Source organism: Salvia splendens, chromosome 2 (genome assembly GCF_004379255.2).
Source record: "Salvia splendens isolate huo1 chromosome 2, SspV2, whole genome shotgun sequence".
Lineage (NCBI taxonomy): Eukaryota > Viridiplantae > Streptophyta > Magnoliopsida > Lamiales > Lamiaceae > Salvia > Salvia splendens.
Genome location: NC_056033.1, coordinates 16,449,332 through 16,521,420, shown reverse-complemented (window position 1 = coordinate 16,521,420; position 72,089 = coordinate 16,449,332). Strand labels below are relative to the sequence as shown.

At 38.8% G+C, this 72,089-nt stretch overlaps 5 protein-coding genes across 5 annotated transcripts; 4 read left to right on the top strand and 1 right to left on the bottom strand.

Annotated features, from left to right (window-relative positions):
• The first annotated feature begins 8,426 nt into the window (after positions 1-8,426).
• On the top strand, positions 8,427-9,829 carry LOC121768809 (kirola-like). The gene is made up of 2 exons (XM_042165367.1): positions 8,427-8,653; positions 9,409-9,829. The coding sequence occupies exons 1-2, from the start codon at positions 8,470-8,472 to the stop codon at positions 9,681-9,683; spliced, it is 459 nt and encodes a 152-aa protein (XP_042021301.1). The 5' UTR covers positions 8,427-8,469; the 3' UTR covers positions 9,684-9,829.
• Positions 9,830-54,555: 44,726 nt separating this feature from the next.
• On the top strand, positions 54,556-55,419 carry LOC121774855 (basic salivary proline-rich protein 4-like). The gene has a single exon (XM_042171730.1). The coding sequence runs from the start codon at positions 54,556-54,558 to the stop codon at positions 55,417-55,419; it is 864 nt and encodes a 287-aa protein (XP_042027664.1).
• Positions 55,420-58,174: 2,755 nt separating this feature from the next.
• On the top strand, positions 58,175-59,153 carry LOC121774847 (protein NYNRIN-like). The gene is made up of 2 exons (XM_042171719.1): positions 58,175-58,288; positions 58,386-59,153. The coding sequence occupies exons 1-2, from the start codon at positions 58,175-58,177 to the stop codon at positions 59,151-59,153; spliced, it is 882 nt and encodes a 293-aa protein (XP_042027653.1).
• A 282-nt stretch (positions 59,154-59,435) lies between these two features.
• Positions 59,436-59,834, top strand: LOC121774840. The gene has a single exon (XM_042171708.1). It carries the CDS (start codon positions 59,436-59,438, stop codon positions 59,832-59,834), a length of 399 nt encoding a protein of 132 aa, XP_042027642.1.
• A 5,578-nt stretch (positions 59,835-65,412) lies between these two features.
• LOC121774831 lies at positions 65,413-66,401 on the bottom strand. The gene is made up of 4 exons (XM_042171696.1): positions 66,312-66,401; positions 65,920-66,145; positions 65,690-65,816; positions 65,413-65,617 (listed from the first exon to the last, which is right to left on the bottom strand). Exons 1-4 carry the CDS (start codon positions 66,399-66,401, stop codon positions 65,413-65,415), a joined length of 648 nt encoding a protein of 215 aa, XP_042027630.1.
• Between the last annotated feature and the right edge of the window lie 5,688 nt (positions 66,402-72,089).

Sequence of the window (72,089 nt, the reverse complement as noted above, 5' to 3'; positions counted from 1 at the left end):
GTGCTTTCATCTTCGTACTCATGGCTCATCATACCAACGAAAAATCGATATATCTTACCTATGTGAGCAGATAATGGCTGCCTGCAACAGAAAAAACAAGAAGTTGGACGTGATGGACGAACAACAACGCTTGTTCACCTACATGGTTTCATATGCGCCGCTGAAATATTCGGCGCCAGCCTATGTCACGCCGGGGCAAACAACGACTGAGCACTACTTCCACAATCAGCCGACGCCGTCAAAAGACTACCTGCCAGCTGCCGCCGTCGACGTCTCCAACCACCTACCAGCAAGCGCCTCTAACATAAGCCACTACCGCCACCAGCCTACTCCACCAAAACCACCAGCCGCAGCCTTCAAACACCCACCAGCCACCACCGCCTCCAAACACCCACCAGCCACCACGTCAAACTACGGCAGCACCCACGGCACAGTGTCACAACTACCTCCAACCGCCATTACCCTACCTCCAGCAACGTCCCCAATCCTACTGGCAGACAACGGTAACAGCAGCCGCCGCTGCAAGCCTACCCACCAAAACTACCAGCCCGATGGACACCAGCCCTACACCGGCAAGCCCCCACTCGGCTGGCCACCGCCACCCCCGCAACACTCTCTGTCTGGCTGGTCTCCGCTGAGTCATGGTCATTTAGCAGCACCGCTGCCCGCTGCAGATGTCGCGATCTCAAAGGGGAAGATAGATTCTTCTCTTTCGGGGTTGGTTTTATTTGGGAGGATTGATAGGGAACAAGGGAATTTTAATTCTGTGTATGGACCTCGAATGAAGGTGCACGAAGGAGAGGGGTCTGATTCATCGATTTTAGATGCACAGATGGAATACTCATGTGATTATGCCAAAAATTTTGATTGCTCGAGTTCTTCTTTAGATTCATATGGTGGTGTTGAGGCATCTGTCAGTTCCTTTTTTGATTTGCAAATGAAGCTTTCTAGAATTTTAGCTACTAGCGTAGGCAAGACCTCAGAATATATGTTGCAAGAAGAAATTAAGGATGCATATGCTTATACTTGTACAGTAGTCTCAAAGATTCAGCCAACACCTCCGCCGCTGCCTATTTTCTTGCCGATTATCGAAAGTGATTTCAAGGTTTGGCTTAAAAGATATGTGCATGATAGGTTGGATATTTTGTAGTTAAGGAAGAAGATGAACTCTTCTTTGATAAAAGAGGACACCGATGGTTTCTATGTGGATTTGCGTATCTGTAATGTTGTAGGTATGAATTATCGTTTAGCATTGCTCGATGCTGATGCACGGTTGATCCCTCCTTGGATGGACTCGCGTTGTTTGAGCATTCATGGTCGCGTTGACAAGATCCCCATTTTAGCGTTGAATTATCACGAGCCTGCCTTGGTGATATTTGATGGAGATAATGAAGGAAGACGCTCAGTTGTTTATCGTGCATTTGATCCCGGAGGAGATAGATCTCGTCAAGCTTATGTTATCAACGACTCTCTTCTTTGCTTCTTCGTGTTCCCACCTTGAGGACAAGGTGGATTTTAATCGTGGGGGAGTTGATACGAGCATATCTTCAATAATATCCCCATATCTTTGTTAATTAGTTAGTTATTGATTTACCATATCTTTTCATATTTATTCGGATTATTTTCTTGTTCCTTAAGTTAGGGTCTCCACTATTATAAATAGTGGACATTGTTATTCATTTCGATCATTCAAGAAATATCAAATTATCTTATTTTCCTTTATCGTGTTTTACTTTCTTTTGCAATCCTAAATCTTGGTTTGATCAACACGCAAAGCTCCCGCGACTACCGTTTATCGTATTAAGGGCACTTCACCCTTAACAATTGGTGCTTTCATCTTTGTACTCATGGCTCGTCATACACACCAAAAAATCTATATATCTTACCTTTATTAGCAGATAATGGCTGCCTGCAACAGAATAAATAAGAAGTTGGACGCGATGGACGAAAAACAACGCTTGTTCACCTACACGGTTTCATATGCGCCGCTGAAATATTCGGCGCCAGCCTATGTCACGCCGGGGCAAACAACGACTGAGCACTACTTCCACAATCAGCCGACGCCGTCAAAAGACTACCACCAGCAGCTTCCTCCGACGAAAACCTGCCAGCTGCCGCCGTCGACGTCTCCAACCACCTACCAGCAAGCGCCTCTAACATAAGCCGCTACCGCCACCAGCCTACTCCACCAAAACCACCAGCCGCAGCCTTCAAACACCCACCAGCCACCACCGCCTCCAAACACCCACCAGCCACCGCGTCAAACTACGGCAGCACCCACGGCACAGTGTCACAACTACCTCCAACCGCCATGACCCTACCTCCAGCAACGTCCCCAATCCTACTGGCAGACAACGGTAACAGCAGCCGCCGCTGCAAGCCTACCCACCAAAACTACCAGCCCGATGGACACCAGCCCTACACCGGCAAGCCCCCACTCGGCTGGCCACCGCCACCCCCGCAACACTCTCTGTCTGGCTGGTCTCCGCTGAGCCATGGTCATTTAGCAGCACCGCTGCCCGCTGCAGATGTCGCGATCTTAAAGGGGAAGATAGATTCTTCTCTTTCGGGGTTGGTTTTATTTGGGAGGATTGATAGGGAACAAGGGAATTTTAATTTTGTGTATGGACCTCGAATGAAGGTGCACGAAGGAGAGGGGTCTGATTCATCGATTTTAGATGCACAGATGGAATACTCATGTGATTATGCCAAAAATTTTGACTGCTCGAGTTCTTCTTTAGATTCATATGGTGGTGTTGAGGCATCTGTCAGTTCCTTTTTTGATTTGCAAATGAAGCTTTCTAGAATTTTAGCTACTAGCGTAGGCAAGACCTCAGAATATATGTTGCAAGAAGAAATTAAGGATGCATATGCTTATACTTGTACAGTAGTCTCAAAGATTCAGCCAACACCTCCGCCGCTGCCTATTTTCTTGCCGATTATCGAAAGTGATTTCAAGGTTTGGCTTAAAAGATATGTGCATGATAGGTTGGATATTTTGTAGTTAAGGAAGAAGATGAACTCTTCTTTGATAAAAGAGGACACCGATGGTTTCTATGTGGATTTGCGTATCTGTAATGTTGCAGGTATGAATTATCGTTTAACATTGCTCGATGCTGATGCACGGTTGATCCCTCCCTGGATGGACTCGCGTTGTTTGAGCATTCATGGTCGCGTTGACAAGATCCCCATTTTAGCGTTGAATTATCACGTGCCCGCCTTGGAGATTTTTGATGGAGATAATGAAGGAAGACGCTCAGTTGTTTATCGTGCATTTGATCCCGGAGGAGATAGATCTCGTCAAGCTTATGTTATCAACGACTCTCTTCTTTGTTCTTCGTGTTCCCACCTTGAGGACAAGGTGGATTTTAATCGTGGGGGAGTTGATACGAGCATATCTTCAATAATATCCTCATATCTTTGTTAATTAGTTAGTTATTGATTTACCATATCTTTTCATATTTATTCGGATTATTTTCTTGTTCCTTAAGTTAGGGTCTCCACTATTATAAATAGTGGACATTGTTATTCATTTCGATCATTCAAGAAATATCAAATTATCTTATTTTCCTTTATCTTGTTTTACTTTCTTTTGCAATCCTAAATCTTGGTTTGATCAACACGCAAAGCTCCCGCGACTACCGTTTATCGTATTAAGGGAACTTCACCCTTAACAATTGGTGCTTTCATCTTTGTACTCAAGGCTCGTCATACACACCAAAAAATCTATATATCTTACCTTTATTAGCAGATAATGGCTGCCTGCAACAGAATAAATAAGAAGTTGGACGCGATGGACAAAAAACAACGCTTGTTCACCTACACGGTTTCATATGCGCCGCTGAAATATTCGGCGCTAGCCTATGTCACGCCGGGGCAAACAACGGCTGAGCACTACTTCCACAATCAGCCGACGCCGTCAAAAGACTACCACCAGCAGCTTCGTCCGACGAAAACCTGCCAGCTGCCGCCGTCGACGTCTCCAACCACCTACCAGCAAGCGCCTCTAACATAAGCCACTACCGCCACCAGCCTACTCCACCAAAACCACCAGCCGCAGCCTTCAAACACCCACCAGCCACCACCGCCTCCAAACACCCACCAGCCACCACGTCAAACTACGGCAGCACCCACGGCACAGTGTCACAACTACCTCCAACCGCCATTACCCTACCTCCAGCAACGTCCCCAATCCTACTGGCAGACAACGGTAACAGCAGCCGCCGCTGCAAGCCTACCCACCAAAACTACCAGCCCGATGGACACCAGCCCTACACCGGCAAGCCCCCACTCGGCTGGCCACCGCCACCCCCGCAACACTCTCTGTCTGGCTGGTCTCCGCTGAGTCATGGTCATTTAGCAGCACCGCTGCCCGCTGCAGATGTCGCGATCTCAAAGGGGAAGATAGATTCTTCTCTTTCGGGGTTGGTTTTATTTGGGAGGATTGATAAGGAACAAGGGAATTTTAATTCCGTGTATGGACCTCGAATGAAGGTGCACGGAGGAGAGGGGTCTGATTCATCGATTTTAGATGCACAGCTGGAATACTCATGTGATTATGCCAAAAATTTTGACTGCTCGAGTTCTTCTTTAGATTCATACGGTGGTGTTGAGGCATCTGTCAGTTCCTTTTGTGATTTGCAAATGAGGCTTTGTAGAATTTTAGCTACTAGCGTAGGCAAGACCTCGGAATATATGTTGCAAGAAGAAATTAAGGATGCATATGCTTCTACTTGTACAGTAGTCTCAAAGATTCAGCCAACACCTCCGCCGCTGCCTATTTTCTTGCCGATTATCGAAAGTGATTTCAAGGTTTGGTTTAAAGGATATGTGCATGATAGGTTGGATATTTTGTAGTTAAGGAAGAAGATGAACTCTTCTTTGATAAAAGAGGACACCGATGGTTTCTATGTGGATTTGCGTATCTGTAATGTTGCAGGTATGAATTATCGTTTAGCATTGCTCGATGCTGATGCACGGTTGATCCCTCCTTGGATGGACTCACGTTGTTTGAGCATTCATGGTCGCGTTGACAAGATCCCCATTTTAGCGTTGAATTATCACGAGCCCGCCTTGGTGATTTTTGATGGAGATAATGAAGGAAGACGCTCAGTTGTTTATCGTGCATTTGATCCCGGAGGAGATAGATCTCGTCAAGCTTATGTTATCAACGACTCTCTTCTTTGCTTCTTCGTGTTCCCACCTTGAGGACAAGGTGGATTTTAACCGTGGGGGAGTTGATACGAGCATATCTTCAATAATATCCCCATATCTTTATTAATTAGTTAGTTATTGATTTACCATATCTTTTCATATTTATTAGGATTATTTTCTTGTTCCTTAAGTTATGGTATCCACTATTATAAATAGTGGACATTGTTATTCATTTCGATCTTTCAAGAAATATCAAATTATCTTATTTTCCTTTTATCGTGTTTTACATTCTTTTGTCATCCTAAATCTTGGTTTGGTCGTCGGGCAAAGCTCCCGCGACTACCGTTTATCGTGTTAAGGGAACTTCACCCTTAACATTAAACATCAGTAGACACATCTTGGAAATATTTAATCGGTCCAACAATGGAGATCCATATCTACTAATTTGATAAGAAATCCAACATAACTGCTTACTAGTAGATACTGTGTCCGTCCTACGAAAAATGATTCACTTTCTTTTTTGGTTTGTTACAACCATTCATTAATATAAATAGAATCACATTTATCTCTACTTTATTTTATGTCTTATACTTTATTTTCTCCATTCAATACAAAAAATTAATTTGCATAGAATCTCATGTTAACTATGAAAGGGTCATCCTCCTAGGGAAGGAGGGAGAGTACATCATTATTTTATTCGATACTTGTTGATAGACAAAATGTACACTAAATATATAAAGTCAATTAAGTTATAATATTTTAAAATTCTAAAAAATGTCCTTAAGTAGACGCAATGAAAGAAGGATAGATGAAAAAAAAAACAATACATCATCATAAATCTATAGGTCCTATATTGCCAAATTAATGATACTGTCCACATTGGTTTCCTTAAATAGGTGTAATTACAAAATAATTTAATGAAAGATATAATAAATAAATAGTAATAAAATGTAAATTCTAAATATTTTATAAACTCTAAACTATTATCTGAACCGTTAGAAAATATGAACATATGATAAAATAATAGTAACAAAAAATGACATCACAATGTCAATGGTTGATGCTCTTTTGACATTGTATTGGCAATATGTTGACATCAAATCTTGAATTTTTACATTGTGTTGACGTTGTGTTGACATTATGTTGAAGAGTTTGAAGTTTGTACAATATATAGAGTTTGCATTTTATCACTACCCTATATACACAAAATATAAATGTAATTAAAATTAAATATAATGTATAATTACTATTTAAACTCTATTATGGTAATGCAATACTATTTAAACTCATAAAATATTTAAACGCTGCCATTTTTATAATTAATCTTGAATAATTTGTTGATCCAAATAAATGTTGTTTATATTTATTTTATCATAATCTTTGAGTGAATTTTAATATTTTCACTAATTTAAAAAGTGGTTTTAAAAATCATAGTAAAATTTAAATTTGGTGCTAATTTATAGTGACGGTCATCGTTGAATCCCGACAAAGTTACAAGACATATTTTTATCCTAGTAGAAAAATACTGTTGAATTTTAAAAATCATAGTAAATTTTAAGATTGGTTTAATTTCTAATGAAGATTATCGTTGAATCCCGACTAATTTACCATACATATTTTATCTTATTAAAAAATATTATTCAACAGAAAATTCAAGAATTAGGTTGACAAATGTCGATTCATGTATAATTGAGACTAAACAATAAATCTTATTGTTAGCCACCTACGATTAAAATCTGTCAAAATCTCTATTTGAACGATAGGAAAAATTATACTTTTTCTAAAGTTTGTAATTTTCATTAAAATTATCATAATTTGCCCAAATTATTTTTATGATTATTAAGAGGAACCCAAAGATTTGACATTTCTGCAACATATCTCTACCGGCATTTACACAGCATGTGTCTATCACTTTGCCTCGAGATCAGCAACAGATATTAAATGACCACATGCAATTGCTGTAAGTAAGTGTTGATCATTCATGAATCATGTGGTAGGATAATTTATGAGTAGTATTTTTTTATTTTTGGAAGGAGAGATTTCTTAGGTTTAATTTATTTATAGTACATAATTCCCCAAGTAGATTTTATTTTCTGTTTTGGGAAGGAATGAAGCAATTATAGCAGAAAATTTAGTTTATTCTTGCCCGTTTACCGGTTTTGGAAGCTAGGTCATGTTGCTAGGTATATGAAATGTAGAAGATGGATAGATTACGTTATAGTAGTATTATATTAATTTATTTCAACAATATATCAATTAATAACAACATTTTTTTCAGCAGAAATATAGTAGTATGATAACACAACTTACCTAATAAAAAATGGAGTATAAAACTAATAGCAACATCTTTTTCAGTATATATATGGTGATAACACAACTTTATCTAATCCATCGGTCCGTCATTACATGCCATTAATTTTTTTTGTTAGTTTCTTTTTGGTTTATTCGTCCATACTCGTCAAAAGTATTTTTACTATTACTATTTTTTGGTAATCGATCTCACATTCCACTAACTCATTATTACTCATAAATTTATTAAAAAACTAGTTAGTACTAAATTAAAGTGTGACAATTACTAATTACTAGCGGACCGAGGAAGTAGTACAGAACACCTAATCATGCGTAGACCTATAAAAGTTATTCAATTTGTATATATTGATAACAATACTTTTAACTAGTCAATCTTCCTATATATACTGATGACAATATATTTACCAAGTTAATGAGAAATAGTAGTAGGATTTAACCAATTGGATGTAAAAAAAATAGGGATTCAAGCCTTCAACACACCCTCTAAGTGTAGGCAAGTAGAAGTTAACGATACTTAGTTATATTTTGATAAAATTTATCATGATGTTCAATCGCGTGGACATATAAATTAACTTTAATCGTGAAATCAATCAAGATATATTCAGCCATCCATTAAATAAATGATCAGATTTGTTTAACTAATCCAACATATTTTAGATTATCCTTAACTCAAATAATTAGAAATAATCGTATCTCTCCTCCATTTGTATGCAATTTATTTGATTCAACGCAAAACTCTCTTAGCGTGCTAAAATAGCAGTAAGATTTTGTAGGGCCAAATCCCTTTCCAAAATCAGCAAAAATCAATTTAATGGAACCCACTACTAGGACACTGCGCAAAATAATTTATAAATCCAAAATTTATTATTTGAAAGTGAAGTTCAGAATTAAAATTTACATGTGAGGTGTATAATTTATCATCATGCTCGCCTATATAAAGTGAAGATTTCTGGCTATTCTTTACATATACATTGGAAAAGACAAATTAATTAGATAGACTTGGAGATGGGTTTACATGGGAAATTGGTTGCAGCAATAGAATTCAAAGCTGGTGGTGATGTGTTCCATGATTTCTTCAGACACACACCACATGATGTTCCAACAGCCACCCAATATGTGCATGGGTGTGATCTGATTGAGGGTGAATTTGGCCATGCTGGTTCAATCATTTGCTGGACTTACACCCATGGTACGTTTCACCGTCGACTTCCTCACATTCATTACTTCACACTTTTAGTATTGTTTACATTGTTATTGGATTTACACAAATAGTTGTAGCATTCTGTCTGTTAGGATCGTCGACTGCGCATTAATAGTTTGATATCGTCCGTTTTTCGTCGACTGCGCATTAATAGTTTGATATTGTCCGCTTTGGGTCAAACTCGCACAGATTTATTTCTGGGTCACTTCCAAAAGGCCTCAAACTAATCAGAGTTAGACAACACTTATATACTGTTTCCAACTTCCTTTCGTTATCCGATGTGGTATGGGTTTGCAACCCAACACAATCGTGATAAATAAACACCCATATATATTTGGAGTATTTGCTTGTCAAATACTAAACTTTAATCAAATTCTAGTTTTGCATAATAACTTTAAAATCCACCTATAAGTTACCCAACTATTGATTTATTTTGTTATTGTAACCAATCAAAATTTTGGCATTAATATGACCTAATATAAATCATATATCAACAAATGAAAATAATTAATCTAGTATAATACGATGTTTCGCCGTCTAAAACGCAACATCTTTTGGTTGATGTTTGATAAAACCATAAGAAATCATTACTTTGGTTGCACAAAATCAGAACTAATCAATAGTTTGATAATTTATTAACGGATCTATTTTAAGGCTTGTTCCAGAATGTTGCGGAAGTTCATGATTTTACAGGCAAATAACCGCCGATTAATGTTATTACAATAAAAATATGTGAAACGTAGATGGTAAACAAAGGAAAGCAAAAGAACTAGTAGAGACCGTTGATGAAGAGAAGAAACTGATTGTGTTGAAGGTGCTTGAAGGAGACTTGTTGGAGCTTTACAAGAACTTCGTCATTACATCCCATGTAGAGAAAAAGGGTAATGATATTGATTTGGTGACATGGACTTTGGAATATGAGATGCTTAATGAAGATGTGGAGCATCCCATTACATTGCTCTCCTACTTCATTGACATCACCAAAGACATGGAGTCTCACCTCGTTGCCAAATCTTGAATCTTGAAGGAGGTGTCACTCTTGTGTACTGGTTGCTTCTCTTATGTGTAATATTTCAAGACTTTATTGCTATGGTTGTATGTTGGTGTCTGTGTTCGATAATGTGGAGTGACCTTATTATTCAAATAAATGTGGCTTGGGCATAATGTGTTATTATTAAGACAATAAATGAGGTGATTGTAATTTTTGAATTGATAAGATCCCTTAATAATGGAAACTAAATATGAAATTCTCAATTAAAGAATGGTGGGAGTTATTGTAATATTTAAATTGATAAGAAGGTCATAAATGAGAGAGCTTGAGAAGAAAAGGAGAATTGTTGAACAAATAAGAGTAAAGGCCAAAAGTGGTCCTGAACATATAACGATTTTATGATTTTGATCCAAAATATTATCTTTTGAATTATTTGATCCTTCACAATTGAAAATGGGCCCGATTTAGTCCTTTTTGGACAGTGCCGTTTAAAATTGACAGTCAACGACTAAATTAGAAAATTTGACTGGATTATAGCTTTTTTTTTTCATTTTCTTCCTGACTGGATTATAGCTTAAATTAGAATATTTAGTTATTTTCTTATTTTTTAAAGATAAATTAAATTTCATACTCTCTAAACACTCTTTCTTTGCACCTTAAATCTACCATCCGCCGCCGCTCATTGATCTCTAATGGAAGCAAAGGCGGTGCACCTTAAATCCACCTCCTGCCACTCTCGACTACCAACGAGTCCCTCCTCTGCCACACCCACCAAATCGCCCCCAGTTCTTCCTTCCTCCCCATGCCCTCCTAGTCCACCTCGCCCCTCCTCCCTTACACGGCACCAAACCTGTCACTCACAACCCCAACAACAACGCCCAAAACTTGCCCAGAGTCCCTGCAATTTCGCCCTCTTCAACTCCCACACCAGCCCCTCGCCTCCATGGACGCTCGCTCTTACCCTCTACCGCACCACATGCGTCTACGCCCTCGCCTCGTCTTATCCATCGAGAGAGGACGGCGAGATTCTCGTCATGGTCAACTCCAGTGAGGGAGTGCGACGAGAAGACGGTGAGTGTGAACTCAATTTTCTGACGACACAACACACTTCATTCAAGAAGAGGAAGGCGCTAGAATCCCCCTTTACGTCACCGCGTCTCACTCTGATCTCAGTTAGCGCCGTCGCCAGCTCCGATTTTCGGTTGGTCAAAGTGTGGCCTCGCCGGGGCTGTCGCCGCCTTCCATCTCTCTCCCATTCGTTGCTTATTTCCAAATTATAAGAGAATTGGTCTCCCCAATTTAAATCTCCCCCACACTCCCCCAAACAGAGAACCCGATTTCTCCTTCTATCTTCAATTTCTCTGTCTCGATGTCATTTCTAAGATAATCTATTTTGTTTTTTTATTTGTAGTTCTTGTCTTTCTGATTTAGATGTTCAAGTATTTAAGAAAAAAGTTTGGAAGAAACATTAATGATTAACTATTAAGACTTTGAACTAAAAAAGAAGAAGGCGCCGCCATGATTAAGAGAGAGAGAATTAGACATTTAGAAAAAAAAATTCTAATCTAAATTCTAATCCAGTCAAAATAATTTAAATAGCAGTTGACCGTTAATTTTTAACAATGCTGTCCAAAAAGGACTAAATCCAGCTCATTTTCAATTGTGAAGGACCAAATAATTCAAAAGATAATATTCTGAACCAAAATCATAAAATCATCATATGTTCAGGACCACTTTTAACATTTACTCAATAAATAATTAGAAAGAAAAAGTAGAAAATTGATAAGGATAAGTGATTGTAGAGGAGCTCAAGTTGGCATTTTGAGAGCTCAGCTGATCAATTCACTGACATACTAGGAGTATATCACATAAAATATAAGTCACGATTCATATAGTTAGATCATCAAAGAATTGATGAGAAAAAAACATTTTCGTCTTTTCAACTTTCAGTCGCTAGCTTTTCAAACTCACGCTACAAAAACGTATTTTTTGGGGACACAAAATCGAAGCACAATTACTTGTGTTTGAAATTTTTTTAAAAACAAGTTAGGACTCAAAAGAAAACGTTCCTAAGTGAATGACAAATTAACTTAATCTTTCGATGTATTAAGATGCTTCCATTTGTATTATCTAATTTTAATTGGGACATCAACAATAAAGACATTTTTTAAAGAGTTGGTGGTATATTTAGAAACACAAATTAACGTTCAAGAAATGTTCTTAATTGCATCAAAGAAACGTCCTTAATTGTTTTTTTAGTGTCAAGTCTATCAATATACAAATCTTGTGCTGCCTTGCCAACATCCCCTAAACCCTAATCAAGGTTTACAGAAATCGTAATTGACTATTAATAAATAATGCCTTAATAAATACTCTAGTGTGTTATTCTTTTTAGCGTCATAGATGGAAAAGAAAAGAAAGCGAAAGAGGTGATTCAAATCATTGATAATTATTGATAAAGAAAAGAGGAAGAGGTTGATTGAGTTAAAGATTACTGAAGGCAGGGGGCTTGGCCGGTGCCGTCATCTTAGAATCGCCTATAGTGATTTTGTGCTTTATTTTTTACAGAAACAGAAAGCTTGAGAAAGAAGATGTGTAGGAGAAATAGAGGAGAGAGAGTGAGGGAAGAGAAATGAGGGTGTTCAATAGGAAATAACTACAATTATGACCTCGGTAACAAAGCTAACATTTAAATCCCATTTCTTATCTTGTGTGATAATGTTTAGGAATATATTACTAATATTTGTTATTTTTGAAAATTGTTTCAAAATCAATTAACGTCCTATTCAACATTTTACTAGTATTATTTTATTAATTTTAGGAGTAATATATTATATCAATCAATTTATTTATTACTAATATTTTATAATTTCATTATTTTTACTTGTATAATAACATTATTGATTAATATTTTGTACTATTATTCATCTCATATTTTATTTTTGGACTATCCAAATACATATTTATTTACTAACTTTTATTAGTTTTGATAAAATAGATTTCACATTCTGCTCGTATTGTATAAAATTACTAGTATATAAAATGACGGACATTACACTAATTTTTTCTTTTTTACCTTTTTAATACTATTAGAAACGAGCCAAAGTAATCGAAAATGGATAATACTATTACGAAAGCATCACACAATTTGGCATATTTATCGTTAAATTTCAGCACCGGCTCATTTCGATTTCTAGTTTCGTCCCTGACTGAAGGAGACATGATGGAGCTGTACAAAGTTTGATTCCATGTTGAGACAAATTAAGTGCCGATACAACCAAAAAATTGGCTAAGAACATTCCTTAATACTATTAAGGACACTAATTTGTATGTATAATTATATCACGACACTTCGTTAAGTGTCCTTAATGTTGGTGTCCCAACTAAGTTAAAGGATACAAATTGAAGCATCTCATAAAAAGCAAAAAATTAAGACAATTTGCCCTAAATTTAGAGATGCTTTCTTTTGCATTCTAAATTATAATTATTTTTAAAATTTTCAAACGCTAATAATTGCATCTCAATTTTTATGTCGTTTTAGGTTTTCTGTAGTGGGTGGAATCGATTTGGTAACGTAGACATTAGAGTAAGAGATAGTTAGTGTTGACATCGACGTGGAGCATCCCATTTCATTCACGTCGTTATAAGCCCTAACTTTTTGCTAGCGTGAATGTTTAATTTATTTGGAAATTGGAAGTGTGTGTGTGTGTTTTCTTTTTCTTTGGATTGGAGTATGTTTCTTGAAACATTGTATTGAAAGAGAAAGCACTTATATTATTGTCTTTGTATTTTACTTATTTTTATTAGTTGAAAAATAATTGAAAATTACCAAATATATTGAAGAAAATAATTTAATAACTCAAGAAAATAAAAATGAAACCAAGCAATTTAATCGTAAACCCCGAAATATTAAAAACCAACCTCAATAAATCAGTAAATTAGAAATATATGAAAAACAATTAATTAAATAAACCTAATTTATTCAATAAATGACGAACTTATATCCATTTTGCGAAGTCGACTTCACTTTTCAGTAATTGTAAAGAAAACTATCAATTTACGGTCCATTTTTATGTCGGCAATGATTTTTCATGCTTTGGCAGGTGAAGAGGGAGCAGATAAAGAAGCAGAAGAAACGTATAGTAGTTATTTTACAAATATAAAAATCAATTGAATGTTCTCAGTTTTTTTTTTTTTTTGGTTGTTGTTGTTGCCACAATGTTCTCAGTTTAGGTGGGGTAAAATTCATACATTTTCATTTACTATAAAAAAATTAGCGAAAATCCACAATGAGACAAGTGATGTCCATACCAATATTATTATAGGATATAGAAGGTTTGAATGTTTTTCCCGAATATTGCTAAGGTCGAGCTTACTTTTGAAACTCGACCCAAAGCAATAATTTTCCTTTCAAAAATTTGTTAACACACCACCACTATATAATACTATCTCCGTCGGACAAATATTGTCACACTTTGACCTGACACGAGTTTAAAGAAATATAATAAAAAAATAGATAAGAAAGTTAGTGGAATATTATTCCTACTTTTATATATTTATTTTGTAATAAAAAATAGATAGAAAAAGTTAGTGAAATTTAGTTCTTGCAAGGATTCATAAGGTTCACTTGTTTACCGAGACCTCTTTTGTCAACTATCACAGTGAGGTGTTCAGACTCACAGTCAACAGACAGATTACTTACTAATACCACTTGAAGAAATACAACTGATAATTGATATTTACAAATCTAGATAGATCTACACCACAACATGCAAGATCTACAACACTAATTTTTCACGATGCACACTTTTATTGATGATCTCAATGAGAGACTAGTGATAAAGTTACCCAGACCAACACAAGATCCCAAAACCCTAGATCTGGCCAAGAGCCAGAAGTCACTGCATCAGCCTCAGCCAAACTACGAACGAACATTAAACAAATCAATGAGAAACTCTTATACTCCCCCTGTCCCCAAAAAATAATTCACTTTTGCCATTTTGGCTCGTCCTTTAAAGTTAGTACACTTCTATATATGATACACTTTCTCTCTTTAATGAGGTAAGCTTTATTCTCTACTAATTATACTCCAATCACTTTTTCTTTTTACCTCTATTCTATTTTACCAATTTTTCATTAAAACATACATCATTATCAAATTTTCTATTTTTATGGGATGGAATTGGGCTGAGTGTTTGGCCTCACACATAAAAGAGATGGGCCACATCAATTATATCACAACACTAACAAAGGTTGTCGTCTACAGAAATCTCACCACTATATATTTGTCAAACTAAATTAGTTGTGCAAAAAGCTAACATGTTTAGCGTATCCAAGGAGCACTTCGCTTGCATGCATGTGATTGTGAACATTCTTCCAACCCCCTGATTTGGATCAAGGCTTAAACCAATTCAAGTACAATAGGGTAAAAGTAGACTTCGGTTTAAAATTTAAAGCAATACATGGAAGCCGATAACATGGCCATGCTCATAAAAATTGGTAGTCACTATCTTGCTTGACAAATCTATTACACGACGAATATATTTTGTTTTAATCTTCTGATATCTCTGCAGATCCTCCCTAGCTACTCAAAAAGTAAAGATGCTTCTATCAATTATCATCACACTCAATCACTTTGCCTCGTGATTTGTGCCGCACACAAAGGCCCCAATAACATTAAGGCATGTTCACCTTTCTATTTGAGATATATACAGAAATGATATCTGGGTTAGTTTTCATCACATGGGCCACGCCGTGGCTAGGACCGGCTTCATTATCGTCGTTGGCCCAACTAGTCAGTTGTACACCTTCATCTTCGACAATCATGTTGTGCATGATAATACAGTCGTACATTATATCAGCAATGCAGTCGACGTGCCACAAACGCGTTGGACCCCTAATTGCCGCCCATCGAGACTGGAGCACACCAAATGCGTGCTCCACGTCCTTGCGCGCCGACTCCTGCCGTTCCGCAAAGTATGTCTTCCTCTCATCTGATGCGCATCTGATCGTCTTCACAAAGATGGGCGTCCTAGGGTATATCCCATCCGCCAAGTAGTAGCCCATATCATCCTGGTTCCCGTTGGCGATAAAACTGATGGCCGGACCAACGTCGTGGCACTGCTCGTTGAAAAGAGGCGATGAGTTGAGGACATTGAGGTCGTTGTTCGACTAGGCTACCCCAAAATATGCATGCCAAATCCACAGCCGGTAATCAGCTACGGCCTCGAGGATCATCGTGGGATTCTTTCCCTTGTAGCCTATCGTGTAGAACCCTTTCCAGGAAGCGGGGTAGTTCTTCCACTCCCAATGCATACAATCTATGCTGCCTAACATACCCGGGAACCCATGCTTCTCCCCGTGCATCTGCATCAGCTCCTGGCAGTCTTCGGGAGTAGGGCTTCGAAGGTACTGTTCACGGAATATTTCAACCACGCCCTGACAGAAATACTTCATACATTTAAGGGCAGTCGTCTCACCGATGTGGAGGTACTAGTCCCACATGTCTGCCGCGCCTCCGTAGGCCAATTGCCTGATTGCCGCAGTGCACTTTTGAATAGGTGTGTGGCCGGGTCTGCCAGCCGCATCGTGCCTGAAGCGGAAACACATATATCGACGCTCTAAAGTGTCAACAATACGCATAAATAGGGCCCTGCTCATCCTAAAACGCCGCCTGAAAAGGTTGGCGTTAAACCGCGGCTCCGGTGCGAAGTAGTCTTCATATAGCAGCTGATGTGCAGCTACGTGATCCCACTCAATCACTGCTCGGCGGTGGACAACGGGTCGAGGTCGAGGTCGAGGTACCGCCGGCTGCAAGGCCATTTGTATCAGGTGGTTTATCTCATGGGACGTATAGGCCACCAACTCTTCGTTCATTCGCCGTTTGTAATCCTCAGCATCCCCACCACTACCACCACTACTACCACCCGCGTTACTCATTTCGCGTTGTTGATCTTGTACAGAAATTAAGATAGAGAGAAAACTCGTTAAAACAAGTGGTGCGAATGAAAATGACGTGCAAATCGCGTATATATAATGTTTTGAAAATTAAATAAAAAAAATAAAAAATCGGCTGGTCGATCGCTCGCCGATCGGAAGCCTGCAATGGCGGCCAGCCGATCGGCGAGCGCATCGGCCAGTGCCCGGGAATCGGCGTGCGCTCGCCGTTTTTCTCGCCGATTTGGCGTTCGCCTGCTGCAATGGTTCGGCGAGCGAACCGGCCAGCGCCGTGAATCGGCTAGCCGGACCGCACGCCGCCATTGTGGATGCTCTCAGCGAAAAAAAAAGCGGGAAGTATAGTGGGGAACATAGAGCGATTCTACCTTGTTTTCGAGGACTGGTGGTGCAAATCTCGAATTTGGCTTGTAGAAGTTGAGTTCTACAGGTTAGTCTTGCTCAATATTCTATGCGTTTGTATTTGCTTGCAACTTGTTTACAAAAAAACTTTCAATCAGCCGAAATATTTCACGCATCCGTTGTAGACACCTAAACAAGTGTTTGATTTCGTTGTGCCCTAGATTAGTATCACATTGTTTAACCTTGTTTGATGGGTTACTGTTGTGGGTAATAACAAATTTTAGACAAGAAATTGGTGTCAGGTTTTGCTGTGTTAACCATGTCTCAGTCGATTCGCATCGGGGGTGGTGGTTCCAACAGTGGGTTTACAGCTCAAGGTTAGCACGTTACGAATGCTATTTTGATGGGTTTTTGTAGATTCTGTTGCCATTTCAGATGTCTTAACTCAGTGCCTTTCATTGCTTCACATGGGATGTGCGCACAGGGGGAACCCATTCGGTGAGAACGAAGTATCGCAAGGGGGACTGTAGTCGGCGTATGTGGACAGCACGTGAAGAACAAATATTAGCCTCTGCTTTGACTGAGCTGGTCGCTAAAGGGTGGAAATTCAGCAACGGTTTCCAGACTGGTTACCTTGGTCGTTGAGAGCAATGTCTACGCGCTGAATTCCCCAAACACTGATCTTACAGGTACCCCCACATTAACTCCAAGATAGGTGTGTGGAAAAAGATTTATAGGAGTCTTTCCCAGATACTGTCGAGGAGTGGTGTGGGCTTCGGCTGACCACAAGATTGACTGCAATGACGAGCAGTGGCAATAGATCATTAATGCAATATTCTGTGACTAACCTTAATTATCATTTTAATTAATGCTTGAATGGTCTGGTTAACTAATATCAACAACTTACATATCAGATTGATAGCAATGCGAAAACGATACGCGATAAGGCTTGGCCTTTATGGGAACAGTGGACGGTTGTATTTGGGAAAGACCGTGCAATTGGAACTACTGCTGAAGATATTGCTGATGGTGCCCGAGCATCCCAACAACAAGCAAATGTGGTTGACAGTGAAGACTATTCCAATGACTACTTTGTGCAAATGGATGATATATTGCCTGAAGACAACACGCCGCCACAACAAAACACACCACCTGAGAACTTTGAGGAAAGCACTGGTCATAGTGCAAGCATTCTGCAAAACAACAACAAAGGTGGAAAGAAGCGCAAAACACACTCTTCTGACGAGCTTCTAATGGACTTCCTGGGTAATTTACACGCTGAAACTAACTCTCGTCTTGAGATGATAGCGTCTAGGATCGGCTATGAGTTCGATCTAGGCAAGAAGCATTTGAAAAACTTGGTAATGTTGTGGGCTTGACACTGGCGCAGAGGTATGATCTTTGCGATATACTTTGTGAAAAGACGCAACGTCTTGATATCTTCATGGGAATGCCGGAGGAGTCCAGACTAGGCTATGTCCTCAGGTTTGTCAATCAGAATTAGATGATGATGTCTCCCAGCTAGGCAAATACGGTGATGGATTGCAGGGCACTATGGTGACTACTACTTTTCTGTTTGCTTATATTATATTAGCTTCAAGACTCTTTCAACTACTTTGTAATTTAAGACTCTCGCCTGATGTAGCTTTTGAATGTGCCCGTTTTTAGAACTTATTCAGGCAAACCGGCCTACCATGTCGGACCTTTTTGTTATTGGTGGTAATTAAGCTATGCATGGGTTTAGGGCTGGCAATTTTTGACACGACACGATAACACGACACGAACCGGCACGAAATTAATGGGTTTGGGTCAGAGTTTATTGGGTTCGTGTACTTATCGGGTCAATCCATTAAGGACACGAAAATTTCATGTCGTGTTCGTGTTCGTGTTTGTGTCGGGTTCGTGTTATCCGTTAACAAATAATATTTTAATATTATTAATTCTTATTATTTTCAATTTTCAATACTCATTAAATTTAATTGACTCTCACAGTCACAATCATTCGACCTCATATCAATTTTAATAAGGCATATCTGATATCTCATTTAAATCATTTAATCACTTTTCAATTAGGGTTACACAATACGCACCCACTGCCGCTGCGCCTCTCATCTCTAAACCATTCTGGACTCTGGTATAGGAACTAATTCGTCGTCTGCTCTCTGTCACTGTTTCTAATCGTCGGTCGCTGGAGTTCGTTCACCACTTCTCATATTTCAGTGGCCCATTTGGTTTCTCTCCAAGGTCAAGAACTTTCTCTCATTTTTCATTTAATTTTATCCTTAAATGATGCTGAATTTTGTCTACCTATGGTTTTACCTTTCATATGTGAGATTTTTTATGTTTTTTCTGTTAAAAAATCAGAAAGCATCGTCATATTAGTTTACTGTTTAGTGATGTATTTAATATTGATTGATGATTCAGTTTTACGAAAGAAAGTAAGAGTTGTTTCTACCTGATGATTCAGTCACTGAAAGGAATAGCTGGAGTTAAGCTTATACGGAATATAGCATCTAGCTTTGCCGAAAGAAATCAATGAAAGTGAGAAAAACATTATCTTTCAAAGTCATGAGGTTCTACTACAGAGCATAAAAAATAGTTGGATGTGAAACACAAGCTGCAGAAGTTGTATAATTGACTGACATATTTCACTGAACCGAAGTATGACCAACCAAATACTTAAAAATCAAATTATGCTGCAAGTGCCATGTAAGATGTTTTGGACTTAGAAATTTCAGCTTTATTTCTACAGATTAGTCAAAAAGCAGAAACAACTGTATTAAGCTTTATTAATTAATACTCTGTTTCTTGATTCATTGCAGGTATAAATTGATAATTATGTCAACAAAATTTGGATCTGGGAGCTCTCCAACAACGGCAAGTCATGCTCCACAAGACTCAGACGATGATGAGGTGGAGATTATAGAAAGCTCTGATTTGAATGTCCCTAAGCCACCAAAGTCAACAAAAAAAAAAAGAAAACAAAGGTCAGATGTATGGAATCATTTTAAAGTTGAATTGGATGAATTTGGTACAACGACATGTCAGTGTTTATATTGTGACCATAAATATTAGAGAGTTACAAGTAAATTTGGAACTGGAAACTTGCGTCGTCATTTGAATAATTGTCCTAGAAAGAGAACAAAGGTTGTTGGCATGATTTTGTCCGAGAGAATATCAAAATTTGAACCTATGCATTTCTGTCAGTTGTTGTGTAATGCCATTATTGTTCACGATTTGCCATTTCGATTTGTGGAGTATGAACACATCGTGGCTTGTTTTCAGTACCTTAAATGGGATATTAACTTGTTTACTAGAAACACGTTGAAGGCTGATGTCTTACAGGCGTATGAAAGAGAAAAGGATGTGATTAAGTCTAGATTAAGTGCAATACCCGGTAGGCTCTGTTTGACTTCTGATTGTTGGAGTTCTATTACTAGTGATGGTTATATTTCTCTACCATGTCACTTCATTAATGATGATTGGGTCTTACAAAAGTTGGTGTTGAATTTCAGTTTGATGTCATCACCACATACTGGCATAACATTGTGTAACAAGTTATTTTCTATGCTATGTGATTGGGGGATTGAGAACAAAGTATTTTCTTTGACATTGGACAATGTTGCGGCGAATGATTGCTCAATTGACTACTTGATCACTCAAATGAATTTGAATAATTCACTTCTTAGTAAGGGTGAATTCTTTCATATTCGTTGTTGTGCACATATAATCAATTTGGTTGTCCAAGTTGGTTTAAAAGGCATTTCGCAGTCTGTGATTAAGATTCGTGAAAGTGTCAAGTATGTGCGAAGTTCACAAACGAGAAAACAAAAGTTTTTGGAATGTGTGAGCAAAGTTGGTTTGGAGAGTAAGAGAGGTTTGAGGCAAGACGTGATTACTAGGTGGAATTCTATATTTTTTATGCTTGATAACGCATTATATTATAGGAAAGCTTTCATGAATCTGGTTCTTTGTGATCCTAGCTACAAGTTTTGTCCTTCTTCAAAAGAATGGAGTCAAATTGAGAAGATTCGTGGCTTCTTGAGCTTGTTTTATGATGTCTCCAACTTGTTTTCTGGAAGCAAGTATCCTACAGCAAATTAATATTTTTGCCCGGTTGTCATGTGTTATAATTCGTTGAGGCAGAGTATAAATAGTCCAGATGAGTAAATCAGGAAAATGGCAGAAAAGATGCTACCAAAATTTGAGAAATATTGGTCGGATTTCAGCATGATCTTGACTATTGCTGTAGTGTTTGATCCACGTTACAAGCTTCAGTTTGTGGATTTCTTTTATAAGAAGTTATATGGACATCAGTTTGAACTAGTGAAAGGGAAGTTGTTTGCCTTATTTGATGAATATTCCAATCCTTACGTGGATAACGGTAATCAAGCTAGAAGTGGAAGTGCTACCGGTAACAATGTGAATTGTGACATTACAAATGCAGACTCACTGGCAATGGTGGAGGTAAGTTATTAACTTCAGATAAAGTTTTATCAATTTTATTAGATTTTATGATATATTCATTTTTATTTTATTTGCATCTTAATTGCAGGAGTTTAACTCTTTGAATGTTGAGTTTGGATTGAGCCAACAACCATCACAGTTGGAGCTGTACATGGAGGAAAAAAGATTAGATGTCAAATCCAATCTTGATATTCTTAATTATTGGAAAGGAACTCAATTCAAGTATCCACAAGTTGCTTGCATGGCTCTGGTAACTACAGTTGCATCTGAATCTGTATTTAGTGTTAGTGGAAGAGTTCTTGATCAATACCGTAGTTCACTCAAGCCGGACACAGTACAAGCGATTATATGCACCCGAGATTGGTTGTTTGGAAAAAAAGGTATTGGTTATTTGTTTAGTTCATTCTAAACTTTTTATTAAAATCAGTTAATTAATTCTATGTTTTTTCTTTCGAAGTCATCAACAATGAAATACCAACAAATGACTTAGCCGAAGACTTTTTAAATGTCGATGATGAAGCTCAAACTGGAAGTTCAACAGCCTCCACATCCACCACTTTTGCTACTTCTTGAAAGCTTCATAGGTTAGACTTCATACTTGCTTAATTTGTACAATATACAATACATCAATTTAATTGTTAATTCCTTAAATTATGTGTTTGCATATAGGAAGATCCCGATGGAGTTGGTTGCTTGCTGCATTGACCAAGAATTTGGAAGAAAGAATGAAGTATTTTTTGTTGAATTTTGTGGGATTTTTGTTGGATTTTGTTACTAAGAAATTATTGATGTTTTTATGTTTGGGTCAGATTTTATAATCAGCAATTGGATGTTTTTGGATGTTTTTAATAGGTTTAACCGTTATCAGGTCGTGTTGTTATCGAGTCGTTATCGTGTCATCTCATGTACGTGTTGTTATCGTGCCGTGTTGACCGGAAGTGGTTTGTGTCGTTAATGGGTTCGTGTCGTGTTCGTGTCTAAGGGTAGCGGGTCGTGTTCGTGTTCGTGTTTGAGGTTTTCTTAATGGGTCGTTTTCGTGTTTGTTGTTATCGTGTTTGTTGTTATCGTGTTCGTGTCGTTATCGTGTCAACACGATAACGACCCGACACGCACGAGTTGCCACCCCTACATGGGTTTTATTATGTCCAAACTTGTGTTGTAATGTAACGCCCCACTTTCTGAACCCTAAGTCGAGTGCTTTTATTTCTTTGATGGTCGCGAATTAAATGACAAATAGTTATGTGACTTCCTTGGTGACCTAATTTTGTTTTGACCGAGTCAAATTCGTTGATTTATGACGTGGATTTTAAATAATTGATGCGGGATGAAATATATTGTGGTGAATTATTTCTTCCTAAGGGTGAGTGAGATTTAAATAGGATCATCAATAATTACCTTGCCCTTTTGTTGAGAAATTTTCGACCACTATTAATTGTTGGAGAGGAATTCTATTTTCTTGGATATAATTATTTTCTTGGGATAATTATCCAATTAAATCCAAAGCCTAATTACTTTATATCTTCATGAGAAAATCGACTCCTATTGTTGTACTAAGGGAGATTTCGAAATCTTCCAAATTTTGTGAGAGGGACGAATTATTTATTATTTATTTGGATCCCTTCTTTATTTCTCTCCATGAATGAATTGGAATATCTTAGCAAATCTTACCTTACTTTATTTTATTAAAGATTTGGAAATTTTTCCTTGTGGGAGGGCCAAATCACACGCCTACTTCCTTATAATGTGGGAGGATTTTTATTAATTTTCTGCTCCGTATTATTTTATTCTACTCCGTGAAATACAAATTTAATCATAGGCTAATTAAATAGCCTATGATTTTCGAAATTTCCTCCTTGTTCCTCCCGGAATTCACGCCACTCTCCCCCTTCAAATCTCCCCAAATCCTCATCTAATTATTTCGCCCAAATCTTTCATTAATTGTGGGGTAATCTATTCTTAACTCTATAAATAAGAGACTAAACCCCTAACCCTAGCCACCACAATCTCACACGCCTACTCCCTCTTTCCACACCCCCATCCCCTCCCCTCCACTCCTCTCACACTTGTTCTTCTACTCCACTCAAGATCCTTTGCACCCTTGCCAAGAGTTTGTTGAAGAATCAAGATTTCTATTTGTTCTACCGATTGTTTCGATCAAGGAAGGTACAATCAAACCTCTATTCTTCATCCTCTCCATTCAAACATTCTTTTGACTCCCTCATGCATATAGTGAGTGTAGGGATCTCAAATCTAAGGATCTAATCGGTGGGGAATTTGTGTTTGTATGTGTGTATGCGTTTGAATACAATTGCGTGAAGTCTAAATAGATCATTAGTGAATGATGTGTGATTATATGAAAATATGAGTGTGAGGACTCTTTTAAGCATGTTTGTGTGTTAGAAGCATGAAAAGGGTGTGTTTGAATGAATGGGGATAAAACCCTAATTCAAATTTTGAAACATGAAAAAACGTTGAGTTCAGACAGTAGGGTCAGACGCGTATTTGACCGACCAAATGAACTCCTTTTTGTTCGATTCTTTTTTCTGAGTAAACTTCATGGTGTCTTCTATGTTGTGTGTGAGTTTTAACCCTTTTGGACAAAGGATGAATTATTGGTAAATTTTTGAAGTTAACTGTGCAGTTCTGCCCGAAAATATTCTCTCGACCAGTAGGTTACGTTTTCGATTTGACCGACCTAAAAAGGTTATTTTGATGTGAACTTTTAACTGGAAGTTATTTGATGAGTCTACTGCATTTTTGTAAAATTTTAGCCCCAACGGAAGTCGGGTGAATTTTTGATGATTTTTACAAAATGATTTCGTAGTGCTGCCAGATTTCTATCTTTACAAAAAAGCAACTATGTTGTCATGTGAAGTGATATACATGATTTATATATGTGTTAAAGAACCACTCTATGATGAAGTGATGTGTTATTCAAGGATGTATGCTATGGTGTGTTTCCTTTAGTCGATGGGGAAAAAGGAAAAACGTGGGGACATGCATAATTATGAGTCAATGTTTGTGACTGATTGGTATTACATATTATCTAAAGGTGATAACTCGTGCGCGAAGCGTGATAACAAAGGGAAAGCAGTACTTGAAATCTAAACGGTCGAGGTGGGCTTTCTTTTAAATGAGGACAATGTCCTAAATGCTTTATTGACGGAAAATTTCTATGTTTATCATGCCGTTTTTTGTTTTAACGTGCCTATCTGATGTGGCATTTGCCACTATTGTTTAAATCGAATTCGGGTCCTCGTAGGGCTGCAAACCCTACTTGGATTAGTGTACACCTATGGTAGACCGTGTGCTAGCGTACGGGCTGGCCGGTCTAGTGACCTGGTTTGCGGCCGCATTCCTTGTCATGTATGAGCAGATATGGTTGACGTCTATGGGAAAATGACTGCACAGTCGCGATTTTTGAACAATGGAATATTTTGGTGCCTCGGGCCTTTCTAAAGCTAAAATCCCGATGGTTACTTACATATGGAATGATAAAATATACTCTTATCTAAAATATTTTCGGCATGAGCCACTGAGTATTTTATAATACTCAGCCCTGCATGTGTTTTCCCTATGTGCAGGTTGAGCGACGACGAGTGGTTGGTGGTGTTGAGCAGAAATAAATGAATTACTATGGTTGTCTTGAAACTCCGAGTGTCGTGGTGTCTTCACACATGACTTCACTCTTCTCTAGGATGCTTCCGCTGTGACATTTTCTTTACTTATCTTTTAGTATTAAACTTTGAAACTGTTTAATTGGATGTGGAAAACCCGTCGTCTTTTGGATAATGTCAAACCTTTAAGCATTTTCCTTTATTAAACATAAATACCCTTGGTCGTTTATTTATTTAACTTAAATTCTTGGTCAAACCGTTATTGAAACCCTAGTTTACTATGTCTGTTCATCAAGTCCCTTAATCACGATCGCCGCTTTTACTAACCCTAAAGGGCGGTCGTGACATGTAATGTCATATATTGTTGTGGGTATTTTGTGCTGATGTGCCTTTGTTTTTTGGGTTCTTCGATAATGTTGTGTAAATCAAACATTTTTATAGGATACTGACCCCAATATATGGTGAAGTATGACACACCATATTTCCATGACTCATTTCCATATATCAATTATAACTTGAACATAGAATATTGACAATGTACGAGAAATATAAACGGCAAGATTCCATAACGTACATTGTTACTTCATTCCATAGTTTAGTTAATTCCCTAAAACACCATACGATAGTTCAGAACTACCACAAAACGACTTCTAAGCATAAGTTCGGAGACATATTCTAAACAAGACAAAATAAAGTGGAGTCCAATTCTACTGATATATGGCCAAAAAATTTTATTTCATATTTGTAGTTGGACTCGCACGGGCCTCCGCCTTCGCCAGCGACGTTAACACGTCGGGATTGCGCCACCATGCCGCCGGAGAGGAAGATGCACACGAACTTGCGATAGGACTTGCTTTCTGAGGAGTTCCCATCCGCTTTGAGTTCTGCTTTGTTTTTTGCATATTTGTGGTCGTTAACCACGCAGTTAACAACAACTCCATCTGACTCGGCTTTGATGGGGCGAATGGGGGATGGTTGGTCGACTCACGGTCAGAGGCACCGCATTCGTCGACGAAGAGCTTGCGTTTGACTTTGTTGGAAGGGAAAATAGCTGGTGAATTAACCTCCTCATCCCCTTCTCCAGACACAAGATTCACGGTTGTGTCCGAGATTACGATCACTGTCGGAGACTGCACTATCTTGAAGTCGTCCATGCCGAACAACATTGCAAGCTCATTGAAAATTGGCTCATGCTCGTAGTGTTATGCTTTAGCATATGAATTTTTCTGACCAAAAAAGGTATTACTTGTTCAATAATATATCAACAAAGCCAGCCAACAAATGACATTTACAAATATAAGATTTTTATATCATACCTCAAATATCTTCATCCAAACATCATCGTCGGCAGTCACACTCTTCTCCGGCCTATTCCAGTGCGTCCCATGTTCAGCAGTCACCTCCTTAAAGGTCCGGTAACGCAGCAGCAAGATCTTCACACGAGTCTTCCGGTCCCATTCGGTATAGCTTAACCCGACCTTTCCTTCTATTTCTTTCATTGCGGTGACCAAGAAATAGTTCGGGAACTCATCGAGAGTCCACATAGTCTCGTTCTTCAGACGTATCAGCTTGTCTACCAACACAGCGTCGCCTTCTGGAGTTCAAATGCCTTTGTAGAAGAACTGGTGTTGTCGAGGGATGTTCATCATGGGAACCGGCCAACTCACTCTTTGATTTGTTAACTATAAACTGCTACTTGGCTTTCATTTTATAGGGTTATCACAGCCAATAAAATATTGGAATGACATTTACCTACCAAAGTAATAAGTAGTATGTGTTGTCTAAATTGCAAAATTTATTCGACTAAAATCTCAAAATCTAGAAATGAAGTACTGGCTCAGCCACGTCTCCATTAATGTTGAGGAGCCGCCTAAATTGTCAAATCTAATTCCTCTTCTGCTCAACATTAATTTTGTGCGTTCATTACATCTACATGGGTTGTTGGACGTCCCATTTACTGAGAAGGTAAGTCAACTTTCGAACTAAACCCTAAATTGACATCTACTTTGCTTCCTCTTTGTTGAAGTATTACCGAGAGACACGATCAAAAATCAATGAACACACGATGAACACACTTTTGGGAAAAATGGAAAATTTCTTGAGAAATCAACAATGGATGTTATCAGTTACATCTGCAAAACATCTCTCTCTCGTTCTTATATGTGAGATCCGAAAGGAAGAACTCAAAACCAACTAACTGAAAAGCTAAAACAAAACACAAAAACTGTTACAAATCCAACGGCTAGTTGGATCGACGGCTGACATTCAATCTTGTTGATGGCGCGCTTGATCGGACGGCTCCTGAAGCTCTGGAGCTGTGATCTTTACTTCAGCTTGTAACTTCATTACTTTCCTCACACTCTGCAACTAATACTCATTATTCACAATCTCCACCTTGAATATTAATTGCTGAGCGATCAACTTCTTTTACACATCCCCACCAACTTCAAACACAACTCAAACTTCTCCTCGGTAAAGTTTTGGTGAGCATGTCGGCCGGATTTTCCAAAGTGTCTACTTTGAACACTTTCACCCTTCCTTTCTCTATCTTTTCTCGGATGAAATGCAAAAGCACATCTATGTGCTTGCTTCTCTCATGGAACACATGATTCTTAGCTAAACTGATGGCACTTTGGTTGTCACAACCAATGGCTACTGCCTTCTGAATCACACCAAAATCTGCAGCTATTCCTTTCAACCAAAACGACTCCTTCACAGCTGCTACTAAGGCCATGTATTCGGCCTCTGTAGTGGACAATGCAACCACGCTTTGCAAGCTAGATTTCCAGCTCACTGCACCTCCATATAGGGTGAATATGTAGCCTGACTGGGACTTCCTACTGTCCACATTCCCTGCATAGTCACTGTCACAATAACCCACCAATGCATCCCCTTTTACCTCCTCATTTCCTTTGAACAAGATTCCAATGTTTCCTGCTCCATTCAAGTACTTTAATATCCACTTCAAGGCTGACCAATGTTCCTTGCCATGATCACTCATGAACCTGCTAGTCACACTGATAGCTTAAGCTACATCTGGCCTCGAGCTGATCATTGCATACATGATACTCCCCACAATATTGGCATAGGGGATTTTCTGCATTTCAGCTCTCTCTTGCTCATTCTGTGGCTTCTGCTCAACAGACAATTTGAAGTGTTGAGCCAGAGGAGTTGCTGTAGGTTTTGTATCTTGCATCTTGAATTTTCTAACCAATCTTGAAATGTAATCAGACTGATTCATCCAAATCTCCTTCTTGGATCTGTTTCTGACTATGTTCATGCCCAAGATCCTTCTAGCATTTCCAAGATCTTTCATATCAAATGCTGACCTCAGATCCTCTTTTATCTCCTGAATCTCCTTCTTGCTTGAGCCAGCAACTAGCATATCATCCACGTACAAGAGCAAATAAGCCACCACCAGACCCCTTTTCTTCTTGATATAAACGCATTCATCATATTTTGATCTAGTGAAGCCATTTGCCATGATATGATCATCAAACTTGATATGCCATTGTCTACTAGCTTGCTTGAGGCCATAGATACTCTTTTCAATAGACAAACTTTGTTTTCCTCTCCAGCTTTGGCAAAACCCTCCAGCTGTTGCATGTAGATAGTTTCCACCAAATCTCCATGCAAAAGGCTGTTTTTACATCGAGTTGCTCCAGCTCCCAGTCCAGCCTTGCAACCACTGCCAAGAGAGTTCTTATGGATGTGTGCTTCACCACAGGAGAGAAAACCTCACTATAATCAACTCCATACTCTTGTGTAAAGCCCCTTGCTACAAGCCTAGCTTTGTACCTGATTTTCTCATTATCAGCTGACTCCAATTTCTTTTTGAATATCCACTTGCAGCTCACAATCCTTCTTCCTTCAACCTTGTCTACCAATATCCATGTGCCATTTTTCAGCAAGGAGTCTATCTCCTCAACCATGGCTTTCATCCAATCACTTCTCTCTCTGCATTCCATGGCAGCTTTTTATGTGGCTCGTTCCCCAAACTCCACCTCCTCAGCTACACACAATGCAAAGTAAAGCATCTCTGAATCAGCATATCTGGCTGGCATTTTGACATTCTTTCTCCTGACTCTATCTCGAGCTAACTGATATTGGCTGAGATCCTCAGTCTCTGCATCTGACCCTTCTTGTGGGTGGTCATTGTTTCCATCATTAGCTCCACCTGGAGCTACCTCTTCAGACTCCACCTCAGGCTCCATCTCAGAACTCACAGCTTCATCAGACACTGCAACAACCTTTCTATAATTTTGGAACTTATTTAGAGGCATCATAGACTCATTAAAGATCACATCTCTGCTCACAATGATTTTGTGATTTCCAGGTTCAATGCACCAAAGTCTATACCCCTTTACACCAGGTTGATACCCCAGAAGCACACACTTCACTGCCCTTGAATCCAACTTACTTTTTTTGAGGTGTGCATAGGCTTGACAGCCAAATATCTTGAGATCTGAGTAGTTTCCATATGTCCCATACCACTTGAAATCAGGAGTGTCGCCTTTAATGGCTGAAGAGGGACACTTATTCATCAATTTCACAGCAGTTGCAGCAGCCTCAGCCCAAAATTTCTTTTCCATTCCAGAATACATCTCACTCTTTCTAATATGGTACGGTTTGCCCTTTCTGCCACCCCATTTTGTTGAGGGTTTAGGGGAACAATTTTGTGTCGTTTGATCCCTCTCTCCTGGCAGAACCTATCAAACTCCTTGGACAAGAATTCGAGTCCATTGTCTGTTCTCAGACACCCCAGAGACCTACCCTTCTCTCTTTCAACCATTATGCACCAATTTCTAAGCAAAAGCCTTAGATTTTTCCTTCAAGACATATAATCACATTTTTCTGGAATAATCATCTATTATGGTCATATAATACCTCCCTCCTCCAACTGAATTCACAGGGAAAGGTCCCCACAAGTCACTATGCGCATAATCAAGAGGTGCTTGTAATAGATGTTTACCTTTTGGATAAGGGAGCTTCTTTGACTTGCCAAGAATGCACTCTTCACATGGCTCACCAATCTTGCTGTCCAGCCCATAGATCACTCCTTTCCTTATCAATTCCTTGATGCTTCCAGCTGCTGGATGCCCAAGTCTCATGTGCTAAATTTTCACAGAATCTGACACAACATTATTCAATTGACTGCTTCTGATCCTGACCGCAGCTCCACACAAATAATAGAGGCTTCCCTTCCTCTCTCCATGCACAATCACAGTGGCCCCCTTTTTGATTTTCATCACTCCATCTGAGGACTCAAAAGTGCACCCCCTCTTCTCAAGAATCCCTAGTGATATAAGGTTTCTCTTCACAGTTGGAATCAGCCTAACATCACTCAAGATCTTCTCAGAGCCATCATCCAGCTTGAGTTTCACATTTCCTATAGCTTCAACATGGCACACTTGATTGTTTCCAAGTATCACGGTGCCAGTTGACTCTCTCAAATCAGAGAAAAATTCCACACATGGACATATGTGGAAACTGCACTCGGAGTCAAGAATCCAAGAACTCCCATCCTCATATGCCGTTATATTCAACACCTCAGGGGACTCCTCAGTCTCTTCCACAAAATCAGTGGTGTTCTTCCCCTTTCCAGATTCAGCAACTTATTTCTTTTCCAAGCGAAACAATCCTTCTTTAGGTGACCCGGCTTCTTGCACCAATAACAAGCTCGCGTCTCCTTTTGATCATTTGAGGGTGCCTTACTACTCTCACCAATTTTCTTGAAAAACTTCTTGGCTTTGAACCTCTTGACATTGAGGCTCTCTGGAACGACTTCAGCTACCTTGCAGCCTTTCTTGTGCAATTCTTTGGCCCTTAGAGCGTTTTGGTCTTCTTGCAAGGTAACCGTGCCTTCCCTTCCAAAAAGTATGGCGTCTCTCAACTGATCATAAGACTTTGGCAAGACATTCGATAACAATATGGCCTTGTCTTCATCACCAATGGAAACATCAATGTTTTCCAAATCATCCACTGCCATATCAAAGTCCTCCAACTGCTCTATTATACTCTTTTCTTCCGAGAACCGGTATGAGCACAGCCTCTGCTTCATAAAGAGCCGATTTGCGGGAGACTTTGTCATGTATAAGTCTTCAAGCTTCTCAAGAATCCCAGCCGCGGTTGTCTCTTTGGCAACTTCCCGCAACACCTTGTCGCCCAAGCACAGCACCATCGTGCTGTGCGCCTTTGCAAAAACCTCTGCACGCTTGGCCTTAGCCTTTTCATCGAGCACTTGGCCTTCACTTTCCTTACTCGCCGGCGCCAGAGCCTCAGACAAACCTTGCTGGATCAACATCGCCTTCATCTTCATCCTCCAAAGGCTGAAGTCGTTTTTCCAGTAAACTTCTCTGCCTCGAATCTTGAAGCCATCATCAACTTCGATTCAATCTGATTTCGATCGATACTCTCGCCGGATAGTTCCCACAGACGACGCCACTTGTTGGAGTATTACTGAGAGACACGATCAAGAATCAATGAACACACGATGAACACACTTTTGGGAAAAATGGAAAATTTCTTGAGAAATCAACAATGGATGTTATCAGTTACATCTGCAAAACATCTCTCTCTCTCTCATTCTTATATGTGAGATCCGAAAGGAAGAAATCAAAACCAACTAACTGAAAAGCTAAAACAAAACACAAAAACTGTTACAAATCCAACGGCTAGTTGGATCGACGGCTGACATTCAATCTTGTTGATGGCGCGCTTGATCGGACAGCTCCTGAAGCTCTGGAGCTGTGATCTTTACTTCAGCTTGTAACTTCATTACTTTCCTCACACTCAGCAACTAATACTCATTATTCACACTCTTGGCTTCTCCACTGCAAACGACTCATGGCTGCCAATGACCCAAACACGAACCACGGGTATGTATTGCTACAAAATCTCAATACCTATGGTATCTCATTTATAATTTTATCACCCACAGTGCAATCTCAGTATAGGATCTAACTTTTAGTTGCAAATCCGCTTGATCTGGAAAAAAATTTGTAACACCCCAAGATCAAAACATGTAAATAGTTTTATATAATTTAACTTCTCCTTTATCTCCATAATTTCCTACCATCTCCATAGTTAACAGGGGCCGACACACTAAGGCAAAGGGTGGGGCTTAAGCCCTTACCCAAATGTTATTTTTTGAAATTTTGAAATTTTCAAAAGCCATCTGTAGCCCTTACTAAAATAACCCACTAAAGACTAAATCGTCGAGTATAAATCTATATATATATAAAAGTTGAGTTTTGGGGACAGTTTGGGAATTAAAAATTTTAAGTAGAAGTGGAAAAGTTATAGATAACATTAAGATTTTCAATTGTAACTGCCACATACGTTCTAATTCATTATCATGTAGTATATTTGTTACCATTACAATATTAATTACCATTACTATTATCATTGCCATATTTATTACCATTACCATTATTTGGGATTAAAGAATTAGTGCAATTTACCACCACCCCCAATTAATTTGTTTGAATCATTTCTATGAATTAATGGTCTGCAATCAATTTATAACGTGACAATTATAAACGACAACTTTGATAAAAAATCTATTGATTCAAATTATTTTTATTAATGGATTACAATTTGAATGGGCAAAAAAATTTATAATTTAGTTGTTATTAATTTACTTTATAACAAATATTATTGGCTTTAAAGTCACTAGGAATATGAAGAGCTACCCGTTTTCTATAAATTTTGCTTGTACAAAGATGCTTTGCGAAAATAAAAACACGAAAACAATTGAGTTCCACCAAGCGAAGAAGCTCGAAGAATTGATGTAAATTCATTCTTGCTAATGGCAACTTCAACAATAGTGCAACTCATTGTTGGGATTGAACTAGCTCCAACCATTATATAAAATGTATCCGATTTTTTTTTTTTGGCTATTTTGTACAATATCTACGATTTATTGTGTTGAACTATAGCAATCGCAAATTTGCAAATATGTTTTTTCTTTTCAAATTTTGAAATTTTCATTTACACTATTGCTTCTTTGTTTGTTGAATAGAAAAAGGAAGAGATGTCACTGGTTGAACTGGCCAACGAGCAAAGCTTGGGTAGGAAGGTGTTTGTCGTCCGCACAGAAGAAGATACTTCTTGGAAATTTATGTAACGTTAGAGGCGTCGTTTAAGTATAGATTATAGGGATATTTTCTTTTTTGAAAACAACATTTTATATATATGCGTAAACGTAACTATAGTTTTGTATTTAGTATAATGTATTATATATAATTTGTGAAATAAATTAGGTTTATAATGACATTATTGTTTTTTATTAATATAATGACATTTATTGTTATTTCTTAGATAAAACTCCTTTTTATACAAAAAGAAAATATTTTTCACTTTCCTAATTTATAAAAAACATCTATAAAGACACTTATTATTTTCAAAAATAATTTCACTTCCACTTCCTTTGATCATTATAAAAATAAATAAATCACGAAGTTTTCCTATTTTTGTAAAGGTTTAAGGTTTAGGACCTTAGGTGATTACTTATAAAATTCTATCAAATGTTGGGTATATCAATATATATTAATTATAAATTGTGAATGATTCTCTTATAATTAACTATATTTTTAATTGTAGACCAGTATAATAATATTATTTCACGTTTCAAATAAATATTTCGTACTTTGATATAAATAGAATGGATCGTGCATAGCCTGAGTGTAATTAAGAAAATAATTTGTTGATCCCAAACTTTAACAGTAATAAAACGTATGCCAACAAAAATGTCATTGTGGAGTATAAGGAGATTGTGGGGTATTTAGGAAATGCCATTTTAAATTTAAATATTATAATTTAGATCAAACTGATTATATTAATTAATTTACACTACATCATCTTAGTATTTATGGAATTGTCATTTAAGCTTAAATATATAATTTAAATACTACAATCTAGACATTTAAGAATAAAAACTTTCTCACATTTTTTTATTTATTTGTGTAGTAATTAGAGAAATGAAAAGGTTCCCATGATCTCCTTCCACAACTCACGCCATTATATATGTAGTAACTAGAGAAATGAAAAGGTTTTTATGCTTTTGTGTAATAATTAGAAAAATGAAAAGGTTTTATTTATATAAAACAAGTTACGTACATGATACAATATAAGAAAAATCAATCTATTTAGTAGTATTGTTGGAAAATGATGGTTTCAATTAATTTAATATTATGTGGTGTTTAATTTTCTTTTATGTATTTTCTTGAATATTGTTGTGTTTGATTTATGATTGGAAATGTTTCGATACTATGATCCATTACTAACATTACATTATAATCATGCATATGTTTCCATACTAAATTATCTAATCTAACAAAGTGTGCGAAAAAATCAAGCGGTCAAATTTAATTTTAAAAAAATGTGTTTTGTTGGTCATGATGATTATATTTTAACGTTAATGGTTTAGGATTTAGGTTTCAAGGTTTGGGTTTTTAGCGTATTAGGGTCACTATATTGCAATGTAATGAAGCTCGACTATGATAAAGTATAGTACTAATTTAAATGGATACAGAATACAAAAAAGATTACACATAATTTTGTGACAATATTATTCTGCGTCGGCGTTTTTATATTTCAAAATACAATTTTAAAACCGTTTTGAGGTTTGAAAAGCTATCGTCCAATTTTAAAATTTGCAATACTACCAATTTGTTTTCGGAATCAAAACTTGATCTTGTGTTAATCAACTAACAATTTAAAAGCGTATGATAAAAAAATATTTCGTCGTGCATCGCACGTGGGTTGAAACTAGTAAAAGAAAATGGCTGAGTTTGAGTATCTGAAAATGCTTAAACAAACAACAATGGCAGTTGTATGTTGAAAACTTGAAACGAAGAAGAAGAGTATTGAATATTAGTAATATAATATTATTAGTCCTATTTACTATAGATAACAGACTACTAGCACTTTTTAAGGCTATATAAGTGTAGAGTATAGACTATAAGTGTAGAGCGTAGACAGGGAATTTTTTATAGCTTCAAAATTTTTATAGAGATGAGTATCTTTTTAAAAAATAACCCTTTTTTTATTACTAGAAGTTAAAGATAATTACAGGACTACTTTAAATTAAACTCATTCTTCTTAAATTAAAAACCTCCAAATTAGAAGCATGCTGATTATTTGTTTCATTCTTTAGGTTAGATATATGTTATACTAGTTTAATGTACTATAAAATATTTATGTACATCTATGGTTTTGTTGATTGTATTTTCCGTCCATAAAATACATTCCTACTCTTTAAAAATAGTAAAGTTACAAAAAAATAAAGAAAAAATGTAGTTGAAGTACGATTAGTGAAAAATGACACTCAAGTAGAGAAAATTATATATATTGACTATATAAAATATGTGTGTAACGAAGCCCTTACAAGAAAATTTTTCTGCGTTCGCCCTGATAGTTAACCAATAAGCAAAACATGTTTCGTCACATTCTTTGATTTTATTTTCATTGTAACCTCAAAAGAATAATTCACACACCATATTCAAATATCTTTCATTTATATTTAAGCATGTGTGTTATTTATTTCTAGATCCTTCTGCTACTTTAATTATATCAATTATCTCAACATTGGTTATCGGAAACTTTTAATTATTTCACATATGTTAGAATGAGTTTAATTCATTGGTGATGTACTATTTGGACACTCTTAATTAATCGTACATACTAATGCACATAAATAATTATAATCTGGTCAATAAAATTCTAACAATAATTTGAACACTTCAATTAGAAAATATTATTTTTAGTTTGATAAAATTTATTTCATGTCGTTATTATTATTATTTTATGATAAAACCAAATAATCCTAGGCCTATGTTAGGGATGTTACAAATTTCCTCAATTTAGTTTCTTCTATATTGTGTAGGGCTGGCAATTTTTGACACGGCACGATAACACGACACGAACCGGCACGAAAATAATGGGTTTGGGTCAGAGCTTATTGGGTTCGTGTCCTTATCGGGTCGACCCGTTAAGGACACGAAAATTTCGTGTCGTGTTCGTGTCGTGTTCGTGTTATCCGTTAACAATACGTGTTCGTGTCGTGTTCGTGTCGTGTTCGTGTTATCCGTTAACAAATAATATTTTAATATTATTAATTATTATTATTTTCATTTTTAATAGGTTTAACCGTTATCAGGTCGTGTTGTTATCGAGTCGTTATCGTGTCATCTCGTGTACGTGTTGTTATCGTGTCGTGTTGACCCGAATTGGTTCGTGTCGTTAATGGGTTCGTGTCGTGTTCGTGTCTGAGGATTTCGTGTCGTGTTCGTGTTCGTGTTTGAGATTTTCTTAACGGGTCGTGTTCGTGTTTGTTGTTATCGTGTTCGTGTCGTTATCGTGTCGACACGATAACGACCCGACACGCACGATTTGCCACCCCTAATATTGTGTGAGCGTGCAGTTTATGTAGGGGACACTTATGGAAGACTCAAAATACAGTTTTATATATTTTTAAAATTTTATGTTAGTCGGTTGATAGCCCCAGCCCACCCTCGGCTGCCGGGATTCATGAAGGTGTTCTACTCCATCCAATTTTCGAACGCACTTGTGAGTCTTCCTCGTGGTTATGCACTTATGAAAGTTGTATGGATAATTTCAACGTTTTTTTTTGGTTTCATCTAATTTTGGTGTTTGTTCAAGCGCTTACCACCGGAGTTCGTCGCACAACATGGTGAAACTCTCCCTGACGATTGCACTGTGGAGATGCCTAACTGCCGTAGGTGGAATGTCCAAGGGCGATTAAGTTTCAGTACATGAACCCCGGTACACAAAAAAACGGCCATTACAAGTATGTATTACACCACCATCCCAATCAAAATGCCTAAGAGAACCAACACAACTGCCATGAATCCGAACGCGATATGCAAAGTGAAGGAGGAGTAACCCTTATGCAACCCACACATAGTGCACATGAACTGGTTTCTCGGAACACCACTTAATGGTGGATCATCTACTTTTGCCACATGCCCAACTGAATTCACTTTCTGATCTAAGTAGCTCTCCGAATCTACCTCCGACGTGGCTTCTCGTGCGGCGGTATAATTTGATCTCTTGTCGCACCACATGAAGGAACCTGAATGCAGTCCTCCAACTGGACACTTCCAATACTTCCTGCCTGGATTCATAGCCGTCTTCCTAGCTGTTCGCCTCACCATTTTTCCCTTCCCAAGCATATCTTCCATGTTCGCCATTATCTGCTACAGCGAAGTGCAAGCAAGAATTTTTAACAAAGCACACACCCACTAATAAAATACATGCACACTACACAAATGAATAAAGTTGAAGTAATAAAGGTAGAACACAAAGTCAGTTAGGAAAATGTCATAGTTTAGTAAAAAAACATGGTCCCAATCATCTATTGATAAGGCATATTTCATGCGCGGTTTAGGGGTAAAATATAGGCTAGTTGATCAGTTTATCACGCAAAGCGAGTGTTAATTGTGCAGGAATGCCGCTTGACCAAGGGCAGCAAGGCCAAGGTGATCAAGCTGGCGTAGAAGGCGAAAAAGGCTAAAACCATGTGGGTTGATCAAGGTGGTGATCAAGCAGTTAGCCGGGGGACCACTACATTCCAGAAGGAGGACACGTATGGCCGATGCGCTGGAAAGCAATCCTCAATCAGTTATCAAGGACTACAGCTGTGAAACAAAAAAGGGGACACGTATCGATGGATAAGAAGTGCAAGGACGAAGGCGAATCCTCACTCGGTTATTGAAAGATTGCTGCATTCTAGAAGTAGGACACGTATCAGCAGATGAGGCGCGCAATCCCAGCAAGGACGAATATTCGCTGCCAAAGTTGTTAGAGCCTATAAATGGAGGACGCAGTGCCATAGTGGAGAGCTTCTTCTCCCTTTTTAGTTTTAGTTTCCGCTTGTTCCTGGTCCCAAGTTCCAAAATAGCCTAGGTTAGAGAGTAGAAATGGTCAGTTAGAAGGAGAGCGACGGAAGGGAGCGACAGAGAAACCTAGATCTGTTCGGCGCCGTCTCAAGTTTCCGACCGAGGATCTCTCGGCTTTATTCGCATTCTCATACTCTAGATCTAGTTGCTTAGTTTAATTTCATTTTGTTGCGTAGTCAAAGAAACGTTCTTGTTTTGTATTCCGCTTCTTCACGATTCTATTTTGAGTTAAAAATCAAAGTTATTTGTTTGCGGAATTTTCGTCTACTGTTCTAGTTTAATCTTTATCTTTAAAAAAATCCCAGATCCAGTGTTGAACTTTCATTATGTTGAATGGAAAAGTGTTTCGTAGATTCGTAGCATGTTTAGGTAGTTAAATCTTTTATTCCAGTTTGTCACTTACTTGATCGGTTCGCTATTTTCCAGCATGATGAGTCATTTGATCTAGTAGTTAGTTTATATTCCGCCTAGTTTAATCCAGTAGTTTAGTTTAAAACTCCCAACTTAAAGCGTGGCAGCAGTCGAACCCTGTTCACTAAACACACACTCAACGCACCAGTTTCTCTGTGGGATAGACCCCGTACTTGCGGCTTGGTGTTAGAAGTATGATGCATGTTAGGGAGTTATAAATATTTTTGTGAAAGAGAGAAGCGCCTTGATCAAGTCACAACGACATTTGCAAACTGATCCACTCGGTCGGTTATTTTTCCATATAACTTGATCACGCGTAATCTCCCATTCACCATATGGCGCCGTTGCCGGGGAAGCATGGTGTTATTACATGGATGTGTTTAGTGCATAGGTGTAAATAGTTTTGTTCCTTGTTTTAAATTTTTTTTTCTTTCTTTTTATGAGAAGGTACCACCGCGGAGGACACTGGAATCATCCTCTCATCCACAGAAATACAAACGTTCATTGGAGAGTCCAGGAGGTCGGTGTACTAACCAGTCGTTACAGAGCCGCATTAGCAGCAGTCGCTTCGTCGTCAACTGCTGAGCAACTGACCAGTGAGGAGGAAGAAGAACAGACCAAGCCGCCTAAACCACCACTACTTGAGAAAGCAGAAAAGCAGATGGCCATCGTAGACAACGACGGGGGAATTGGCTCCCTACACGCTCATGACGAGAAAGAACACACACATGCCATCACAGTTACCCCAGGAATACGGGCAATCACAGTCAAATCGGGGGTGCTCGCGGTGTTGTTAAATTTCTATAGACTCTCGAAGGAATGCCCTTATGCCTTTTTAGAAGAATTTTGCAGATATTGTGACATTTAACATGTACCGGTTGAGTCCATATCAGAAGATTATAGGCTCAAGGCGATACCCTTCGTTTTGAAGGGTGATGCAGGAATCTAGTTGAGAAGGATGCCAGAATGCTCAATTAGAACCTGGGTCAAGCTTCGCATGATCTTCCTGGACCATTTCTTCCCAGCGTCAAAGACAAGTGCCTTGAAAAGAGAAATTACAGAGGCAAGGCAGGAGTATGATGAGCCTCTGGGTCAATATTGGGACAGATTTCAAGGACTGCTTCAAGCGTGTCCGAATCACAAGATGGGAGAGCGGGAGGTCTATTCAACATTCTATGGTGGATTGTGTTAGGATTGGTATACTGAAAAGCATATTTCGAGCATGTTGCACGGATAGAATTGCTTGTATACAATAAACTCTACAATCCACTTTTAACCCAAGGCGAGAAGAAGTAATTTTATCGCATTGGTGTTTGCTTAAGCATTTATAAGATGTTTCTCAAACATTTAAATGTATAAGAAGCAAACAAGTCTAATTCTTCAACATAGTAGACTGGTCGTGAACGACGTTCACAGAAGGTGACGCAGTCGGTACTTTGTAGAAGAGAAATAGAATTTCACAACCTAGATAGACTTTTGCTACCTATCGTGAAAGGTTGCAGTGCCAGTCCGCATGTTTCCTTACCTTAGGAAATAAACGACACTGGTGTGGTATAGCACTGAAGGATCTAACAGTTGAGATAAGTCTTTTCTTGCTATTTACTGAAAGACGAGGTCTCGGTGATTGTTATTTCTTAATCATTGTTGACATAACATTGAGCATACGATATTGATTATGCACTACTTTGATTTATCAAATGGTGCGGATTTTTCGCAATCCAAGAATCCTGATATCTTGGGTAGTGGTGATCTATGTCTAGAGGTGCTAGTATTGTCATTGCAATGAATCGTGTGCTGGGTGAGTCCAGTTTGATAATATCCTCAAGAGGTGTTCGAAAGAGGTTTTATTATTCAGAAACCCGGCCGGATGGAATTTATTCCAGAATAATAAATAAAGATTTTGAACTAGACAACTCTTGGAAAAAGATATTAATTAATTAAAGTCAAATAGCATACTTAAATTAATTAATGGATATTTATATCTTAAACACGGGAAATAATAAATTAAAGAGGTAAAGCCCGGATTACTCGTAATTTGGGATTGGACAGGCAGTCAATATTATTTTACTATACTGGCTGATAATAATATTCTGTCGTACTTGTATTAAATTGGGGCTAAATTTAATTAGTAAAACTCCAACAGGTTTAGCCCAAGTCCAACCTCCATGGATCTCTAATCTGGCCCATTATAACTCAATATAAAAGGAGATTAGAAAGGAGATTTAGGAATAAAAAAACCTAAAATTTTCGTGCTCCCCTCTGGGGGTGGACGAAAAATCAGTTTTTGAGAAAACTGATATTATGTCTTCTTTCTAATCAAGCCTTTTTCGATTCTGATAAGCTTTGCCCACCCAAAGGTCAGATTCTGAGTTCGGGATACAGATTAGAAGATTCGTGGTTGAGTACGAAGATCTTCATATGGAGAAGGCGCAAGCAATCGTCGATTCTTTGGAGAATCAGATCGGTAATTCTAAACCGTAGGAAATTCATGAACTAGGTTTTAATTCCTTTTACATGAATTATGTGCGTTCTTGTATGCAATTGATTGTTTAACATGTAGATAATTAATCTCATAATCGGTCAAATAGATCTGTAGATCTGATTTATTTGTTTTTGCATGACTTCCGCTGTGCAAGGGGCTCCAAACCCCAGCAATTGGTATCAGAGCCAATTTTTTGCTCCGATTAGGTGGATTAATTTTATGTTTTGTGAATTGCTTAATCTTATGTGTTTTCATTGCTTATTATATGTTTTATAATATGCATAGCTCGAAAACCTTAGATCAAAGAGAAAAACGTATTTTTCATTGGTTGATCGTAAATCGCTAATTGCACATGTTGGGAGATTCAAATCTCGGTTATTTTTTTTAAATATATGATTTGGAGTTCTCTCATCGTTACTTGTACATGTATGTAATGATTACATATTGTAATCTATTTTTCGTGCTTATGGTTACGTGGAGTGAATTGCGGTGATATCCGCAAGAATTCTTTTTGAATGATTCAATTCAAATTTTGAATTGCGTGAATGTAGTAATTTATTTACTAATGTTTTTGGTTAGCAATCATTACGTGATTTTATAGTATTATGTCTTGATTAACCATTGTTCAATTCGTACGTGATTTTGTATCACGACGTTGGTGAATTGCTGCATTCGAATTGTTTGAGACTTGGAATCTCGGTGTAACCATGAATTGGAGTCGACACAGCGGCAGCAACGACGCAGCAGCAGCAGTAGCGGTGCTGTCCTGCAGGCTGTGTCAGGCTGTCAGCGGATTTCCGATTGGTGCCGGCGAAGAAGCTGCGGAGAAGCGCAGCAGCGATGGGTGGAGACGAGCAACAGTGGCTGCGGGCTCAGTGGGAGTGCAGCGGCGCTGAATTAGGGTATATTTCCCTATGCGCGACGCTCGCACGGGTGGAACCCGCGCGACGTCGCATCGCCTCGTCTCGTGACTTCGCATTCCAATTTTGATTAGGGATTCCAAATCCTACATTCAATTTGGAAATTTTTTCAAGATATAATTTAGAATAAGATTTGACATATCTTAAATGGATTATCTAAAATTTAATTTTAATTAAATTATGGATTAGTTGAAATTTATCCTTATTTTATGGATTTGGATAGATATCCTGATAAATCCTAGATAAACTTGGATAATAAGAATTAATTTATTTTCTTTTGTCTTATGGATTTATATAAATTAATTTTATGATAGATTTTAATTATATCTAGAGAAATCCTAGATAAATTTGGATAGAATAATTAAATTTAATTCTGTCATATGGATTTAGATAGATTTTATTCTATCTTGTTGAATACTAAGATAAATATTAATTAAGTTTATCCATATCTTGTAGGTATTGATAGATCTATATTTATCTAGAATATATCTTAGTAGATTTAGATAATTAAAATCCATGTTTATCTTTATCTTGTGGATATTTATAGAATTAATTCTATTTAAAAAATACCTTAGTAGATTTAGATAATTAAATGTATCTCCATCTTATAGATATTGATAGATTTATATCTATCTAGAATATATCTTAGAAGATTTAGATAGTAATTATCTTTTGGATTTAAGATAGATTTAGTTCTATCTAGTTAAATCCTAGTTGAATTAATTAATATTAATTCTAGTTTATCCTAATTTTATGGATATAAATAGATTTATTTCTATTTAGAAAATATCCTATATAAATTTGAATAAATATAATACAAGATAATCTTAATCTAATTGTATTTTGATAAAGTTAATTTTATCTAGAATAAATCCTAATAGATATGATATATTCTAGTTTCTTATTCTAAATAATCTAAAATTGTTTAAATCTTATAATGATTGGATTTTATCTTCGTCTTATGGATTTGGAGAAATTTGTTTTTATCCTGAAATATCCTGGTAAGATTTAGATAATGATAATCCAAGGTCAGTTTTATCTTGAATTTTAGGATTTGATTTTATCCATGTGAAATCTAGAATAATCCTAAAAGGATTTAGATAGATTCCATTCTATCTAGATAAATCCTAAATTAATTTGGATAGTCATTATCCAAATAAATGGTATCAAATCCGAAATTCCTATTTTGGATAAGATAAGGAATTAACTATTTAATTAAATCTCCCTAGATTTATTAAATAATTTCAATAATTATCAGTGAGATTAATTATCATATTATTAAATGGATTTATCTGTTTATTTGGTGATTATCTGTTTTAAGTGGATTGTCTGCCCCATCTACTTATGTGATAATTATGCAAAAACCATGTTTAAAATGACTAAGCGATAATTACAATAGTGCGTTGTATATGGTCTCCATAAATTGGTCTATGTATGAAGCAGTTTCTAATATTATCGCGACCCATCTTAGTGGGAGCAATAATCCTACGAAATAGCAAGTTCATAAGATTAGACTTCTTAATGATAAATTGTTTAAACTGGAAGCATGTTTCTAATATTATCGCGACCCACCCTAGTGGGAGCCATAATCCTATGAAATTGCAAGCTCATGTGTTTAAACATATTTATAAGATAGCTATGGAATTTTGTTAGTGACGTGCGACCTTCCCTAGAAGAAGTATCAAAACAGAAACGAAATTCCTAGATGCTAATATTTATGGTTAAAGCTTAGGCAATATTTGGCGGCCATGCCACCTTAGTGGTCTCTGGACTATTCGTCGGTATTGTGACCAGGAAATTGTTGGAATCCGAATTTGTATGACCTCCCTAGAGGCGTACTTATTTTGGTTTTGACAGTTGCGAGATACATACTTTGTTTTGTGGTTGTTTGAATTTATGTATCAAGCATAGTATGTGATAAATAGTTTTATTTCTTCTTAGCCAAATTCTTAATAATGTCTGCGAACCTTAAAGAAATCAAACTCGAAGGCCAAAATTATGTAGACTGTAAATATTAAATGGATAAGATTCTCATTGCTGAAAACTTAAAGTTTGTACTCACCAATTCATGTCCTCCATTTCATCGACAAAATTCCACAAAGAAAGTTTGAGAATGCATTTTATGCATGTACTTGACAAGTTCATTGAGGCAGAAGATCAAACTACTTTCTTTTAAATAGTGAGACAAGTCTTGGTTTTTAATGATGATAAAGAGATATCCAATAAGGACGTTGTCCAGATTCTATTGGAATATCCACGAGAGATAGAATGTTTTGAGGAATCTTCTGATTCAGTTACTCAAATATTTTCTACACTTAGTTCATCGCCAAATGTAATAGGAAGTGATTATATGAAGGTTGTTACTGAAAAGTTGGAAACCTTAAGCATTATATTCACTTAATTACTATTGGAGGAAGATAACATGATAGTTGACAAATTCATTAAGGTTGCATCTTTCCTATGTCTCAGTTCAATCGAACAGAAGACTAGCAATGGAAAGAGGGAAGAGCTGAATTGTCATCAATGTCTGCTGAAAGCAAGAAAGACAAGATAAATTAGGTGAAAAGGAAAAAAGAAGATGCATTGTAATTCGGATTGACCTCTTCTATAGAAGGATAATGGCTTAGATAACAATGCAACTTCTAAAAGAGAGATCTAGATCAAGTTGGGCAGTTGTTGCAGTAGGAGCTTTTTTTTATGCTCACTTTATTGTTTTGTTTTGATGTATAAGACTTTGTTTTATTGGTACAGTTTAGTTTGGAAAGAATTCAGTTTCAGTTTCTAAACTTGTTAATGATTAAACGATGTTCGATGTCATTTGATAACGCGTGCATTGTTGAGAAATGTGGATCGAATATCTATCATAGTACCATAAAAAAACAAATTATACATCATAGTATCTAAACAATATAATTGCAAAAAAGATTGAGTTTAACACGACAGTTCAACTTTTTAAACAATGAATGATAAAGTATTTATGGTACTTAAACATAAGGCCAAGAAAGTACTTAGTAATTGTTCAAACTGATTTTGTTTAACTCAAGTGACCATCGAGATTTTAACAACTTGTTTGTTAAATAGCTTGAAGGTCAAGTAAGTCTGGTTTATGCACTATAAGTTAGAATCCTTTGGTGGTTCAAGGGATTCAGAATACTTATAGAGATGCAGCATAGAAACACTAGTAAGTCTCAATGGTTTACACCATAGGAGACGAGCAAATGAGTTAAAATTAGTGGTAGGAGTTAAATCCTAGTTGACTACTCCAATCATTCTTCTAAAGAATGGGATAGTCATATAAGAAGATATCGAAGTCTCTCGAAGACAAGTTCGATAAGTGAACAGTTTTACTCAATAACACCTTATCATTAATGGGATATACGTTAGAAACAACGAGTTATACCTTAAAGAAACTACCATTACATCAGTACCTTCTACAACACACGAGTTGTGGACTAGAGGCAAGTCTAGTCCACCACATCACAAGGTGTGGAGTTATTCCAACACATGTTTCGGAAAGGTATCCAAGTAATTGGAGTTGTGTACTGAGGTATGTTTTAAGGTTGTCCCAAATGTTCGAAAAGGTACAAGTTCTATAATCTACACAGCAAGATATGTGTTTGTTTACACGAATACTAGATTCTTTGATGAAGATTATGAGAAGAACTACCAGCCTAACAAACATGATAATTCTCAAGATAATGAGAATATCTATTTTCCATCTTAACCAAGAAGTCATACCATTAGAAACTTATGCACTAAGAAAATCAACATTTGTACCTAAGATTGTAAGAGTCGTGTCGTAATGGGAGCGTTCTTTGCGAACATAATAAGTTCATGGGTCTAAAAGAGTGTTAAGACTCAGTCTTAGATCAACTTGAACATAATCCCTGTAACTACAAGGACGCAATGACTTATTCGGATAATCATTCTTGATAAGATGATAGATTCTGAATAATAATCTTAAATAGACAAGAATGTTTGCAAGACTTGCGATACTACCCATAGACTATTTCAGTCAGTGGGAGCTAGTGGACCTGCAAGTGTAAGCATGGATCTCAAAAGACTAGAATAATGGCAAAGGGTTATACCCGGAGAGAATTATATTCTCGCCTGCCATTTTTGCCTAAGTCGATCTGTATATTGTCTATTGTAGCCTACATAAATTAGGATGTATGTACTATGATTGTCAAGACAGTTTTCTTTAAGTAGAAGTCTTGAGGAGATCATCTGCATGGAACATCTTAATGGTTATGTAATACAGGGCAAGAAAGTTGAAAGTGCACTATATTTGGTATTCTTGGTACTCTACGATGATGACATCTATAAAAGTTGATAAACAACTAAGAGGGTTATCTAGCGTAGGAAACCGGTCGTCTACCCAGTTTAAGGATGATGGATTTAAGATAATCTAGTTACATTCTAAGCATCTGTGTCATTAGATTGTTAGAAAAAGAATGTATGTTTTCTTAAAGAATCCTACATCTACACAATACTTAGACACTTTAGCATTGAAAATTCCAAGAAAAGGTTTTTCTTTTTCTAGACGGAATTATTTTGTCTCTAGTCAAGTGTTTTTCGACATTGAATGAGATCAAGAAGAATGAGACAAGTTCCATAATTGGAAGTCTCATATATGCTATGATGTGTATTAAGTTAGATATTAGCTTTGCCGTTGGCATAGAAGCATGATATCATTTTAACCATGGCCAAGGACATTGGATTGGGTAAAGAATATACTATAGTACTTGAAGAAGACTAAACGGCATGCTCTAGTTTACCAGACATCCATGTTATGTCCTTTAGGTTACATCGACTCGATTTTATAATTGATTGATGATCGAGTTATCCTCTGACTATGTGTTAACGTTAGGAGTTGAAAACTGAGTCATGAAGGAGTGTGATTACATCACAGACTCTATCATGAAAATTACAAGTGTAGTTTCTTCGGAAACTACTAAGGTAGTTGTTCATCTCAGTAATTTCCTGATAGCTTTGACCGTGAATCCGAGTATGCCTATGAGTATTATATTTTGTTATGATTACTCTAGCAAGGTGTCTAACTCGAGGGAAACACGATCTGATAAAGTTAAGCAATCACATAGAGATGAAGTATGAAATTAATTAAGGATTAAGTGCGCAGCAAGACGTTATGGTTTCCAAGATATCATCAGAGAACAACCTGGCAGAATTTTTCACAAAATGCCTATATGGCAACATGTTTTACACATGAGGTGAAAAGTATGGTATTTCGATGTATCATGGCCCGAGACCTGCTTAGAGTATAAGTGGGAGAGTTTTGGCAGTGGGTATACTCGAAAGCATGATTTTGAGTATAAGTGGGAGATTGTTAGGATTGGTATACTGAAAAGCATAATTCGAGCATGTTGCACGGACAGAATTGCTTGTATACAATAAACTCTACAATCCACTTTTAAACCAAGGCGAGAAGAAGTAATTTTATCGCATTGGTGTTTGCTTAAGCATTTATAAGATGTTTTTCAAACATTTAAATGTATAAGAAGCAAACAAGTCTAATTCTTCAACATAGTAGACTGGTCGTGAACGACGTTCACAGAAGGTGACGCAGTCGGTCCTTTGTAGAAGAGAAATAGAATTTCACAACCTAGATAGGCTTTTGCTACCTATCGTGAAAGGTTGCAGTGCCAGTCCGCATGTTTCCTTACCTTAGGAAATAAACGACACTGGTGTGGTATAGCACTGAAGGATCTAACAGTTGAGATAAGTCTTTTCTTGCTATTTACTGAAAGACGAGGTCTCGGTGATTGTTATTTCTTAATCATTGTTGACATAACATTGAGCATACGATATTGATTATGCACTACTTTGATTTATCAAATGGTGCGGATTTTTCGCAATCCAAGAATCCTGATATCTTGGGTAGTGGTGATCTATGTCTAGAGGTGCTAGTATTGTCATTGCAATGAATCGTGTGCTGGGTGAGTCCAGTTTGATAATATCCTCAAGAGGTGTTCGAAAGAGGTTTTATTATTCAGAAACCCGACCGGATGGAATTTATTCCAGAATAATAAATAAAGATTTTGAACTAGACAACTCTTGGAAAAAGATATTAATTAATTAAAGTCAAATAGCATACTTAAATTAATTAATGGATATTTATATCTTAAACACGGGAAATAATAAATTAAAGAGGTAAAGCCCGGATTACTCGTAATTTGGGATTGGACAGGCAGTCAATATTATTTTACTATACTGGCTGATAATAATATTCTGTCGTACTTGTATTAAATTGGGGCTAAATTTAATTAGTAAAACTCCAACAGGTTTAGCCCAAGTCCAACCTCCATGGATCTCTAATCTGGCCCATTATAACTCAATATAAAAGGAGATTAGAAAGGAGATTTAGGAATAAAAAAACCTAAAATTTTCGTGCTCCCCTCTGGGGGTGGACGAAAAATCAGTTTTTGAGAAAACTGATATTATGTCTTCTTTCTAATCAAGCCTTTTTCGATTCTGATAAGCTTTGCCCACCCAAAGGTCAGATTCTGAGTTCGGGATACAGATTAGAAGATTCGTGGTTGAGTACGAAGATCTTCATGTGGAGAAGGCTCAAGCAATTGTCGATTCTTTGGAGAATCAGATCGGTAATTCTAAACCGTAGGAAATTCATGAACTAGGTTTTAATTCCTTTTACATGAATTATGTGCGTTCTTGTATGCAATTGATTGTTTAACATGTAGATAATTAATCACATATTCGGTCAAATAGATCTGTAGATCTGATTTATTTGTTTTTGCATGACTTCCGATGTGCAAGGGGCTCCAAACCCCAGCAGATTGACGGTGGACAGTAAAAATGATCTCAACCTAGCTGCCCAAGGGGATTTCTCAAAAACCCCATTCAGCCAAGCGAAGAGCATCCTGGAGAGATTAATCGAAGCAAAGAGATCGTATGAAACCTCCCGCGGCTAGTGCAGACGAGGAGCGGTGCACGCAGCAGAGGCACGAAGCGACGAGAAACTGGAAGCTCGATTTGAGCAGATGGAGAAGAAGTTGCTAGAAGCAGTAGAGAAGTCCAGAGCGCCTCTACCGCCCGCTCCCAAGGAGAAGACGAATGTGCCACCACCACCAGAGGAGCACCATTATTATTACTGCGAGTTTCCTCCTGAAGTGGAACCGCGGACTCAAGTGAACGCTGTCGGCCATTGGAACCCAAATGGCAACTGGATCCTAGGAAAGCAGAGGGATGCTCCCTAGATTTATTAAATAATTTCAATAATTATCCAGTGAGATTAATTATCATATTATTAAATGGATTTATCTGTTTATTTGGTGATTATCTGTTTTAAGTGGATTGTCTGCCTCATCTACTTATGTGATAATTATGCAAAAACCATGTTTAAAATGACTATGTGATAATTACAACAGTGCGTTGTATATGGTCTCCATAAATTGGTCTATGTATGAAGCAGTTTCTAATATTATCGCGACCCACCTTAGTGGGAGCAATAATCCTACGAAATAGCAAGTTCATAAGATTAGACTTCTTAATGATAATTTTTTTAAACTGGAAGCATGTTTCTAATATTATCGCGACCCACCCTAGTGGGAGCCATAATCCTATGAAATTGCAAGTTCATGTGTTTAAACATATTTATAAGATAGCTATGGAATTTTGTTAGTGGCGTGCGACCTTCCCTAGAAGAAGTATCAAAACAGAAACGAAATTCCTAGATGCTAATATTTATGGTTAAAGCTTAGGCAATATTTGCCGGCCATGCCACCTTAGTGGTCTATGGACTATTCATCGGTATTGTGACCAGGAAATTGTTGGAATCCGAATTTGTATGACCTCCCTAGAGGCGTACTTATTTTGGTTTTGACAGTTGCGAGATACATACTTTGTTTTGTGGTTGTATGAAATTATGTATCAAGCATAGTATGTGATAAATAGTTTTATTTCTTCTTAGCCAAATTCTTAATAATGTCTGCGAACCTTAAAGAAATCAAACTCGAAGGCCAAAATTATGTAGACTGGAAATATTAAATGAATAAGATTCTCATTGCTGAAAACTTAAAGTTTGTACTCACCAATTCATGTCCTCCATTTCTTCGACAAAATTCCACAAAGAAAGTTTGAGAATGCATTTTATGCATGTACTTGACAAGTTCATTGAGGGAGAAGATCAAACTACTTTCTTTTAAATAGTGAGACAAGTCTTGGTTTTTATTGATGATAAAGAGATATCCAATAAGGACGTTGTCTAGATTCTATTGGAATATCCACAAGAGATAGAATGTTTTGAGGAATCTTCTGATTCAGTTACTCAAATATTTTCTACACTTAGTTCATCGCCAAATGTAATAGGAAGTGATTATATGAAGGTTGTTACTGAAAAGTTGGAAACCTTAAGCATTATATTCACTTAATTACTATTGGAGGAAGATAACATGATAGTTGACGAATTCATTAAGGCTGCATCTTTCCTATGTCTCAGTTCAATCGAACAGAAGACTAGCAATGGAAAGAGGGAAGATCTGAATTGTCATCAATGTCAGCTGAAAGCAAGAAAGACAAGATAAATTAGGTGAAAAGGCAAAAAGAAGATGCATTGTAATTCGGATTGACCTCTTCTATAGAAGGATAATGGCTTAGATAACAATGTAACTTCTAAAAGAGAGATCTAGATCAAGTTGGGCAGTTGTTGCAGTAGGAGCTATTTTATTATGCTCACTTTATTGTTTTGTTTTGATGTATAAGACTTTGTTTTATTGGTATAGTTTAGTTTGGAAAGAATTCAGTTTCAGTTTCTAAACTTGTTAATGATTAAACGATGTTCGATGTCATTTGATAATGCGTGCATTGTTGAGAAATGTGGATCGAATATCTATCATAGTACCATAGAAAAACAAATTATACATCATAGTATCTAAACAATATAATTGCAAAAAAGATTGAGCTTAACACGACAGTTCAACTTTTTAAACAATGAATGATAAAGTATTTATGGTACTTAAACATAAGGCCAAGAAAGTACTTAGTAATTATTCAAACTGATTTTGTTTAACTCAAGTGACCATCGAGATTTTAACAACTTGTTGGTTAAATAGCTTGAAGGTCAAGTAAGTCTGGTTTATGCACTATAAGTTAGAATCCTTTGGTGGTTCAAGGGATTCAGAATACTTATAGAGATGCAACATAGAAAGTCTAGTAAGTCTCAATGGTTTACACCATAGGAGACGAGCAAATGAGTTAAGATCAGTGGTAGGAGTTAAATCCTAGTTGACTACTCCAATCATTCTTCTAAAGAATGGGATAGTCATATAAGAAGATATCGAAGTCTCTCGAAGACAAGTTCGATAAGTGAACAGTTTTACTCAATAACACCTTATCATTAATGGGATATATGTTAGAAACAACGAGTTATACCTTAAAAAACTACCATAACATCAATACCTTCTACAACACACGAGTTGTGGACTAGAGGCAAGTCTAGTCCACCACATCACAAGGTGTGGAGTTATTCCAACACATGTTTTGGAAAGGTATCCAAATAATTGGAGTTGTGTACTGAGGTATGTTTTAAGGTTATCCCAAATGTTCGAAAAGGTACAAGTTCTGTAATCTACACAGCAAGATATGTGTTTGTTTACACGAATACTAGATTCTTTGATGAAGATTATGAGAAGAACTACAAGCCTAACAAACATGATAATTCTCAAGATAATGAGAATATCTATTTTCCATCTTAACCAAGAAGTCATACCATTAGAAACTTATGCACTAAGAAAATCTACATTTGTACCTAAGATTGTAAGAGTCGTGTCGTAGTGGGAGCGTTCTTTGCGAACATAATAAGTTCATGGGTCTAAAAGAGTCTTAAGACTCAGTCTTAGATCAACTTGAACATAATCCCTGTAACTACAAGGACGCAATGACTTATTCGGATAATCATTCTTGATAAGATGATAGATTCTGAATAACAATCTTAAATAGACAAGAATGTTTGCAAGACTTGCGATACTACTCATAGACTATTTCAGTCAGTGGGAGCTAGTGGACCTGCAAGTGTAAGCATGGATCTCAAAAGACTAGAATAATGGCAAAGGGTTATACCCGGAGAGAATTATATTCTCGCCTGCCATTTTTGCCTAAGTCGATCTGTATATTGTCTATTGTAGCCTACATAAATTAGGATGTATGTACTATGATTGTCAAGACAGTTTTCTTTAAGTAGAAGTCTTGAGGAGATCATCTGCATGGAACATCTTAATGGTTATGTAATACAGGGCAAGAAAGTTGAAAGTGCACTATATTTGGTATTCTTGGTACTCTACGATGATGACATCTATAAAAGTTGATAAACAACTAAGAGGGTTATCTAGCGTAGGAAACTGGTCGTCTACCCAGTTTAAGGATGATGGATTTAAGATAATCTAGTTACATTCTAAGCATCTGTGTCATTAGATTGTTAGAAAAAGAATGTATGTTTTCTTAAAGAATCCTACATCTACACAATACTTAGACACTTTAGCATTGAAAATTCCAAGAAAAGGTTTTTCTTTTTCTAGACGGAATTATTTTGTCTCTAGTCAAGTGTTTTTCGACATTGAATGAGATCAAGAAGAATGAGACAAGTTCCATAATTGGAAGTCTCATATATGCTATGATGTGTATTAAGTTAGATATTAGCTTTGCCGTTGGCATAGAAGCATGATATCATTTTAACCATGGCCAAGGACATTGGATTGGGTAAAGAATATACTATAGTACTTGAAGAAGACTAAACGGCATGCTCTAGTTTACCAGACATCCATGTTATGTCCTTTAGGTTAAATCGACTCGATTTTATAATTGATTGATGATCGAGTTAACCTCTGACTATGTGTTAACGTTAGGAGTTGAAAACTGAGTCATGAAGGAGTGTGATTACATCACAGACTCTATCATGAAAATTACAAGTGTAGTTTCTTCGGAAACTACTAAGGTAGTTGTTCATCTCAGTAATTTCCTGATAGCTTTGACCGTGAATCCAAGTATGCCTATGAGTATTATATTTTGTTATGATTACTCTAGCAAGGTGTCTAACTCGAGGGAAACACGATCTGATAAAGCTAAGCAATCACATAGAGATGAAGTATGAAATTAATTAAGGATTAAGTGCGCAGCAAGACGTTATGGTTTCCAAGATATCATCAGAGAACAACCTGGCAGAATTTTTCACAAAATGCCTATATGGCAACATGTTTTACACATGAGGTGAAAAGTATGGTAGTTCGATGTATCATGGCCCGAGACCTGCTTAGAGTATAAGTGGGAGAGTTTTGGCAGTGGGTATACTCGAAAGCATGATTTTGAGTATAAGTGGGAGATTGTTAGGATTGGTATACTGAAAAACATAATTCGAGCATGTTGCACGGACAGAATTGCTTGTATACAATAAACTCTACAATCCACTTTTAAATCAAGGCGAGAAGAAGTAATTTTATCGCATTGGTGTTTGCTTAAGCATTTATAAGATGTTTTTCAAACATTTAAATGTATAAGAAGCAAACAAGTCTAATTCTTCAACATAGTAGACTGGTCGTGAACGACGTTCACAGAAGGTGACGCAGTCGGTCCTTTGTAGAAGAGAAATAGAATTTCACAACCTAGATAGGCTTTTGCTACCTATCGTGAAAGGTTGCAGTGCCAGTCCGCATGTTTCCTTACCTTAGGAAATAAACGACACTGGTGTGGTATAGCACTGAAGGATCTAACAGTTGAGATAAGTCTTTTCTTGCTATTTACTGAAAGACGAGGTCTCGGTGATTGTTATTTCTTAATCATTGTTGACATAACATTGAACATACGATATTGATTATGCACTACTTTAATTTATCAAATGGTGCGGATTTTTCGCAATCCAAGAATCCTGGTATCTTGGGTAGTGGTGATCTATGTCTAGAGGTGCTAGTATTGTCATTGCAATGAATCGTGTGCTGGGTGAGTCCAGTTTAATAATATCCTCAAGAGGTGTTCGGAAGAGGTTTTATTATTCAGAAACCCGGCTGGATGAAATTTATTCCAGAATAATAAATAAAGATTTTGAACTAGACAACTCTTGGAAAAAGATATTAATTAATTAAAGTAAAATAGCATACTTAAATTAATTAATGGATATTTATATCTTAAATACGGGAAATAATAAATTAAAGAGGTAAAGCCCGGATTACTCGTAATTTGGGATTGGACAGGCAGTCAATATTATTTTACTATAGTGGCTGATAATAATATTCTGTCGGACTTGTATTAAATGGGGGCTCAATTTAATTAGTAAAAGTCCAACAGGTTTGGCCCAAGTCCAACCTCCATGGATCCCTAATATGGCCCATTATAACTCAATATAAAAGGAGATTAGAAAGGAGATTTAGGAATAAAAAAACCTATAATTTTCGTGCTCCCCTCTGGGAGTGGATGAAAAATCAGTTTTTGAGAAAACTGATATTCTGTCTTCTTTCTAATCAAACCTTTTTCGATTCTAATAAGCTTTGCCCACCCAAAGGTCAGATTCTGAGTTCGGGATACAAATTAGAAGATTCGTGGTTGAGTACGAAGATCTTCATGTGGAGAAGGCGCAAGCAATCGTCGATTCTTTGGAGAATCAGATCGGTAATTCTAAACCGTAGGAAATTCATGAACTAGGTTTTAATTCCTTTTACATGAATTATGTGCGTTCTTGTATGCAATTGATTGTTTAACATGTAGATAATTAATCTCATAATCGGTCAAATAGATCTGTAGATCTGATTTATTTGTTTTTGCATGACTTCCGATGTGCAAGGGGCTCCAAACCGCAGATTGATGGTGGACAGTAAAAATGATCTCAACCTAGCTGCCCAAGGGAATTTCTCAAAAACCCCATTCAGCCAAGCGAAGAGCATCCTGGAGAGATTAATCGAAGCAAAGAGATCGTATGAAACCTCCCGCGGCCAGTGCAGACGAGGAGCGGTGCACGCAGCAGAGGCACGAAGCGACGAGAAGCTGGAGGCTCGATTTGAGCAGATGGAGAAGAAGTTGCTAGAAGCAGTAGAGAAGTCCAGAGCGCCTCTACTGCCCGCTCCCAAGGAGAAGACGTATGTGCCACCACCACCAGAGGAGCACCATTATTATTACTGCAAGTTTCCTCCTGAAGCGGAACCACAGACTCAAGTGAACGCTGTCGGCCATTGGAACCTAAATGGCAACTGGACCCAAGGAAAGCAGAGGGATGTTCCATGGAGAGATCATCCAAATTTCAGGTGGAGTGATCAAAGCCCAAGCCAACCGCCTCAACCATCTACGCAACAGATACAACCCTCCGAAGCGCATCCCAATTGGCCCGCACGAAAACAAGAAAGACCAAACAATGGAGGAAATAGAATGCAGGGTGGTCAAGGGAACTGGTCAGGCGGACCTCAAGGGAATTGGTCAATCAGCCCCCAGGGTAACTGGTCTAGTGGAGGACAGCCAAATTGGTCAGGCAGACATCAAGGCCCCCAGCCAAGCAACTCCAGAAGGCAACCGAACAATCAAGTGGTGAGCTATGTTCCGCCACATCAAAGGGGAAATCAGCAGCACCCAGGGAACCAACAATACCATCAGCCCCAGTATCAGCCAGAGCACTACGGTCCATCAGACTTCCCATAGCCCGGCCACGGTGGAGGACCTTCGAATCAAAGATATAACAGACACCCCAATGAAGATCTAGGAGAGGTAATGGCTCCACACCACCCTAACGATGCGATGCGCGAGATCCAGGAAGTACAGAAGGAACAAATGGCTGCTCTGAATATGCTTACAAAACAACTTTCTCAAGTTGCGATGTCGCTGGGAGAACTGAGAGGGAACCAAAGGAAGATCCCTGCCACGGTGCAGCCGACTGGGCGGGAAAACATAAGCGAAGTCTCTCTGAGGTCATGAAAGGTATATCAGAGCCCCAGCTTACCTGCGGTGTCCCCAACATCTATACCCGGACTGAACCAAGAAAAAGAAGGAGAGTCCAGCTCCTCTGATCAAGCTGCCAGAGGAAAGGACAAAGGAAAAGCGAAAATGGGCGGCGAGACCTTAGGAGAAGGTCAAGGCGAAGAAGTGGAGAAGGTCAAGCCCTACCCCTACCGCGGAATGGTGACCAGAAAGAGAGACACCACGATTGATGCGGCAGTCTATTCAAGGACGTGGAAGTCAAGGTGCCACTCCTGACGGCGTTGAAGATGCCCCCAATCAGCAAGTTTATCTAGGACTACCTGGATGGCAAGGTCAATGAAGAAGGAAGGATTATTACAGAAGAGAATGTCTCTGCAGTAATCTAACAGAGCGACCTCCCATCAAAGAAGACTGACCCAAGGATGTTCACGCTCCCGATTTCGATAGGAGATATTCAAGTGGAGCACGCAATGTGCGATTTAGGGGCGTCTATCAATGTTTTTCCGTATTCCATTTACAAGAAGCTGGGAAAGACTAAGCTCGTCGACACCGACATCATGGTATAGCTAGCCGACAGGTCTTGCATTCACCCTGAGGGAATTCTTGAAGACGTGATAGTGAGGGTGAATAATTTCCTATACCCAGCCGACTTCTTCGTGATAAAAATGTCAGAGCCAACGGCAAAAGAGTCTAGTGGAGTGTTGTTGGGAAGACCGTTCATGTCCACAGCCAGCACTATAATCGACGTCCGTAATGGGACGATCAGTCTGGATTTCAACGGAGTGCAATTTACATTCAACATTGACGAAGCAATGAAGAGGCAGACAGACATTGAGAACGTGTATTCGGTGGACGTAACCGAGCTGCTGGTGCAGGAGTATCTGGAGGAGGAGTTCCTACAAAAACAGTTCACAAACTCTGCCACGGACGAAGAAGTTGAGAAGGAGATCGCAGACTGGTACGAGGCCATGAAAGTGGGCGAGATGGATGATCAAGCCATAGCGAAGGCAGTGATGGATTTCTGCGAGCGACTGCGGCCAGCTGGGTCAAGCGGGATTGCTCAAGTGTCGAGCCTCGAGAAGCTGCCTGATCAAGGAACCCAACTGAGAAGAGAAGTGGAAGAGAACCCTCAGCCTACTGCGGTACCCACACCCGCGAAGGAATTGAAGTCGCTTCCTGCTCATTTGAAGTACACCTACCTGGGGAAAAATGAAACATTGCCAGTAATCATCAACAATCAGTTGACTCAGGGGCAGGAAAATCAATTACTGGAGGTGATGAGGCGTAATCAGAAGGCCATCGGGTGGAAGTTGACAGATTTGGTAGGTATTAGCCCAGAATTATGCATGCACCACATTCGGTTGGAAGAAGGAGCAAAACCTCACCGTGACCAACAACGCAAGCTCAACCCCAATATGAGGGAAGAAGTACTCAAGGAGATAGTTAAGTTGGTCTCGATAGGAATCATCTACTCCATCCCGGATAGCAACTGGGTCAGTCCAGTTCGTATGGTAGTAAAGACAGGTGGAATCCAGGTGGTGAAAAACAAGAAGGACGAGTTGATTCCCACAAGGCCCGACACGAGATGGATGATGTGCATTGATTACAGGAAACTGAATGCGGCCACAAAGAAGGGTCACTTCCCGCTGCCATTCATTGACCAAATGCTTGAGAAATTGGCCGGGAAACAATACTTCAGTTTCCTCGATGGTTATATTGGCTATTTCCAGATTGCGGTTAATCCAGAGGACCAGGAGAAGACCACCTTTACATGCCCCTTCGGCACCTACGCCTATAGAAGATGCCATTTGGCCTCTGCAATGCTCCAGGTACCTTCCAAAGATGCATGATGAGCATTTGCTCTGATTTATTAGAAGACTGTATTAAGATCTTCATGGAAGATTTCATCGTCTATGGGGACACATTTGAGCAAGGACTACATAGCTTAAACAGAGTTCTGGAGAGGTGCCGGCAGAAGGACTTGGTCTTGAACTTCGAGAAGTGCCATTTCATGGTCACTGAAGGCATTGTCTTGGGCCACGTGGTGTCAAGCAGAGGAATAGAAGTGGATCAAGCCAAAGTGGCAATTATAGCAAAGCTCCCTTATCCAACAAATAAAAAGGAGATCATGGCTTTCTTGGGCCATGCGGGCTTTTATAGATGATTTATCAAGGATTTTGCGAAGATAGCCCAACCCTTGACGAGGCTACTCTAGAATGATGTGGAGTTCGTATTTTTCGATGCCTGCAAGGCCGCTTTCCAGCTTTGAATGATAGACTGATCAGTGCTCCGATCATCCGCGCCCCCGACTGGAGTCACCCCTTCGAGGTGATGTAGGATGCAAGCAACTATGCAGTAGGGGCGGTCTTGGGTCAAAAGATCGATGGGAAAAGCTATGTTATCTTCTACGCTTCAAAGTCTCTCAATCAAGCGCAGAAGAATTACGATACGATAGAGAATGAGATGCTGTCAGTAGTCTATGCATTCAAGAAATTCAGACCCTACTGCTGGGCTCGAAAGTGATTGTCTACACCGATCACGCGACAATCAAATACCTTCTGGCGAAGAAAGAGTTAAAGTCGCGCTTGATCAGGTGGGTACTCCTGCTGCAAGAGTTTGACTGGGAGGCAGTCGACAAGAAGAGCAGTGAGAATAGAGTGGCTGATCACCTGAGCAACATCATGCAATAGGACAATGGGGAAGCCATCTCTGACGCATTCCCTGAAGAGCATTTGTACCTGATCAAGTCGAAGTCCAGCCTTCAGTCAATCAACCACGCTGAGAAGGTAAATCAAGCTGACCAAAGGAAAGAGATCCACGGGCAGAGGGAGCCATGGTTTGCTGACATGGCCAATTATTTGGTGACGGGCGAACTACCCAGAAATGATGAGGTCACAAGAGCGCAAAAGCAGAAACTCAAGAGCGACTCCCGCTACTTCTACTGGGACGATCCTTATTTGGAGAAGATAGGAGCTGATCAAGTCATCCGCCGCTGCATACCTGAGTGGGAACAAGAGGACGTATTGGTCCACTGCCACACACTAGCATGTGGAGGTCATTTTGGTCCGAAGAAGACAGCGAGGAAAGTACATGTTAGTGGGTTTTACTGGCCCTCCATCCATAAGGACACATATGAGTTCTGCAGGATGTGCCCCCTATGCCAATTGACGGGAGGTATCTCAGCAAAGGATGAAATGCCGCAAGTCCCAGTGATAGTGTGCGAGATTTTCGACGTCTGGGGGATGGATTTCATGGGACCATTCCCATCGTCTGAACGAAACTTTTATATTCTGGTAGCGGTGGACTATGTGTCCAAGTGGATTGAAGTGAAGGCAACAAAGACTTGTGAGTCCAAGGAGGTGGCCAAGTTCTTATGGTCTGATATCTTTACCCGGTATGGAGTACCGCGGGCCGCCATCTCCGATCAAGGCACTCACTTCGTCAATCGAACCATATAAGCCTTGATGAAGAAATATGGAGTCCACCACCGACTGTCCACACCCTACCACCGCCAGACGAATGGCCAAGCTGAAGTGTCCAATCGAGAGATCAAGGCAATCCTAGAAAAAACAGTAAACCCAACGCGAAAGGACTGGAGTCGCCGACTAGAGGACGCGCTCTAGGCATACAGGTCTGCCTTCAAAACGCCGATCGGGATGTCCCCTTACCGTCTGGTATTCGGGAAGATGTGCCATTTACCTGTGGGAATTGAGCATCATGCCTTCTAAGCTATCAAAGAGATGAATCTGAACGCCGAGGCCTGCGCTGAGGAGAGGAAGTTGCAGCTGCAGGAGCTTGAAGAGCTCCGCCTCGATGCGTATGACTCTGCCATGTGGTATAAAGAAAGAACGAAGATGTGGCATGACAAAAACCTCAGAAAGAAGGAGCTCAAGGCAAGACAGAAGGTGCTACTATTCCAGTCGAGACTGAAACTGATGCCAGGGAAGCTGAGGTCAAGGTGGACTGGCCCCTATACCATCATCGCCATACGAGCAAATGGAGCAATCGAACTCCAAGGAAGCGACCCTGACTCGTCTTCCTTCTTAGTGAATGGCCATAGTGTGAAGTCCTACAGGGATGGAACTGAGGTGTGCGTGGTGGAAGAAATTCCACTATTCATGCCTAAATCTCTCCAATGATAGCAGGTAGAAGGAGTAACTTGGTACCTTGGGTAGTCTGTTTGATCGAGCAACAGATGATTTCTAAACTATCAAACTGATCAAGTGACATCCTAAGGGCACTCAGTCAACTCCTTGGTAGCTTAGTGTAAATACTTTTTTTCTGATTATTAATTTTAAACAAAAATAAATAAAATAAAATAAAATATATATATATAAAAAATCTAAAAACAAGGTTAAACTGATCAAGTGGTTATTATTTGAGTATTCATCTAGCATTACTTGTCCACTTGATCAGTTGGATTCTGGACTTAATTGATGGTCTAATGTTGTTGGATTGATCAAGGCAGAGAACTGAAAAGGCGTGCGCAAATGTTGAAAAGTTGCATTTAAAGATGAAGCGTCGAGGGAGACGTGCTCAAGCGTTGAAAAGTTGCATTTGAAGGCGAAGCGTATTGAGGAAGCCAGCTATTCTGAAAAAGCGCGCATAGTACTTGAAGCGTCGCATGGACGCCAACAGTCACTTTTTTCAAATTAAAGGGAGTTTTTTGAAATGTCCTTCATTTTTCCTAACCGCTAATAGTACTCCTTTGTTTTCTCTCTCGATATTTCTCACGAATTCGCAGGAACCCTAGCCCAATCGCCACCATTTTTCACACAAAAACCCCACAAATACCAGTAAAATGAAGAAGACCGGAGCAAGCGAGAAAGCTACATCCTCAAGGGACGTTGCTACCAGTACCAGAAGCAGTGGGCGGCAAACTTCCGTTCCAACCTCGGCGGTGCCGCTTGCAAACCCTAGCGCCGCCGCTCCATCTCCCTCACCCCCACAGTAGATCCAAGGTTATCGGAGCAACTAGAGAGGCTCCTCGACAGTTTACCCATAGAGATGGACGCCGCGACGGCCTTCGCTCATCGCAGAGCTAACCTAGTATTTCCCAGATCTAGAAATCCCGCTCCGATTTCTAAACCACAAATTCCACCATCCTCTCCACCCAAACCACAAAGTCCACCTCCTCCTTCCAAATCCCTAAATCACGTATCCGACCCAATGGAGATGCTGGACCACTATAGTGAAGCGACGGTACTGGTGGAGGACCCGAACGATATGGAGGAAGGGGAGGCTTTGAGCAGCCTGTCGCTCGTTTCGCCCCAAGGCTGGAGGAGCCGGAAATCAAGCGGGCAGTCGAGGATGCCGGTAGAGCTAGTCCCAGCCAGGAAGAAGGTGCCCGTGCCGGAGATATCCTGTCACCCCCGAGTGGCGGAGGCTCCAACTCCGCCCACTTCCAGGAGCTACAACCGATTGAGGTGGTGGAGATTGAGGACGACATAGAGGTCCGGCAGCCCCTCCCCAGTGATGTACTACTTCAGAGCAGGGGGGTCGACTAGAACCTCCTGCAGACGATAGATGATGAGTCATACTCCGAGTGGGAAAAGGAGCAGCTACTTCGATGGTCGCGCCGTATGAGGCGCCTGATTGATGAGGAAGAGGCTGTAGAGGACAACCACGCCATGACGGAGAAGAAGAGAAAGGGGAAAGAGCTAGCCCAGCCTCCCTTGAAGAGAACACGCCCTGCCCACAAAGGGATAGTCATTAGGGACACCGACCAACCAGCTACCCCTCTGCCGCGTGACGATGATGAAGGCAGCGAGACCGGGAACGTGAGCTACGCTGGACCCGGACTTCCAAAAGAAGCATGGGGAGCCCTGAGCCTGCCCCTACTGTTGACTACTCCAAAAAGTATGTGGTTCTGACCGCAGACCTCCTCAAGCGGATGTTAGAGTTTGATAATCCAAAATGGCAAGAGGAGGTCAACCAGAGGGTGACTAAGCAAAAGAGGCTGAAATCAGGGAAGAAGCTCCACCAACCTGCCCTAGAGAAGATACAGGTTGAGGAGAAGTTTACAGAGTACATGACCGGGATTGGCTTTGAGTGGCTTTTGGAGATTGATGAGACCCTTGTTCCAGAGGTCTTGGCCAAGGAGTTTTTCACCTCTTTTCGGTTTAGTGGGGAGGTCGACCTTGACGCCAGGAGCGTCAGGTTCAGAGTGTTTGGCCGCCAGCAGCACATGAGCTTAAATGAGTTTTCCATCCGAATGGGGCTCTATACAAACAGCCAGGTGGCACATGGAGAGTGGTTCGGGCGAGATATAGGCCTCCCGAACAAAAAGGCTGACTTCGATCAACAGGCTGTCTAGAAAGCCCTCAGTCACGAAAGAGCTCCAGCATTCAAGGCCTCTGAGTCCAGGTGTAATCATATTGCGGACCCTGCTCTCCGCCTAGCCCAAGTATACCTCGGCTGCAACCTCCTGGGTCAAGCCAACACCACAGCCATGTGGTGCATGAAGGAACAGAGGAAAGTCCACCTGGGCTTCTATTTCATGTGGTGCATGAAGGAACAGAGGAAAGTCCACCTGGGCTTCTGGCTAGCTTATTCTATCAATCAAATCGCTACCCGACCGGCTCGTCACTTGAACATATGTCACCTCCTGGGAGCTTACCTGAAGAGGAACTGGATTCTGGAGAATCAGGAAAGTGTTAGACGCCCCCTCTATTGCCCTCGCCCTGAACCGTTTGACCTTGATTACTTTTCAGATTACAGGTACAGGAGAAGGCGCGACAGGGGGGGTTTCTCTTCTACACAACTGTCCAAATGGAACAATCAAGGGGCCAACTGGAAGGAAGGCAGAGGCAAGCTAATCGCCCAGCCAGCCCGAGCAAACCAAGGGGCTGGCTGGCAATAATACCCACACCGAGGGTAGAGCAGACTGAGGAGGTTGCCCAAAGGGATAACGGATGGAAGCTGCGCATGGAGCAAATGATGGCGCAGTTGGTGGAAAATTCTCAAGCACATCTGGTGCAAATGAACCGGATTGGGACTGTGATGCAGAGGCTGCTGGAGGCAGTTCGTGATCCAGAGAGTGCCCTAGCCCGCCAGCCAAGCACTAGGCACCCACCACCTCCCTCCACACTCTCACCTCCGGGAAGGTATGCCCCTGACCCCAGAAGGCGTACCTCTGCTCCAACTAAGCCCACCTCTACCCACCCTGCTCAGCCATCCAAGAGACACTAGTATGCCATCTTTACCCAACTCGATTCAATTCCAATCAATTTCTATTATTTTTGTTTTGGTCTGTAAATTCTATGTTTTCATCCGTTTCACACTTAGCCCAGTACATGGTCTAAGTATGAGAAGTTTATGGATTTGTTGTTCTTGACTCTTTGTTTCTGGGTTATTCTTGTTTTTCCTTGTTTCGGCATGTTTTTTTTATTTTGGCACTATCACCCACTTAGCCTAGTGTCTGATTTAAGTGTGAGAAGTTTCCTTGGTTTTTGTTATGCTGTGTCGTTGCCTAACCTTTTTTCCACTGCATCAAGATGCTCGAGGGCGAGCCAATATGCAGTGGGAGGGGGGAGGGTTAGTCCATTTGAAATCACACATGTCGGGTTTAAAAAAGGGAAAAAAATAATAAACAACAGATAGAATTAATCAGGACAGTATGCTTGGAATTGGGTAAATGAAAGATATGAATGCTTAAGAAAGAGTTAGATAAAGGAGTCAATATGTTTACATGTGGAAACTTAATTGCTTAACTTGATTAGTTTGAATGATGTAAGTATGATGGAAATGCTCATTTTTAAAACCTTCTGTAAAGCCTCTCTAAAATGTGAGTTATAAGCCAAAGTAGAACATTTTCTACTATTTTTACAAAAAAATACGAGAGGCTGCTTTTTGATATTTAGATGAAAATTACACAAGTAGTAAGGACTAAATGCATTAGGACTTAGCCATTTGAGCTTTTTTTTCTTTCGTTTCACGAATCCGCCTCATCAAACAAGGCACCCCTTAGTAAACCAAATTGAGTCGTATACACTTTTACCCGTCTTTTGAAGCCTTAAAACCAAATTTTTACATTTTTACGAACACATGAGAAAAAAGGGGGAGAGATGAATTATTTCAACAAAGAAAAGGGGTAGCGATAGAAGGACCGAAATAAATGGATAGTCAGGTTGATCAAGTCAATTAGCCAGGTTGATCAAAAATAAAAAGTTAGGTTGATCAGTTCAATTCAAAAAAAAAATTATTATGTTGAAAAAAGTTGAGAAAAAGTTGAAAATGGGCAGTAAAAAGTTGTAATCTAGTACGTCAATAGTTAAGAATAAGCCAGAACGTTAGAAGCAAGGTCGTAGCTTGACCAAGGGAGTTGTCAAGTGGCAAGAAGGAAACCCCGCTTGATCTAGTAAAATTATTCAGATCTTGGTCTCTTGACTCATAAGCTTTTCTTTTTCTTTTTCCAGTTTATATTTTTAAAGGTTGTTAACTTAGAACCCCTATGACCCTACCCTAACACGTTACTCCCCTAAGCCTCATTACTACCAAAACAAAGACCTTAAGGAACTATCTTGTGCAGTCCGATTCGAGGTATTAAATGTGTAGCAATTACTAAGTGAACAGTCCTAACATCTATGGTGAGAAATGAGTGACTGGGTGAATCCAACAGGTGGTATAAATTAAGCTATTTTGACGAACTGACACCTTGATCAAGTGAACGCGAAAGGGAGGAAACATAAGCTGCTGGCAAATGGATTGACCTCGACCTCAGGTATGATTGTTGGAAGTTTATTCGGTTTTATGCATCTATGTGAATATGTGTCTTTGTTTTGAATCTTCTGTTTTTCTTCGTCTTCTTTCACTTTCTTCAAATGAGTAAACCATGCCTGAAATTTGTCTTATTCTCTTTTTCTTTTCTTTTTCTTTATACTTGAGGACAAGTATGTTTTAAGTGTGAGCAGTTTGATAATGCCTATTTCATGCATCGGTTTAGGGGTAAAATGTAGGATACTAGATCAGTTTATCGCGCAAAGCGAGTGTTAATTGTGCACGAATGCCGCTTGATCAAGGACAGCAAGGCCAAGCTGATCAAGCTGGCGCAGAAGGCGAAAAAGGCCAAAACCATGTGGGTTGATCAAGGTGGTGATTAAGCAGTTATCCAGGGGACCACTACATTCCAAAAGGAGGACACGTAGGGCCGATGCGCTGGAAAGCAATCCTCAATCAGTTATCAAGGACTATAGTGTGAAACAGAAAAGGGGACACGTATCTTTAAAAAAATCCCAGATCCAGTGTTGAACTTTTATTATGTTGAATGGAAAAGTGTTTCGTAGATTCGTAGCATGTTTATGTAGTTAAATCTTTTATTCCAGTTTGTCGCTTACTTGATCGGTTCGCTATTTTCCAGCATGATGAGTCATTTGATCCAGTAGTTAGTTTATATTCCGCCTAGTTTAATCAAATAGTTTAAAACTCCCAACTTACAGTATGGCAGCAGCCGAACCCTGTTCACTAAACACACACTCAACGCACCAGTTTCTCTGTGGGATCGACCTCGTACTTGCCGCTTGCTGTTAAAAGTAGGATGCATGTTAGGGAGTTATAAATATTTTTGTGAAAGAGAGAAGCGCCTTGATCAAGTTGCAACGATATTTGCAAACTGATCCACTCGGTCGGTTATTTTTCCATATAACTTGATCACGTGTAATCTCCCATTCACCATATATTCATCCACATTTCAGTTGCAATGTTCTCTCGGAATTGGGTCTAATCGTTCGATGGCTCTACAGATTCAAGGAACTGTGTACCCATGACCTCATCTTCTAAGTTTGCCTCGTACTGTATACCGTCTAGCTCGACTTCTATCGGATCAATAGGCATCTCACGGCGGATGAAGTTATGCAACAAGAAGCAAGCTGCTATTAGACGGACTTGAGTTTTGATTGGATAGAAGGAGGAGCTACGGAAGATCCTTCAACACATCTTTAAAACAGCGAATGCACGCTCTATAACATTACGTGCCTTGGTATGGCGCATATTAAACATTTCAATTGCATTTTGGGGTGCCTCGGTACCCGGTCCCCATTCTTTCAGATGATATCTAACACCTCGGAAAGGCGTAAGGAACCCATTGCTGTTTGCGTAACCATTATCACATAAGTAATAGTACCCTGAAGGAGAGTTGCCACAAAGTAGATCTATATCAGATTATAAGTTGCATAAAAACTGAATGTTACTCAAGACAATATCAAAAAACTTGTAATTTTGAACTACCTTTTGGGACTTTCAGGCCATTCACCCGTGACACCGCATCCCTCAATACACAAGAGTCTCCAGCTAATCTCTCCCATCCTATTAGGACATACAAGAATTGCATGTTGTGGTCACAGATAGCTAGGGTGTTTGTAGCTATTAGGCCCTTCTGAATCTGATACCGAGGTTTGTCTGTGCTACTGACCAAGACGAGTATATGGGTGTCATCCAAAGCTCCTACACATCCCTAAAAGAATGGACCGTCAGTGTCATACAAACAAGTAACGGAGTATGGTGGTGTATTATAGACATGATGGATAACATGAACCATATCTAGCGGCTATCTTCACAATCCTCGGTGACAGGTGTAGGTTTGGCTAGAAAAATTGGATACAATGACAAAACATGTCGACCTGTTCCTCTACCCGGAGGACCTTGCCGATACGCAGCCCACCACGGTCATACAGAAGCCGACATAGACGGTCGAATGTGTTGCGATCCATTCGTATGTTAGCAATACAATATGCGTCGGTGAAATGAAGTATACGGTCAATGTGTTGTAGTTGTGCAGGTACCCTGCCAATCAAACTGTACTGCCTGGCAATCTCGACTATTCGACGTCTCGACCGCCCACTGCGAGCCCTAAGATACCTTTGCACAAGGAGACTCGTCTCTGTTCCGAATTTGTGCAAAATATCCTCTACCAATAGACATATCCAAGCATAATTGGGACTTGGTTGCCTCATGGTCCGATCAAAACAAGTCACACAGTAAGTATGCTGCAACCACCTTCACGTTATTTATACTACAACACAAAGGATATTGATTTACATTACCCACTGAAGATTAGATGCAATTATCAAATTATAAGCATACCACAATTACATATGCTCCACAAGCAAAAGTACACGAGGTATAAGTAAACCAACACCATTTCTACAATCATCATATCGGGCAGCACTCAGATGGAAAATCACATACAAACCACATATATACTACAGATAAAAAGTGAAAAATAGAAAATGTAGCCACTACCTAGACTGCCGGAGTGAAATCCACCCCTGTCCGAGAAAATGTGATATCTCGCAATACAAATGCAGATCCGCTTCCGTCGGTAGCTCCACAGTTTTGCACCTAATCCAGATCTGTGGACATCACAAAAGTAACGACTTACCACATGTATTAATTGACCCAACACTTTCAAACAATACCATGAATTAAGTGTGATTTTTCAGTCCGATGTCGAAGATCCCCAAATCTATCAGCCGATTTTAGAAGCATTTGCAGAACTATATGTCGGATGAGAAAGAAACACAAAGTAAATCAAACGAATAGAGGATGCTTACATGGACAGGGAAAAGCCGAGAATGGTTTGGCTTTCTCTTATGTACCAATTGCTTGGACGAGGTGAAAGTGTTCCGACGGGCTGCCCCTCTGTAATTTTGATTCAAAAAATGAATTTTTGTTTTAGGTTAGGATGGAGTAAAGTCATCCAGTTGACACGTCAACTACGGGGGGTATTTTCGGCAATTCTCATCCAAATCTAGGTACACACTTCGATGCAGAAATAAAATCTTCTGAAATTTGCAAGAATTCAAATCTGCTCAAAACAAGTGAACAATGAGGGCCCTTGCCCATTTTATCGGGTCGTGAAGATTTTAAGAGCATCCACAACCGTGCTCTTGCCAGCGGCACGGTTGTTAGCCTGGCCCCACTTTTTCTGCCTACTCTCTGGCAAGAGCACAACACCCACAACTGTGCTCTTCCGCAAGGACGAGCACAATTAATTTAAAATTCAATTAAACAAAAACATTTCCATAATACTAAAATTCATTAAAAACCACAATAAATATTACAAATTACAAATAAAATAAAAAAGACATAATTAAAATCCTAAAATTTAAAAATTACATAATTAAAATACTAAAAATTAAAAATTACATAATTAAACTCCTAAAAATTAAAATTATATAATTATTGGCTAATATTACCCGAGGAAGACTACTCATCCGGCGGCACTAACCCCAATTGTTTTTGGAGACCCAATATCATGGTCTCGTGTGTTTGAAGTTGCGTGGGGGTCATAGTTGACCTATCGGTCATATTGAGTTGGTGTAAGAGCATCCACAGCGAGTTGTTCGGGGGTGGGGTGGCACATAGGGAGCGGGTTCGGGAGCGGGGGCAAATGGAGTCGCGGCGCGACGGCGGTCGGCAGCCGCCTTCTTCTTTCCTTGCGGTCGGCGTCGGAAACCGCTTGGTTCGGCGTCGGGGCTACCCAAGTTAGCTCCGACGAGTTGGCTAGCCACTTCTTCAGAGCCGGCGTCGGATAGGGATACCGACCTTGACCGTTTGGAGGAGCCGCTAGAGGAGGATGTTACGCCTCCCATATACTTCGGGTGGAACCGCGTTTCCTGCCAAACGTTGAGGTACTTGAACGACTTGTCGTTCATGGATTGGTAGGTGCTCAGCACGGCAGTGATGATGTCGACCTCCCTCCGGCCGCTCCCGGCATTCCGCGTCTCCTGGAGGAAATAGCCATTGAACTTGCCAATTTCTTCGTTGGCTCGGCCGATGCAGTTGCGCACCATACTCTCGTTGCGCTCGATCGTTCCCGGCGGCCGGTTTGCATTGTACCGGCAAGAGACGCGCCACCAAAAGTGATCGCCGGATTGGTTCGTGCCAACCGCCGCATCTTCAGAGATTTCGAAGTACGCCTTGAACAATTTATCCATCTCCGCCGGAGTGTACGGTGTCCGGACACCGCTACGAGTAGGAGCTGGCGGAGTTTGGGAGGGGGCAGTCGGCCTACGCTCCGGTGTCCACCCGTATCGCCCTTGGGAGGCACCTTGGTCGTCGATAGGGTATGGCCGGTAGCCACCCGGAACGGCCGAATCTTGGGTTTGAGGAGGGGTCGAATATTCCGTTTCCGGACTAGGAAACAGTTGTCCACCAAACTATTCGGGGTTCCAACCGTGAGAGGGAGGGTGGTCATCGCCTTGGCCGGACATTGTTATGTTGTAGGGTATGAGAGAATGAAGATGAAAATGGATATGGGAGAATGAAGATGAGAATGGATATTGGAGAATGAAGATGAGAATTGTGTAGTTTGATGTGAATTTTTGGGTGTGAAAGTGTGGGTATTTATAGATGAAAGTGTGTATTTTTGGGGGAAAAAATAAAAAAAATTAAAAAGGTGTAAAAAACGGTAATAAACGGATATATTTTTTTTGGGAAGTGAAATTTTTTTTATCGGTTTTTTTAATTAAAAACCGATTTTAAATAAAAAAACATATAAAGGCAACGGCTATGTCGTTGCCCAATCGCCCAACGCAACGTGTCCTGCTCGCTGGCGCGGCGCTGCTCGACGTGCCAGCGACCCGAGCGCAGCGGCGGCGAGACACCACCGTGCCAGTGGTGCGGACGGACACCGCCTCTTCCGCCACCGTTGTGGATGCTCTAAACATCGTAAACCGAACAGTATGAAATGCACGGATTAGATCATTAATCTGGGCATATCTGAAAAACTGAACACGCCCTAAGCCCTGGTATTCACTTTACCTAGAAAAATTGTATCTCCATTTGAAGTGAAAACGTTGTATTTTATTGCCAATTGAAACTTAATACTCCATTCGTTCCAAGGAAGATGACTCATTTCTTAGGTGATACAGGATTCTATGCAGTTTTATTTTATGTGTTGAGTGAAGAGAATAAAGTAAGAGAGAAGAAATAAAGTAGAGATAAATGTGTTTCCATATTTAGTAATGGGTCATCTTAGTTTGGACATACCAAAAAGAAAAGTGGGTCATCTTCAGTAGGACGGATGAAGTACTACTATAAATATAATTAACTACTCCATCCGTTCCATAGTAATGGAGACATTTCTTTTCGGCACGTAGATTAAGAAAAATTGTGTTAGATGAGTTAAGTAAAGGGAGAATAAAGTGAAAAATGAAAAAGGTAGAAAGTTGAAGAGAGAATAAAGTAAGAGAGAGTGAAGTAGGTGTGGAGAAATGTGTTGACTATTACTAAAAAAGGGAAATGACTCTATTCCTATGGAACGTACCAAAATGGCAAAATAATTCTATTATTATGGAACGGAGGGAGTATCATTTATTAATTAATATTTGAATGGAACACATCAGTTTCTATTATTGTGTCGGAGCGGGTCGCCGACTGTGGGCCAAATTTAACTGACCCAACAACATATCTGGGTTAAAAACTGGAAAAAAATACTGACTCACCAATATATCTGAACTTTAAATTTGGGCTAGTGGTCCAATAGATCGAAACAAAAAAAATTTGGGTCAGTAGTCAAACCAACCAGAAAAAAATTAGGTCAGTGGTCCAACTGATCAGGAAAAAAAAGTCCACCCCTCCAAAGTTCACCTTGAAAGGTTTTAGGGAGGATATTTGCAATTGACACTAAATATACAAATATAATTATCACACATTGGTGCTCATACATAATTGAAATCATTATAAATCTCATGGGCCTCTCCTTACCAATTAGATTATGATGGAATCATGAATTTCTATTAAAAACACTGTACTAAAACTAGTTAAGATGGTTTTTCGAATGTGAACATAAAATTAGAAGATCGATGTGGACATAATTTTGGTTTTGAAGCAATCGTTGGGCGGGCAGTCGGCGACCAAAAGGCACGGCCGCGACGCTGCTACTTATTTTATACCGATAAAAATTTGCAAATATTATGAACTTCCGTAAAGAAAAGATCAATCCGCGACAGGTCACGTGATTGGAAATTAAGATCATTAAAGTATTTGTAAATTTCATGATCTCAATATTGAATACAAAATTAGAAAATTTATTACACATTAATTGTCAACTTGCACAAATCATCAGCAGTATTTATTGCAATTTTGTATACAGCCTGTGTTTTAGATTTGCCCTCGAGTTCTGTATAACTTGATCCGAGATTCCGAGTAATATCTAAATATTTGCAACGAAGATGCAATGAATTTTAATTGGTACATGTATGCATTATTATTTGACTCTGTGAAAATCTATGGCCTCTAGCTAGACTTAGAAGTAAGAATATTTGACATCCATAAGGTATTTGTGGGTTTCGAACGTTTTGAACATATGCTTGACATCAAAAGTGATCGATTGCTAACTTTCTTAAGTTGCTAATTCTAATAACTTATCAACACAGTGTATTAAAAATATCAACACGCTGACATTAAATGTGTTGACATTATGCTTTAATGTCATCGTGTTGACATTTTTAATATAATACGTTGATGAGGTAGCAGAGTTAGCAACTTAAAAAGTTAGCAATATAACGCACCTCTATTTGACATAGAAGAAATTATATAGTAATTTCTATTTCCTACTCGCTTTGTCCCATAATAGATATCACGCTTTCTTTTTTTAGTTTATCACACAATAGATGTCATATTTCTTTTTTTAGAAAAAAAATCTTTGTACGTTTATATAAATATATAATTTTCTCTCTTCACTTAATACATATAACAACATCACCTAAAATTTTATATTATTATTTAAGTGTGTCATTTATTATGAAACGAGTATTTTTTTTTCCCTTGCGAAGACTTCAGTAAAGATGAGATTTAATACCCATGTTGGTGCTTACGCATGTGATGATGGAAGACATGGTCATTAAGTACATACGTGCAGAATGATTTTAATATTTTATATCTAGCTAATAATTCACACTAATTCCAAAAAATCAACTGTTAACATTTTTTTATTAAATTAAAAAGTTAATCTAAGTTTCTAAACAACGTGCCATCGTCATTTTTAGTGTCCTAAGTGAAATTAAGGAACACAAATAATATGTCCTACTACATGTTGACAAATTTATCTTCAACGCTTTTATTTAGGTCCTAGATTTTGACTGTTTTTCATGAACAATCAACGTAAGTACTTGTATCTTCAATTTTATGTACTTATAAGATGAGTTTTTTTAGCATTCTGTGACGTCTTCCTACAAAATTCATTAAATCAAATAAAAATATTCTTATGGTAGTTCCTAGTAGCGAACATTTATATATAATCAACAAACATATACTCTTCTTGTTAGTGCATTCTAAAATTTGAACCTGGGCAGTGCATTCATTCCTCAAATCAGCTAAGAATACTAACAATAAGAAATAGTTTTAATCTTCTCTACACGCTATTGTTCAATTGCATCTCTTAATAAGTAAAC

Coding starts and splice junctions, on each gene's coding strand:
- LOC121768809 (XM_042165367.1), top strand. CDS start 8,470: ATGGGTTTACATGGGAAATTGGTTGCAGCAATAGAATTCAAAGCTGGT. Junction 8,654..9,408: donor TTGCTGGACTTACACCCATG/GTACGTTTCACC, acceptor TGTGAAACGTAG/ATGGTAAACAAAGGAAAGCA.
- LOC121774855 (XM_042171730.1), top strand. CDS start 54,556: ATGACTTCCGATGTGCAAGGGGCTCCAAACCGCAGATTGATGGTGGAC.
- LOC121774847 (XM_042171719.1), top strand. CDS start 58,175: ATGCATTCAAGAAATTCAGACCCTACTGCTGGGCTCGAAAGTGATTGT. Junction 58,289..58,385: donor TTAAAGTCGCGCTTGATCAG/GTGGGTACTCCT, acceptor ATCATGCAATAG/GACAATGGGGAAGCCATCTC.
- LOC121774840 (XM_042171708.1), top strand. CDS start 59,436: ATGAATCTGAACGCCGAGGCCTGCGCTGAGGAGAGGAAGTTGCAGCTG.
- LOC121774831 (XM_042171696.1), bottom strand. CDS start 66,401: ATGGATCGCAACACATTCGACCGTCTATGTCGGCTTCTGTATGACCGT. Junction 65,817..65,919: donor TGGCCTGAAAGTCCCAAAAG/GTAGTTCAAAAT, acceptor ACTCTCCTTCAG/GGTACTATTACTTATGTGAT. Junction 65,618..65,689: donor CCCCAAAATGCAATTGAAAT/GTTTAATATGCG, acceptor GATGTGTTGAAG/GATCTTCCGTAGCTCCTCCT.